Source organism: Engystomops pustulosus, chromosome 7 (assembly GCF_040894005.1).
Source record: "Engystomops pustulosus chromosome 7, aEngPut4.maternal, whole genome shotgun sequence".
NCBI lineage: Eukaryota > Metazoa > Chordata > Amphibia > Anura > Leptodactylidae > Engystomops > Engystomops pustulosus.
In genome coordinates, this window is record NC_092417.1 from 164898414 (window position 1) to 164969891 (window position 71478).

At 44.3% G+C, this 71478-nt stretch overlaps 3 protein-coding genes across 14 annotated transcripts in view; 2 read left to right on the forward strand and 1 right to left on the reverse strand.

The window, feature by feature from the left end:
- The first annotated feature begins 2400 nt into the window (after positions 1–2400).
- Positions 2401–48146, forward strand: CELF1 (CUGBP Elav-like family member 1). Of its 11 annotated transcripts, none has more exons than XM_072118683.1 (16): positions 2401–2678; positions 7109–7180; positions 17062–17152; positions 17590–17777; positions 18238–18320; positions 19126–19174; positions 20803–20937; positions 21023–21102; positions 21709–21870; positions 22348–22450; positions 22647–22775; positions 23971–24078; positions 24260–24445; positions 25208–25351; positions 26081–26248; positions 48097–48146. In XM_072118683.1, exons 3-15 carry the CDS (start codon positions 17082–17084, stop codon positions 26206–26208), a joined length of 1566 nt encoding a protein of 521 aa, XP_071974784.1. In that variant the 5' UTR covers positions 2401–2678; positions 7109–7180; positions 17062–17081; the 3' UTR covers positions 26209–26248; positions 48097–48146. The 11 variants fall into 11 exon arrangements, with proteins under 11 accessions (XP_071974784.1, XP_071974780.1, XP_071974779.1 ...); XM_072118679.1 differs by lacking the exon at positions 48097–48146 and adding an exon at positions 30119–33543; XM_072118678.1 differs by lacking the exon at positions 48097–48146 and having other exon boundaries at positions 26081–27993.
- Positions 41274–54314, forward strand: RAPSN (receptor associated protein of the synapse). Its single transcript, XM_072118690.1, has 8 exons — positions 41274–41775; positions 48097–48435; positions 49913–50071; positions 50388–50486; positions 50763–50885; positions 51425–51478; positions 51881–52080; positions 53010–54314. Exons 1-8 carry the CDS (start codon positions 41563–41565, stop codon positions 53080–53082), a joined length of 1260 nt encoding a protein of 419 aa, XP_071974791.1. The 5' UTR covers positions 41274–41562; the 3' UTR covers positions 53083–54314.
- Positions 54315–60660: 6346 nt separating this feature from the next.
- Positions 60661–71478, reverse strand: part of LOC140071233 (low choriolytic enzyme-like) — a 22675-nt gene continuing 11857 nt past the window's right edge. For both annotated transcript variants that reach the window (XM_072118691.1, XM_072118692.1), the window contains 8 exons: positions 69417–69595; positions 68204–68285; positions 67743–67870; positions 66800–66909; positions 66507–66726; positions 65781–65899; positions 65314–65521; positions 60661–60877 (listed from right to left, as the gene is read on the reverse strand). In XM_072118691.1, coding sequence (XP_071974792.1) covers positions 60837–60877; positions 65314–65521; positions 65781–65899; positions 66507–66726; positions 66800–66909; positions 67743–67870; positions 68204–68285; positions 69417–69595 — 1087 coding nt within the window. In that variant the 3' untranslated portion in view covers positions 60661–60836. The remainder of the gene's footprint in view (positions 60878–65313; positions 65522–65780; positions 65900–66506; positions 66727–66799; positions 66910–67742; positions 67871–68203; positions 68286–69416; positions 69596–71478) is intronic.

A 71478-nucleotide genomic window follows, 5' to 3' on the forward strand; every position in this document is an offset into this window, starting at 1 on the left:
CTCCCTCTTCTCCAGTGGTCGCAGCAGCCTCCCCTTTTTCCAGTAGTCACAGCAACCTCCCATTTCTCCAATAGTCACAGCAGCCTTCCTCTTCTCTAGTAGTCACAGCAGCTTCCCCCTTCACCACTAGTCACAGTAGCCTCCCACCTCCCCAGTGGTCACAGTAGCCTCCCACTTCCCCAGTGGTCACAGTAGCCTCCCACTTCCCCAGTGGTCACAGTAGCCTCCCACTTCCCCAGTAGTCACAGTAGCCTCCCACTTCCCCAGTGGTCACAGTAGCCTCCCACATCCCCAGTGGTCACAGTAGCCTCCCACTTCCCCAGTAGTCACAGCAGCCTCTCTATTCTCTAGTAGTCACAGCAGCCTCCCACTTCCCCAGTGGTCACAGAAGCCTCCCACTTATCTATTAGTTATTATAGCCACTGTCTTCTTAGCATCTCACTACTCCAGCAGTTACAGCCTCCCAGAAGTCCACTCTCCAATCCGTATGCATCTAGCAAACACAAGACTCCTAATATTTCCCAAAAGCACACAACATAATCTTCTTAGACAAACATTACCAGCAAAATGGATAGGATGCCATGGCGTATGTCAGATGTCATGGTGTCACACAGCAAAATGTAGTAGATGTGTTTACAAAAATACCTCCCTCTCCACCTCTCCCTGAAATGCTTTATTACTATGGTGCTCATTCCAACTATTCTCTATATTTTAATGTTTTATACCAGACAACTCGTATAAATACATTGATAAATTTCTTTTATACACATACTGTCTGCCTGCAGCCACCACTAGGGGGAGCTCAATGCTAAAAAGTTATATTTCAGCTCGGGGTTTGTTTTTTTGCGGTTTAATCAACAGAGAGGGATAACATTGGGTATTACTCCGCCGAAACTGCAGCAATATTGAACAAGAATGTGCTAAAAATGAATCAATCAGTCACCGAGAAGTAGAGTTTTTTTGCAGAAAATTTTTAGATGCTATTAATGTGTTTCACTAGTGCAAACCGTTCAGCTAAAAGTCAAGTGTGAAAAATTATTTTTTGATGCCCATTTGACCCAATGGTTAAAAAACGTCTGAACAGAGCCTACAGGAGACAAAATCGCACACAGGCGTCTGCTGACTTCATGTAAATCGCTGAGAAAACCATCGGAAGACAAAGTCGCAGGGTGGTTTCTATTGACTCTTCATGTATAAATCTGAGTGAAGCTGAGAGAAAGTTGAATAGAGGTCTCTAATGACTTCTCATGTAAAACGTGGAGAAAAGCCATTGGAAAACAAAGCTGCACAGGTTTTTATTGACGTTTGTAAAAAAAACTGAGCGCAACTGTCAGGAGACAGAGTAAAAAAAACGTCAAAATCGCAAGTAGGTTTTTATATTACTTTTCATGAAAAAAATGGAATGAGGCTGATGGAAGGAAAAGTTGAAGGGTGGTTTCTATTGACTTTTCATTAAAAAAAACTGACTGGAACTGATAGAAGACAAAGTCGCAGGGTGGTTTTTATTGAATTTTCACGTAATAAGCCTAATGGTGCCATCAGAAGTTGAAGTCGCAGGACGATTTCTAACGACTACCGTGTGTAAAGTTGGGCTATCAGAAGTCAAAATCGCAGGCTGGTTTCTACTAATCCCTGTGTAGAAAACTGAGTAAAGCTGACAAGTGACAAAGTCACTTTGTCTTCTTACATAAAAACATGAGCAGTTTTTCAGGTATAACTGAGTGGAGCTAGAAGTCAAAGTCGCTGTGTGGTTTCTGTTTGCTCCTATGTGAAATTTGAATAAAGTTGTCAGAAGACGAAGTTGCAGTGTGGTTTCTGTTCGCTCCCATGTGAAATTTGAACAAATTTGTCAGAAGACAAAGTCGCAGTGGGGTTTCTGTTAGCTCCCATGTGAAATTTTAACAAAGTTGTCAGAAGACAAAGTCGCTGTGTGGTTTCTGTTGGCTCCCATGTGAAATTTGAATAAAGTTGCCAGAAGACAAAGTCGCAGTGTGGTTTCTGTTAGCTCCCATGTGAAATTTGAATAAAGTTGTCAGAAGACAAAGTCATAGGGGAGTTTCTGTTCGCTCCCATGTGAAATATGTATAAAGTTGTCCGAAGACAAAGTCACAGGGCGGTTTCTATTGACCTTATCCTAGAAATGGCGCTCGTTTATTACACGAACGATACCACAAAAAGATTAATACAAAAAAGGGACATTTTGAAACCAAATTTATTATAGGGTCTTGGTGCCAAGGGGGTAAAATGGCGTCTTGTACTGGTTTGTCACATCATAGGTTTACAAAAGAAAAAAAACTTTATTAGTTCACAATCACATTAGAACTACAAATCCCAGCAGCAGCAGCAGCACTCTCAACCTCCCCCATCACTGCGCAGCCATTTGTCCCCTCAGGACCTGACCCTGATCCCTATTATCATCGATCCCGCCTGTCTATAATGAGGACAATGAGACAGGCGAGCGCATTATTATTATCACCTCAGATGTGACCTCCCTCCTCCCCCCCCCTCCTCTCTCACAGTGGTCCAGCCCATTATTGGTCGCCTCATGCTGCCCCCCGCGCTCGCTCGCTTCCCCCCCCCTGAGACCGCCTGTGGATCCGCCCGGAAGTGCCGCCATTTTGGATCCTCTGCGCGTAGAGAGAAGGCGAGAGGAGCGTGTGACCCGGAGGCTGCGTGTGGTAAGTGACGGGGGAGAACACCCGGGCAGCGGTGGGGAGTTGCTCACCCGTTATAGGGGGAATGTTGTGACGATTATAACGGGATGTTTACGTCGGGCTGTGGGTAACGGGATCCTAGCGGCCGCCCCACCCCTCGCCTCCCCGGTGTCGTAGCTCCATAGCCGCGGCCTCTCCACATAACGGCTCCACCCGCTACACGGCGCTGGTTTCCCGCTACAGCCCCGGGGCAGGTTGGGAGATGACTATAGCACAGCTGCGGATCCGGTGCAGTTGTATATTACATCCCATAATTTCTATTATCTACAGATCTTATTCTCTATGAAGATGATATAATGTGTAGATTTATGCACTGTCCATGGGATTAGAATCTGCCCCATCTCATCTCTCCATGTGTTATGGGGTATAACAAAGGGTTAAGCCCGTTGTGCCCCCCCTTCCTTTTCAAATCCCCCAAATCCTGGACTTTTTGATAAGTGGCGGTAAAGGGGGCTCCCTCATGACTCTTGGGAGAGGTTATGTTAAAGGGGAGAGGGGATTGGACCTTAGGGCTGATGGTGGATCTGGTAATAGACTGAATTTCCTAGTTAAAGGGGTCGAAATGTTCTTACTTTTCACTAATCCCTTTCCCTTTGTTCGCTCCGGCCTGTGGTTGTACCACTGCACAGTTGCACATGATGGGGGGGATAATCTGATCGGCTGTGACCCCCCAGTGATCATGAGAACAGGGGTCTTGTTCTTGCACATACTCGTCCTGCTGCTCTTTGTAGTAGTCCTGGGAGGGTTGGAGGATTCTGAGCACAGCGCTCAGGGTTCACTGCCGTTACATACACTGTATATGAGAGAGATTGTGCCAGACGATTGCTGAAACTAACATAGAGCACGTGTCCTGCTGCCCCTACTACTATCTATTGGCAAATACTGGGGGTCCCATTTTCATGATCAGTGGGGTGTCTACAGTCTGACCCCTACAGAACAGATTGTTATCTATCTGGTGGATAGGGGCGAACTTAAATAGTTTATACAACCACTGTAAAGGAAATCTGCCATCAGAATCCATCATGATGATCCAGGCATCGGGACTGTGGTATCTTCTTATATTTGTCATCCATGGCCTTATTAAATCAACTGTTAAAATTTTGTTAGTGAGCTACAAGGGCTCTGGGAGGCGTTATCAGAGCCCTTCTGTGTTGTAGTATCTCAGACTGATACACTGTGCATGAGCACTTCCCTCTCTCGCTGTGTGCTGGAACTTCCACTGCTGCAGTGAGGTTACATAAGACCGATGGAGGAGGGAGACAGTGTAACAGCCTGTGAAGTCAGAGCATGGTATCACCCCCAGAGCAACGATCTTTAGCATAATTTTTTATTTTGATGGAAGAATGCCATGGATAACAATATAAAAAGACCACCGTCACAATGCCTGGATCCATGAGTAAGTGTCCCGGTTTATCATAATGGATATCGATGGTAGATTTCTTTCAATAATCACATGATTGCTGATACGGCCAGCAGGGGCAGGTGTAAATCATGCCGGTGGGGTGCGTTTTTAGTATTAGGAACGGAACTGGAAAACACTTTTAAAGGCTCTGTCCAAATTTTGATTGCCATCTCCTATTGTATAAAAATCCCATCATTATGGTTAGGACTGCTTGGACCTCCACAAATCACACTGTCACACTGCTGGATATCTCTATCCCTTTCATAGTTTAGGAATGGGAAGGTCAGAGCCACCCGAGCGCTGTGCTCTGCGATTTACAACACTTGACTTGAGTGGCAGTACATATGCCCAACCTGCTGCTCCATTACTGAGCGAGATTGGCGCATCTATTCTCAGAATTGGTGGAGGTCGTAGCAGTCAGACCCCGTCGATGGGCTAGGGGGAAAATGATCAAACTTAGGACAGGCCTTAGCTGAATAGTTTTGTTCTGGAAGATATATGTGCTGGTAGGCCTCACCCTATAGAAGTTCTTGCATTATAGAGTGGATGGCCACATAGGCCGCCTGCTATAGCCTCGTAAAAATATCCCTTATGTATTGTCCATTTCTCCAAGGTTCCAGCCTTGTTAGATTTCCCAGCAGACACCTTGACCCGTGCAGATCATCTACATGTTACCACAGTCGTATATGCAGTCACTGCCGGAGGCTCCGCTATGGACATGTCCGGGCTGTTACACATTTTTTTTTTCTGTGCATTGACAGTGATTTTGTGTGACAGGTTCAGAGACTTCTGTGCTGGTTACGTGTATAATGGCCATAAGAAGAGTCTGATATCTTTGCATATGTCCGATCTCTGTGGCCATGGTGGGGGCATCAGTCTGCCTTTCCTCCATGGAAGTGACCGGATGCACATGAGTATGGCGGCGTTATCTATGGCCACATAAAGGCCGGCCAGGCTCATGTGCCACTTTCTGTAGGATCGGCCGGCATGTAATACATACAGAGACCTATAAGATCCTCCCCCTTATTAGTAGGAGACAACACGTCACCATATAATGTTGTTTCATAAAAAAAAGATTGGTTCACTCTGAGACCACCAGTTATCCAGAAAACGGAGAAGTTTCTTTCAACACAACAATAGTCAGGATGGGGTTTAGGTTTGGTAGAAACTGAGGAGATGAAAATGGGGCTCTCATGCCCTTCTGAAATGTGCAACAAGGCGCCAGGATACCCTGTATACCAGTTTAGTCAATGGCTATTCTCAACTACAGCAATATTCTGCCAATAATAATTGGTTTTTCAATGGGCAGATAAAGTACTACCAGGGAACTACAGGTGGTCCTCTAGTTAAGAACACCCAACTTACAGACAACCCCTAGTTACAAACGGACCTCTGAATCCTGGTAATTTACTGTACTTTAGCCCCAGGCTACAATAAACAGCAATTACAGTTATTACAAGTGTCTACAATTTAAGCTTCATTGTTACTCCTGATTCTTATAACAATCCAACATTTTTAAATCCAATTGTCTCAGAGACCCCCAAAAAATTTGTGTGGATATACAATTATAAAATATACATTTCCGACTTGCACACAAATTCAACTTAAGAACAAACCTGCAGAACCGATCTTGTACGTAGCACTGCCTGTACTTGCATCATATTTCATGTCCGATAGGATGTGGCTTATGGAAGTGAGATCTGTCCGATCTGTCTTGCCCCTGGTGTGGTGAAATCTTAAAATCTTGACCATCTTTCCTCTAATACATATGGGAACTGCACAGGGTTGATTGACGATCTGCTGCCTATTAAGGAACACTGCCCTACATAGTTTAGTGGTTGATCTGGTATCGCAGTTCAACTCTGGTCAATTGAATGGGTTTCTTCCGGTTCCTCCAGTTTCCTCCCAGACTCCAAAAACATACTGGTAGGTTGATTAGGTTGTGAGCCCCATTGGGGACGGGGACTGATTTGGCAAGCTCTGTGCAGCGCTGTGTAATCTGTGTGCGCTATATAAATTATTATTTTTTATTGAATGGGACTGAGCTGGATGCAGGTCCATGGACGGGGTGCTGAGTATCGTAAGGGGTCAGTGGATCACCTAATCCCAGTAGGAATAAATAAACTGAAAAAAATTAAATCAGCAGAGAACCTTATTCTATTGGCTAATAGAGCTGCTAGTAAATGCTTATTTATTGAACAGCCCCCAAAAATTATGATTTAAAAAAATATATATTATTTTTTGCAGTATATCACACAAAGTCAATTTTGCAATGTGCTGCAGACATGTATGGGAACAAACATGCATTCCTGGTCATTGCCCTGTTCGCTCAATCCTTGCGTCCTGACCCCAGGGGCCTGTAATAGGTTTTACTTCCACCCACAGTTATTTTTGCATGTTGTAGTGAGTGTAGTTCTCCCTTTAGGTTACACTACAAGCGACTTCTGAGTGACAACACCAAAACCAACTTTATTACTGCATAATGGCCGTATACTACTGTTTTCCTCATTCTGATCCTAAAAGCAATGGCCCCTCTGTCCTCCCTGCTGACAGCTGTTTGGTGTGGATCGCACTCCTCCTGGGTCTCCTAGTGTTTGTCTTAGCTTATGTAATGGCCGTGTTCCTGTCCTGTCACGGTACTGATAAGCTCTGGGAACGCTGCAGAAAGGCAGAAGTAATGAGGAAACGCACAACTTCCCTGCGAATGTTGAAAGTCGGGGGCTGAGGATTTGCCAGATGTTGTGATGATTTCCCAAGCACGAGATCGCAAAGTTTCCAAGTGTTAATTTTTATTGCTGGAGCCGTAGGAGAACATATGTAGCTGTGATTCACTAGAATATAAAAGTCACTGCCAGCATGTGTATAGTCTAACAATTCCTGTTATCAGCGGGACTTGGTGGCTATCCTGTATATAGGGGATAAGTAAATCCGCTTTTTGAGTTGTAGAATCGTAATTTATTTCTTTTTTTTTTTTTCTATTCAACTTTTTCAGGCACCGCTGAGAATATCAAGATCTACTAAACTCCGGGCCACTGCTTGTGCTTAGAAGAAACAGAACGTTAATGTAAGTCTTATTTTTAGCGTTAATGTTGCGTATTAATGTATTTCTGATCTTAAGGGTTTTGTTTTTCCTTACTTTTTTTGTTATTGTCACAGTCCTGCTCAATTTCATTGGAGGACTTTTGTGACAATACACATTAAAGCAAATCTACCACTCCAGAAAAGTAAAAATAAACCTACACATACTCATCTGTCCTCCTCTTCATCCCGATCCCGGCCCTTGTCTTCTCTAAGCTTGACAAGCCAGGATCACCTGAAAAAGTTTTAAAAAGCAGGCCGGAGTGTGTTGGGACGAGATGTCAGAGGGCGCTTTCACTTGATGGGGTGCGTCACGTTTTTTTATGCCTTTTTGACGCATTCCAAAGGCTTCAGCCTTGATCACATGTTAAGGTTACATTGCGTTTTAGCAGATACAGTGAAAACACAAGGTAACCTCAGCATGTGAACAAGACTAAAGCCTTTGGAATATGTCAAAAATGCATCAAAAAACGAATAATTGAATAATAAGCAGCCCAGAGCACTGGAGATCTTGTCCCTGCACTCCGGACTGCTTTTTATAGCTCTTTTCAGGTGATCCCGACATGACAAGATTGAAGAAAAGTGTCAGAATAGGGATAAAGAGGACAGGTAAGTATGTGTAGGTTTTTTTAAGTTTACTTTTCAGGAATGGTAGTTTTCCTTTAAAGCCCAGTTCTCACATGCATTGGATTCCTAATAACTGACCTGTTAATGGCCTCCGTTATTGTCAGTTTGCACTTCTTCTGTTAGTGCTTCCTTTATTGTAGTGGAAAATTTGGATATGAGCTGAAACAGATTTTGTGCAAAGGGACCCTAACGGAGACCACCACGGAGTCCATTGAAATCTGTAGACCTTTTAATGCATCTGCTAGACTTCCGTTGGTGTTTTAGTGATGGAAGGTAATGGAGGTCTGAATGCAGATGTGAACTGTGCTGTAGATGTATATTGGACCAGCGTTTGGCGGGAGGGAAGTATCAGGTTCTTGGATTTCCTTTGGGTGAAGACACACATGGCGTTTTTGGGCCGTTTTTACTAAGTGCGTTTTCAGATCGTTAAAAACGCGTGCGTAAAAAAACGCATCCGTTTTTTAAAAACGCATGCGTTTTTTGAAAACGCATGCGTTTTTGTCCGTTTTTCATTGCGCAATTTCGGAAAAACGGACAAAAACGCACGCGTTTTCAAAAAACGGATGCGTTTTTTAACGCATGCGTTTTTAACGATCTGAAAACGCACTTAGTAAAAACGGCCCAAAAACGGCCTAAAAACGCCATGTGTGTCTTCACCCTTTGGCCTCTGGTTGACCAGTCTTTTAGCATATTGCTACTCTTTCCCCTTCAGTTTTTTCCCCAAGAATCAAAATGGGCCTCCTGTTCTTCTTTTTAGCTTCTTGTACCCTTGTTTTTATGAAAAAGCCTTAAATGATGCAAATGAGTCTGAAGGGCTCCAGGTTACTTTAACCTCTATGGAGCCTAGAGCCCTTCACGCTCATTTGCACTTTTTAAAGCCTTCTTTTTTTTTTTTTTTTTTAAATATAAACAAAGGCATAAGAGGCTAAAAGAATAGCGGATCCTTTCATAGGGGGTACACAGCTGCATTTTACTATCCTTCATCCTGGGGGTAGATGTCCTTTAATGTTTGACCCTTATGCTAAGAAGCTTAGATGAAAGTTAAGTGCCTAGGGACCCTCCCCAATCCCCCCTTTTTTGTATGTTTTGAATATTATAGCTAATCCAAGATTAAGTAACTCGCGGTGTTCCTGAGTTGGATACTCTTGGTGATCTTGTAAATATCTGTTTTTTCCCCATTAGGTTTTTGATTTTGGGCTTGTTATCCTTCTCATTTTTAGTTATTCTTTAGTATCACACAATATAAATTGCCATGTAGTCCTTTGTTATCACCTGGGTTTGTAGTTAAACATTTGGAAGGTGAAAGATGAGGCTTCTGCTAGTCTACTCCTGGAGATCAGATTACTCGGAAGACTTGAGTATGTGATAGATTTAACCCCCTGAGATTCCTGAGGTGCTCAGTGTCATCTTCTATTACACACAGGTCACTGACTGGAGACTTGTTTAACCACTATACAAAATGCTGTTTTCGAAAGTGCCCAACATTTTCTCACTGCGTCCCTGTGACGCGTCCGGACGTCATCTATATTTATCCCAGAACATTTAGTCACTGGGATCTGGCCTAATGTTGTGGTCTTTTACTTTGACCCTAGGAAAGGGTCTTGTGTCATAAGATCAAAATACATATTGGGCATTCATGGGGATCTTTCTTGCCAAAAGAGATTCTTTCTAAAGAGGGACAACCCCTTTAAGGCGTGCTGTAAACTGCTGTGGTAGTCGTCAGCTATAGGGATAGGTTGGGTTGTGTTACATGATGCTTATGGTGACCATGATTATTTCACGTGACAGGTGAAGTAGCCCGTGTTGCTTAGTCATGTTCACACAGCAGTCTCCATTGTTGCACAGGTGGTCTCAAGTTTGCATGTTATACTCCATCCCCCTGTTTTTGTCATTAGTGCGGGTCCGGCCACTGGGACCCTCATTAATCTACTTCTAGTCTCATTATTATGTGCATAGGAGCGAACATATAATATTGATACAATGTGGTTAATCAGTTTTAACATTTATTAGTAAATGTGTATATATTGTCTTATATAGTGGGACTAAGCTGCACGTCGCTCCTTATTGCGTTTGTACGCGTCATGATTTACCATTAACCATTGTATGAACTGTGGTAGAATCTCCCAAAGGCCACATTCACACAACTGTTACGAGGGTGTAAGCTTAAGGCCGTGTATACGTCCCCATGCAGTGGCACGATGCGACACACGTGGGAAAAATAGTGTGTACTCTCTTTCCCCGTGTTTACGGCCGTACGGCGCTGTTTCCTATGGAGAGCAGAGGGGTGAGCAGAGCTCATCCCTCCTTCTCTCCAGCGTGGCGACCATTGCTCGCTTGGGCTACGGCCTGGGAGAAATGTAGCCTTAGTGTGTCAATTGGGATACAAAAAACATGCTGTACTCTGAGAATTTGGATTGATGGTTTCCCTTTGACATAGCCGAATATCTCATTGGTAAGTGGCGTCTCCGAACCCATGTGTGATGATCTGCTTCCGACCTCCATATAGAGGAGCTGGAGTTGGTTGACCCATTTTTATCCGCTTCCTACCACTACACCCTTTGAAGTGAATGCAAGCCATGGCTGTAGTTACAGGTACTGACCACTATACTTAGCATGGCGCCGACTGCTTCCAGCACTGTACTGTGTTTATGCACCAGAGGAGCAAGGACCCGGACTGTGATGAGATTGTTGGCCTATTCTGAGGATATGCATTAAAATTCTTGTAAACCTGTTTAAGCTGTGTGAACATGCACATATATTATGTAATATCGGTGGCCTCTCCTCATCAGTTGGGGGTCCACCTCCTAGCGGTCACACAGATCAGCTTTCAGAAGGGGGACACAATGCCCAGACTAGAGATGCGGCCTCATTGTTTAGATTGCTGTGCACACAAAGCAGCGGCGGGTTTGGAGCATTGTTCTGTTCAAGTAAACAATGAAGGGGGCCTGGCGCTGGCTAATGCTAAACACCCGGGCAGGAGGAGGACTCCTGCTGATCATGGATTGATGGCCTATACTGTACAGAGCTGGGGAACCGCTAAAATCCTGCATACACTTTTCATATAAAACTAATTTAACTAGTGATGTGCCAAGACTAATTAACCTCTTTAAAGGGATTAGGGATTCCTAAAAGCTTGACCATAGCATCCGGTCCCGCATCCGAAATCCCTGGCAATCGCTTGTTATTATTGGTCTAATCCTCAGCCTGTAGTGTGACTACTGAAAGGGAAATGTGGGCATCACAGACCCTGCAACTCGTGTGAAAGGTCATACGTGTCCTAACGTGGTAACCTTAAGACCCCCTCCCCCATACAAATATGTGAACCGCTTGTGGTTCTTAGTGTTAAGTTGAGTCTTTTGGTGATTTAAAAAAAAAAAAAAAAAATGACAGGTTTCTAATGTCATAGCAATTACCTACTCCAGGCCTTGTCAGCTCCAGGAGGTGGATAAAGGAGACTTGGCCTCGGGCGTCGTGAGGTTAAATGTACCGGGGGTGTGGAGCGCCCGATATTAATACCCGCAATACACCCGTTTTTCGGGAGATGATGATGGCGGCTGGATTCTGAAATTCTCTAGAAACCAGTATAATAAATCTTGTTGATTACTCAGAGGACTCCAGTCCTATAGACCGGGGCGATCATAACTACAAACGCTCATGATGGGTCATGTCAGAAAATATCTGAGGCATTTACGGCATTTCTGAAATGGCAAACACCTCGCTGTGGAAGGTGAAGCAGCGATGGCTGATATTGTTTCTGCAAAACGGGTCACATTATATATGTTATAGATGGTTCCGATGGTTGGCTGTTCCCTTCCAGAAACGTTGCGGCGCTCGCGTCTGGTATTGCAGCTCAGTCCCATTCACTTGCCTTCATTCTATGGGGCTGAGCTGCAGTTCCCCCGAATATCTATATCATCAGTCACTTCACTGTTCTGCAGATCCAAAGCTGCCGTGACGAGATCTGATTGATCAGAAGTCATCCTGGACTCCTCTTACTTGCGTTACAAGAAGTAATAAGCGCCTTATCTGCCGTCTAAGTCCCGTGTTTACATTTCCCTGGTTGGCAGCAATGTCACCGGCCGCAGCGGATGTGGGATCTGTTCATTGTCTTTGAAAGATCAACTTCAGAAGAAACGCCCCAACTCCTTGGAGATTGCGACCGATTTGCCTTGTAAACACGACCTCCCGAGGCTTTTTCCTTTTCGGCACGTGACTCCGTCATCTACGTCTTTGTGTAAATTGGGAAGAAGCCGACGTCTCTGGAGGTTGTAGCCGCGGATCTGTAGCTTTGGGGACGGGAGAGATCAGTAGTGACATCTGCTGTCAGTCTTGTCGTGTGTAAAGATGCCACATACATAAGACAGGCCTTGACTGGTCCCACCAGATGACAATCTATCGTGTTTGGGGTCCTCCCGACCCCCCCCATTTCACTACTTGTTGGCACAGAGTTGGGTGAGAACAGTCCAGAACAAATATCAAAGTTTATCCGAAGTAATTTCAGGTTATTTTGTGTTCTTATTTGCGCTGATAAACTTGCTTCTCCTGTGTTCATCAGATCACGTGGCCCCCAGGTAGCTGATTTGGCTCCCAAAAGCCAAAGTCCCCCATTTGTCTTGTATGTCCCCCCCTTTTTTTTTCTCTGCAATGCATATTCCTCCAAATTTTCATGCACCATGTAAGTTTAATGGCGGCACAGGATCCTGATAACTCAGCGCCCCCATCCCTGGGTATTTGTTATTCCATTGACTAACTAGTCCATTTAATTCTATCTGCTCTTTATTCTGCTCTTTATTTTGTGTATTTTGTAGTCTGTTTTGTGAGTTCATTGGTTTTTATGTGTAAATTATTCACGTTCCTGTTACCTGCAGTCCTATAAGGGTGACTCATATCAAAGAAAAGTACATAAGTAATCTGTCATGGGTGCTGCTTAGGTGTAAGACAACTGGCTGTAGCAGGAGCCCCATCCCCTCTCGCCCTCCGCCTCTGTACTTTGCTGCTGTTTTCCTAACCATTCAGCTGCTATCCACTGAATAGGGGTTTGGTGGGGGTCCGATCCTAGATGGAGCAACCTGTCAAGCATTTTCCCTGCCAATCCTAGGGATCATCTGCTGTGGATAGGGGATAATGTTACATTGTTACAATGGCATGGTTAGTTTTAGGAAAACCTCCACATGAAAGGAGCCGTGTGAATATGCCCTTATTAGGAAGAACTAAATTCAGAAGTCTAAATAGTTCAGTCTGCGATCAGAACCGGCTCTCCTCCATTTATGTGAGATGTTTATAAGCCATTATCTTGACGTGGTCGCTCCCCGGCTGTAGACCCCTCTGCAGGTACCACCCGATCCAGCGTTCACTCAGCCGCCTCCATCTTTCTTGGCCGTCGCTATACGCTATAATCTGAACTCCGGATACTGTGGCAAAAATAGAACGTGCTGGTAGGCATGGAAACTGTGGCTGCGGGTGCCGCCGTATAAGTGCTCGCTACCAGGGTTTGTACATTTAGGAAAGTTACTTCATGTGGGATCATTTCCGAAATTGCTTCATGTATTTTTAGGTTTTAGGTGCAAGACGCACCATGTAAGATTTTTCTTTGTGCCTCGTATAGGCATTTTTTGGGGGGCATGGATGTCCCGATCGTTCTGTATCACTGTCAAATTGCAAACACAGTAAGGTCGAGGTGGCTTTGTGCATATTGATATAGTTTACCTGGAAAACATGGTCAGGGCCTGACTTCAACAGCATACCCCACCTATGTTTTGATGATTTCTAGTGCTCAATTCCATACTATGGGACTGTTGATCAAACAGGAGTCTATCTTCCTTTATGCCACGTTCACACATTGGGTTTGCATTGCCTTTAACATAATCACAATGACCGTATTGTGTGGTCAGTCGCCCATACGCTTTAGATGGCATGCCCCTCTGGCGGCCTCTACATCTCATGCGTACCAATGGGCTGATCCTTCTTTCTCTGCCCAATGTTATGGGGGTCCGTGTTTCTTTTTTTCTGCAAGTTTAAGCGGCTATGTTAACATTATCACAGCTGCTTACTCTTCCAGAAATGAGGGAAAACTGATTTCAAACCAGCCAAACGCTTGTTAAACACGTAATAACTTATGTTACATTCTGTATCACTGTCAAATTGCAAACACAGGAAGGTCGAGGTGGCTTTGTGCATATTGATATAGTTTACCTGGAAAACATGGTCAGGGCCTGACTTCAACAGCATACCCCACCTATGTTTTGATGATTTCTAGTGCTCAATTCCATACTATGGGACTGTTGAAAATTGCCAAGCACAGCGACAGGATCTCTCTGCTCACCATCTGAGAGTGTTGGAGATAACCGAGCGCTGTACTCTGCAATTTCCGACGCCTCTATAATGAATGCAGCGGCAGCTTATGTGCTCAACCTGAATCTCCAGCCTTTGGTGAGTATGTAAACTCCATTCCCCGGATTTGCTTTGGCCAATGGAGGTCCCAGCAGTCGGACCCTCTCGCCCATCAGCTTGGTATAGCGATCAAAGTTGGTACAGCAGAAAAACTTTAGTAAGCTCCTGGTTTGGGTCTAGTTGTCGCCATAAAAGGGTCCCAGATGACGGTAATCTATGACTAACCCTTCCAGGATATGCTCTTACATTGTCAGGTTGACAGGCGGCAGCGCTTGAACTTTCGCTGGTGTTGTAATGATTTCTCCGGTGGCAGGGTGCCAGGAGCTATAGCCTCCGGGACACAACTTTGTCACCCAGGAAAGCCGATACAAGCGGTCACATCTGAATTGGTGGCAATCAATAGGAATGGATCTGTGGAAATGCGGCTTTCCAGGCAGCAAGAGTTAACACTTTCACCTGGTTCTATTTCGTGCCGCTGGATACAAGTGGTGACAATCCTGGGTTACTACTCACAGCGGATCTGTCAGCCGGATATACAGAATTTGGGTAGTAGTAGTAGTAGTAGCACCTGTAGCCTCAGGTGTTGTCCTGCCCTTGTTACCTGGAGTGCTGTGTGCCGAGGGCAGGGTTACCACACTTCAGACACTTTCTTATGCACTTGTGTGCCGTAACATTTGTTCACTCGATGAAAGGGTAATTTCAGGTTATTAAAGAGAACACTTTGCCAGCTTTTAGCTCGTACGGTTTTTCGTACAGTATCTCCTACGCTTTCTTGGCAGCCTTCCCACTTCTTATTTTAATAGATTGCGTTGCTTCTGTGTGTTACTTCCAGCCAGTGCATCTGCTGTCTAAGTGGAAGCAGGAACAGGGAAATAGGCTGATAATGTTTTATGCCCCCCCTTATCCACAGGATAGGGAATAAGAAGCTGATCAGTGGGTGCCCGACATTTGGGACCCACCACTGTTCACAATAAAAGGGGTCCTGTTCTCACTAGTTCAATGACCTCAAGCATGCTGCTTTACTCAATACTTTGGGGCATCAGATTGAGGATTATGGGACTTGGTTGTCTTGGGCACCCCTAATGAGAATAGATACTTTGAGTTTTGAAGCCATTAGTCTTTGTGTTTTTTTCTGATGGGTTATTAATACATTGCCTACATGGGATGTAGCTAGTCCTGCACTGCTGGGGGTTTACCCAATTATTTTAGCCTTTTCCAATGCAATCATTGAAAGGTGTTTGCAGTAGGTGTAGAAAATGCTCTGTCCTGCTGTAACGGCCTGTGAGATTGGGGGGTTTATGTCACTGCTTAGAAGGCAAAAGACCAGGCCTTGCACCAAGGGGCTCACAGGTGTCCATGTCTGTATTGTCCTGTCTTTGTCCTAGTCCTTGTTCTTTCCCAAAGTTAAGACTCCATGTCTTGTGATCAGCTGCACTAGAGCGCACAGAGGAATGGAGAGCAGTATGCCGGGCCTCTGTGTAATGCAGAAAAATCCCCGTATCACTGGGTTACCATGCACTACAACATGCAAAGGTCCAAAGTGTGATCATATGTTATAGACTTTACTTCTTTCCTCCACTTGTGCTAGGAAATCCATACTTATGGCTGTTAAAGTGTCCATAAAGTGTCAGGGACTTAACCCTGACCTTAAATTCATATGAAATTCATAAAAATGGAAGAAAGACGCCGAAGTAATGACCTTTAGTCTTTGCAATTTTTGTAGGCGACCAAACAGGTGTCTATCTTCCTTTATGCCACGTTCACACATTGGGTTTGCATTGCCTTTAACATAATCACAATGACCGTATTGTGTGGTCAGTCGCCCATACGCTTTAGATGGCATGCCCCTCTGGCGGCCTCTACATCTCATGCGTACCAATGGGCTGATCCTTCTTTCTCTGCCCAATGTTATGGGGGTCCGTGTTTCTTTTTTTTCTGCAAGTGTAAGCGGCTGTGTTAACATTATCACAGCTGCTTACTCTTCCAGAAATGAGGGAAAACTGATTTCAAACCAGCCAAACGCTTGTTAAACACGTAATAACTTATGTTACAGCGCGCCGTGTGACTGCGTCCTCATCGAGTGGCCGACCCCAGGTTAGGCTCCTCCCACAGTCTGTCGTACTTATTATTAGTAATCCACATTTAAGGAGAACATTTGCAGATATGTGACTAGTTAGATTGGCGGGGATCTGATAATACCAATTATTTAAACGGGGGTAGGGAGCACCTGTGTTGCCTTCGCCATTAATCGGAGGCAAATCTTTGTGCCCCCGTTACAAGTAATTGGAGGATCCACCAATGCCTGAACACCCCTTTAATGCTAGTCCTGTATGTCTTCTGTAATACACCAGGATATCCTGATAAGGGGGCTTGTATTTTCTGTATAGTGATGCTTCCACCACCCAGTCTGCCCGGAGCGGGTGCTGGGTGTTATTCCGCTCCGTCACTCGCCCCTATCTCTATTGATCTGACACTGTGTTTATCTGATGCTGCACTCAGTAATGCTTCGCCAGGGAAAAACACACAAAACAAGCTCCGTGCATCAGCACTTTCATTGTGCCCTGAGCTGAGCCTCCCTTCACATGGTCACATCCCCCTTTTCAAATCGAACACAAACTTTTTTCCTTTTGTATTGCACCCCTGTGCCTATCCCCCCCCCCCCCCCAGTCCATTCTGTCTTGTCTTGTCCAGCGCTGGGTTCACCGAGGACTCGGCTTGTCGTCTCTCACCCTTCCTCGTGGTGTCTGGGGGGGTCACCCTGTGCTATGTTCCTCCTGTCCTGCTCTCTGTAGTGTCTTCATCTGTTCTCCGGGACGGAGTTGAGCTCTGTCTTGCTTGTGTCTATTCCAGGGGGGCTTATTAGACAGACCATGGCTTCATTTAAACTTGATTTCCTGCCCGAGATGATGGTGGATCATTGCTCTCTGAATTCCAGTCCTGTGTAAGTGTAGATTTCGAGAGGTATCTCACTGCTTTTTTTTGTGCCTTTTTTTTTTTTGTGAAATCTGCTCCTTGTCAGTGATTCTGTGTGATGTCACCTCTTAAAATCAGCTAAATATCACCTCCACCTGTCTCTGGGCTCATGGTTGTGAGTGGTCGGTGGCTCTGACGAAGCGCAGAAGTCTTAATCTTCACGGGCTGGCCATGTTTTATTTTATTTTTTTAATTTTTTTTCCTTTTGGATCGTGCTGATAATTCACATTCCTGTGTGTGCTGTATCCGTCCTGTACATAACACTGGATTAACTCCTGATTATTTTTTTTGGAGCTTTCGTTAACACTTTCAGTGTACTTTTAACTTCCGTATGGTGTCGTGTTTCATTTCTAGAATCTCCTCCTATTTCGTTTCCCTATTAACATCTAACGTCGCTTGTCCTAGATCTAAGAAGATGAACGGCACCATGGATCATCCAGACCATCCGGATCCAGATTCCATCAAGATGTTCGTGGGACAGGTTCCTCGCAGCTGGTCAGAGAAGGAGCTGAGGGAGCTATTCGAACAGTACGGCGCGGTGTACGAAATCAATGTCCTGCGAGACAGAAGCCAGAACCCTCCGCAGAGTAAAGGTGAGGCTCTCTTTTAGGTGTTTGCATCAGTCAGTGCTAGGGTGGACACAGCTGTGGTCGGTCCGTGCGCCCGCCATATTTCACAGGCGGATCTCTGAGCATCAATCATATAGGGGCTCCTTGTATCATAGCACTATATGATACAAGGAGCCCCTATATGATTGATGCTCAGAGATCCGCCTGTGAAATATGGCGAGCGCACGGACCGACCACAGCTGTGTCCACCCGACCACAGTCGCGTCCTCTGCACTGTGATCAGGCCGTGAAACCTGCTCAGCTTACAATCCAATTTTCATGGATTGACTGCGGCTATTTGCAGCCGGCTTCAGAGCGATTTATTACAGTCTTTGATTTATTGACTTATTAAACTGGTTTTCGGACTAGCAACTTTTTACAGATGTGTCATTTTCACCAAGATTGATCAATTGCCTTAGTGACTTTTCTTGTTTCTTGCCCGTAGGATGCTGTTTTATTACGTTCTACACGCGTAAGGCCGCATTAGAAGCACAGAATGCGTTGCACAATATGAAGATTCTTCCTGGGGTAAGTAAACTTTCAGCTTTTCTATGGGAGGGGAGCCAAGTGCATTAACAGAGTTGTCTAGGTACAGTTTCTGCAGCACTGGGATGAATGTTCACTTCCTACTAAGCACAACGCTATACATTATGTAGTGGTCGTACCTGGTATTGCAGCTCGCCTCCATTTACTTGAATGAGACTGGAGTGCACATACAGAACGTCTTTGGCTTATGGAGTCTAATTGGTGCTTTCTGCTGCATTGCAATTGCTTTCATTGGTGGTGATGTTGGACCCCTGCTGATCTGAAAAGGATTACCTAGCCTAAACTTGAAAGTTCACACCTTTTCAGCTGACATTAATGTGTTTCATGGCAACCCAACATATCGCCCTGGCAGCAGATCTGAGGTCCAATTTTACAGTTCCTGATCCTTTTTAGCAGCACACACACACACATGCATGCTCAGCTCAGAGTTATAGTTGTTTACTGCTTAGGTTATCAATATATGCCACATTATAGGCATGCAATAGCAGACGTAGAACCTTCTTGCAAAAAACCCATACCTCTGGTGTAAGCTCTAGAGCTTAAGATGATTGGATGGCGCGGCTTAGGCAAACTCTGTGTTTTATGAGACCACTGGAGCCTCATCATTGCCTATGCCAAGACGCAAGTAGACTCTTAGGTGTTGTATTACACAATCTTTTTGCTTGCGCTAATGTTAATCTATACAAGTAGAAATGCGGAATATACTGGAGTGTAATGCCACCCTAATAGGTCACATGCAATCTTGTTGTACCGCCATCTAAGTGATGTATCATCTTCTTGTGTGCAGATGCATCACCCTATCCAGATGAAGCCGGCAGACAGTGAGAAGAATAACGGTATGTCACCCAATGCTGATCAGTTCACACTTCCAGGCTAGTAAGGCGTCGTGCACACCAGGGCCGCTCTTCCTTCCTGTGTGAAGCAGACGCCGGCGGCGAGCTCTCACAATCACATTACTGCTGGTCTGTTGCGGTTGTTTGTTCTGCCCCGTCACTATTAACCCTCTTCAGTGCGGCGTTACTTGCATCTGGTCATCCTGTTCTTCTAAAGGAGTCAATTAAAGTGTAAATTGAGAAGTAGATGAACTCTCAGCAGTTGCTACAACAAAGAGTCCATTGTGGAGGACACCTACCTGAATGTGTTAAGTCACATTGTCCTGTTGTGTTCATTGAACCGTAAATCTGGATGACAGTCCTGTGACTGGTGAATACCATTTGTCTCCTTTTTAACTCCTGATTAACAAGAGATGTTTGCGCCTTGTTTTTATTTTCCTGCAAAGGACTTATTCTGTAAGCATCCATTAAAGTGTGATATATATATTTTTTTTTTATGGATACAAAAAATTCCACCTCCTGTAAATTCCAATGGGATTCTGTTGCTAATTTTTTTTACAGATTTACTGAAATAATGGACATTACCAGAATCTGCATTAAAGGGAACCTGTCACAAGGGACCTCATTTTCCCTTCAGATTGCAGAAGATCATTACAGCTACATTGCAAATCTGCCTTTCTGCTTTCTGCATTACAATATAATTGTGTGTTATAACTTACCTTGCACCCTGACAAAACCCTCTGTTTAGTCCCAGGGGTTGGGCTATGGTTTGGATGCATTTCAAAAACCTGTGACTTGTCTGTACTGATCACTCTTCAGCTCTGGGCCTCCACCTTTGTGCTCCTGTACAGCTCCTCCCTCCTGTTCCTTCAGACAGCTCACAGCAGGGTGAGCTGACATCTGTGGGGAAGGGAGGAGCTGTACAGGAGCACAAACTTGGGGGCCCAGAGCTGAGGAGGGAGCAGCACAGACAGGTCATATGTTGTTTTATTGAAATGCATCCAAACCAAAGCCCAACCCCTGTGAATACACAGGATTCTGTCAGGGTGTGAGGTAAGTTATAACGCACAATTATATTGTATTGCACATGCTTAGAGAAAGCAGAAAGGCAGATGTGCAATGTACCTCTATTGCGGTTCTGCAACCTGTCTTTAGTGAAAATGAGATCCCTGGTGACAGGTTCCCTTTAAACATCCTGAATGAATGAATGGGCACTAAAAATATACACTGAAACTCCTAAACTAGCTCTATTCCTCATACCCTTAGGGTAGTCTAAAATACATGTGTCCCTTTTCATGGACTGATCACATTGCTGTGGACTGGTCTCGTATGGTGAAATATGCATGGAGTTCCTTGTTCCCTGCTAAACAGCACTGAACTGTAAGAAGGGACTCCTTGCGTTAAATTTCACCATGATGCATGGAATCCCATTCCAGGCAGTGTGGCCTTTTCGTGAAACTGGTCTCTACACAATCTGTGGTTCACAGACCGGTTTTGTGCTTTGTCCTCGGGCTGCAATGAACCACCATATCGACATATTGCTTGCTAAGCTGTTACGTCGCTTTGTTCAGATTAAAGTATCCTATCTTATATTCTCAACTTTAATTCCATATTCGTTTTTTTTCTATTAGCTGTGGAAGACAGAAAGTTGTTTATTGGCATGGTGTCCAAGAAGTGTAATGAAAATGATATCCGGGTCATGTTCTCTCAGTTTGGGCAGATAGAGGAGTGCAGAATCCTACGGGGACCTGATGGGTTGAGCAGAGGTATGTATGAGTAATGGGATTGGACTCCTAGTTTGTGTCTTCAGGGCACAGTCCATGTCATATACTTTTTTTCCTTACATTGCAGGTTGTGCATTCATCACATTTACATCCAGATCTATGGCACAGAATGCAATCAAAGCCATGCACCAAGCACAAACCATGGAGGTAAGTCCTGACCATAAATCCCATCTCCCCATTGTGACAGCAACAGCAACTTACCCCATAAACAAATGATAGGGACTAACTTGCCAATTCGTGGGGGTCCAATGATGGGAGCCCAGTGGATCACAAGAACAGGGTACCCACGTTGCACCCCAATAGAATGGTGTGGTCGGTTGCACAAAAGCGCCGACACTCCAGTCACTATCTCTAGAACTGATGGACCCCTGTTCTTGTGATCCATGGTGGTCCCATTACTGATACTACTATATCAAGAAATTACCCCCTATCCTATGGATAGGAGCTAACTTGTTGAGTTGGTTTAGCTGTGGGATCCCCCACTAGTCTGGTATTTGTTTGGCATGTGTGTGGGATATGTTGAAATATTGTCTACCATGCAGATAAGACATCAATACTTGTTAGCATGAGGTGCATCCCTGGCCTACAGGGGGAGATGTATTCTCATCTCAGTAAGAGTAAAACCTGTAACGACTTGTATAGCCGGACTCCTGGTCAAGCTTGTTAGTCCATTGCCCAGTGTTAAGATTTTATCCCAGACCTTGTCACGGCACACGCCACTGTTTTACGCGAGACCTTTGCCTCCTTCTGCAGGGTTGTTCCTCTCCAATCGTCGTCAAGTTTGCCGACACCCAGAAAGACAAAGAACAGAAACGAATGGCACAACAACTCCAGCAGCAGATGCAGCAGATTAATGCCGCCTCTGTATGGGGGAACCTGGCGGGACTGAACAGTCTGGCACCACAATACTTAGCAGTAAGTACTGACTAGGTTTGCTCTTCTCCACGCTGGTTTTTGCAGAGTTCCCAGTGGTGGAGAAAAGCTTCCTCTCCTGGTGAGGACTGCACAGAGTCTTCTGCCTTGGTATGAGCTGAACATCTAGGACCACGGAGCTCCTCGTAGACAGCTGCATTGTGCAGTTCACTCTTATTTACACCAGAAATTTCTGGTCCGTTAAATGTTTCAGTTCTATGTGTTCAGCTCGGGCTTGTGCGGGAATCTCCAGTCCTTCATAAAGTGTGTTGGCTTGGAATAGTCTAACTCTTTGCAGTGGAGATATATAATTTTTTATTTTTTTTTGTGATGGTGGTCTAACTCACCCGGTCCTTCCCGCTCACTCAACCTCCCAATGTACACCCTGTGGATATCTGTGGTGTGATACGTTTTCTTCCTCCCCCAGACCGGAACAAGCCCTCACTCTCCTTCTTGTTTTGTTTTTGGTGTAATGTCTAGCTTTATTTGCAGCTCCTCCAGCAGACAGCCTCCTCGGGCAACCTCAACTCCCTGAGTGGCCTCCATCCCATGGGAGGTGAGTACTCCACGGGGAGAACATCAGGTGTGTGCATTTTCTTTTTTTTATACTTTTTTGTTTTTGTATTGCTTTTTAAAATTCTGTATTGTTGTATGTTAAAAATGTTTGCATTTTATTATCAGTGACGTTCATCATATGCTTTATTGTATGTAACTTGTAATATTGTATAAAGTAACCATCCATCTTGAGCGTATTGGCTAATGCACATTGCGTGTTACAGGACTCAGTGCCATGCAGATTCAGAATTTGGCAGCATTGGCGGCCGCTGCCAGCGTCACCCAGAACCCAGTCAGTGCAGGCTCGGCACTCACTTCATCAAGCAGTCCCCTCAGCGTCCTGACCAGTTCTGGTGAGCCGCGTGTCTTTACTGTGAACTGTATTGTGTCGTCCTAACATTCCAGTTCCAAGGGTTTTTATGATTTGGTCAAGGGCAGATGATCTACTGAATCATGAACATCGGTGTAAATACTCATGATATTGGTGATGGATTCTGTGTCCCCTTCATTTTTTTGGTTCAGTGAGAGTCCAAGAGCTATGACCACTACTCTTGGACACCCACAAATACATATGCTATCATTATGTCACAGAAATATCACTTTAAAGGGAATCTGTCTGCACTTTTGACCATCCAAAGCTTTGGCCAGTGTTGGTGCTTGTCCTCGAAGACATGTAGTCAGATCTTCTTGTGTGGTGTTGGTGAAAGTTAGTGAAAAGTGATAATCCAGGTCTGCAGCTCCTGCAAGGGATCTGAGTAGGGCCTAGATCCAAGCTCACTACACACTTTTCCTTCAATGGAAACCTGGACAAGCTACTAGGCTACAGAGAGTCCACCTTCTGTTAAAGTAAACCCACTATACTGTAGGTAAAGTTTATTAAGCTACAATTCAGAAATTTGTTTCTTAAATAGTTTGCAGGCAGTTTGGTAAAATCAGTGGTAAAAATCTTGCCTGAAAGGCTACAAGAATTTGGAAAAGGTTATTCTTATTCATCCAGATCAGGGATTCTCTGCAGCTGATGGTACAGTGAGTGTACAGCGCAGTTGTCTGTGTAGTGGTCACATCTCGTTACTGCTTTTAAATGGTAACTAAGCTGCAGTGACTCAGATGGAGAATGGAGCTGTCTGCTTCCTGTACTATTCTGAGAACAGCTGTTCTGTAGGGGGCGCAACTGATGGATCCTCAACAAGCAGGTTGGAGGGACCTAAACAGTGATTTAAACTGGTATGTAAAGTAGAAGTCTTTCTAGCCTGAAAGGGGTATGATAGAGGCTCTCCATCTAGTGCAAAGCTACACACTACTGGAGTAGTAGTCATACAGATAGAGTAGCAAGATTATAGGGAATCCATCGTCAGTTATGACCATATATTCCATTGTCTGAAGTTTATTAAATTTCACAGGTGATACAGCTTTGGTTTACCACATTTCCATAACAAATTCGCCGCCTTTTTGTTTGGCTTAGTCCCTGTGGTTGGTTTGGACAGGTTGAAAGCAACATATATCTATATTTCTATAAGATTAATCCTGGCTGTTATTTTTTTTCATCAGGTTCATCCCCTAGTTCTAATAGTTCATCAGTCAACCCCATGGCGTCTCTAGGAGCTCTGCAGACCTTGGCTGGTGCCACTGCAGGTCTCAATGTTGGTTCTTTAGCAGGTAAATACAGATATAACATAAATTAATGGGATTTTACAAGTCTTGCATAGCTCATAGGAGTTTAAAGTCGCAGGAGGGGGGGAATTAACAGTGCAATGTCACATGACTTGGGGATTCACACTGCGATTGTGCTTTAGATCTTCCTTCTGTCCTTGAACTTATCATTTTTTTTCCCTCATAGGCATGGCTGCTTTGAATGGTGGCCTGGGCGGCAGTGGTCTATCCAATGGCACCGGAAGCACAATGGAAGCCCTGAGCCAAGCTTACTCTGGGATCCAGCAGTACGCAGCAGCGGCGCTGCCCTCACTCTACAACCAGAGCCTATTATCGCAGCAGGGCCTGGGAGCTGCAGGTAGTCAAAAGGAAGGTATGTGTTGTTGCTGTGATGGCCTTTGTGTAGTGCAGTGAGGTTACAGCTGAGCCCTGGTTGGTGATTGACCACCGCTCATCTGTTCTTCTGACAATTAAGCATCTGATTTGATTGCGATGTAAAGTTGTTTGTTGTACCTTCTGTACAGCTGCATTTCCTTTTACATTGCTTCATTTAACCCTTCACTGCGCAGTGACGCGAGGTGTACGGTCCTTAAGCTCCCATGCATTGGGAGTTGCCGGAGCAAAGTCACAGCGTCACTGCAGCAGAATAAAGCTTAATTGCGGGAGAACATGGCCATGTCCTTGACTGGGGATCACTAATTTTGGTGCCCTAGATCCAAGTGGCATCAGGAAACATGCCCTAAATCTGGTGAAAGGTTCTCTCATGATGTAGCAAGTTGCATCTAGAATAGGAAGGGAGTATAATGGGAGACTTTGTATACTCCATCGCTTGGCCAGATTAATTCTTACACCAGTATTCAAAAGTAATGGCGGGCATCCTTATACTAATAATTACAAGACTTTTCAGAGTTTCCTAACAAGCTGCAGATACCAAACACACAAATTTGCCACACAGCATATACACAGATTTTATTATTATTTTTTTTTTTTTTTTGCTGCAATTTGAGCCAGAATTCTGGGGCAATTTGCTTAGTAATTCTTTTCCCTTTGTCGTGTGTGTGTATTGTCCCAGCCTCATCCCTTTTGCTTTTGACATCGTCTCATTTGCTATGTGTCATCTCTCTTTGGCTCCTAGGCCCAGAGGGAGCAAACCTCTTTATATACCACTTGCCCCAGGAGTTTGGTGACCAAGACCTCCTGCAGATGTTCATGCCATTTGGAAATATTGTGTCTGCCAAAGTTTTCATTGATAAACAAACGAACCTCAGCAAATGTTTTGGTAAGTTTTACAGTGTCTGATCAGGTTAAACTTTCTTCTCTGGGCAGAGAACTTTAGATTTGCATCAAAACTACAACTCTCAGCATCCCCACAATGCAGAAGGGTAGACCTTTTGTGTGACAACGATCAGACCCTGGCTTACAGTGGTTGTAAAAAGTTTGGTGCTTTATCCCCTCTCCACAGGATAGGTGATAACAATTTGATGTGCGTCCGACTACCTGGATCACAAGAACAGGGTGTCCCTTTCTCATTACTTGATGGAACAAATGCATTCCGTACAATGCGAGTGTCAGAGGATGCCAAGCGTAAGAGCCCCCGAGATGGGCGAACGCTGTGCTCAGCAATTTTCTACACTCTCATCGTACTTATTGTAGTGGCAGGACACATCCTTGCCCTGATGCTCATCAGTTAGTGAGAACAGAGACCCCTATACTCTTTATCGGTGGGCCCCATGATCAGTTTATGAATGGGGGATGACAATCGATCTTGGTGTAATCCCTGCAATGGAATATTCAGTTTGAATGGGGAAAGATAGAAGCCGGCTGGGACGTAAGTTTTCAGCTAATCTGAGGCCACAGCCGTCACGTGACCACCAACACTTCTGATGATTGTACGTCGGGGTCAGGGTTTTTTTTTTTTTTTACCCTCTCTCTTTTTAAAGGTATATATTTTCTCTGACCCCTCTGTCTCCTGTTCCCCCTCCCAACCACTTGTGCTTGTCTTGAGCAGGTTTCGTAAGCTACGACAATCCAGTCTCCGCTCAGGCTGCCATCCAGTCCATGAACGGCTTTCAGATCGGAATGAAACGTCTGAAAGTGCAACTAAAACGCTCCAAGAACGACAGCAAACCCTACTGAACTGTACTGCCCCTGGGAAGTGAGCGAGAAGGATGTTCTGGTAAGTGTGGGATGGAAAGGCCAAGACCAGGATGATGTGTAACTGGAGGAGAGCACTTAGTGAGAACACAAGACTATCGCTGTCTTTACAGCAGCCCCAAAGCATCTACGTGTGCTTACAGCCAGAAGCCTCTTTCCCTCCTAAAAAAAAAGACTCTGGGTACAACTTTTTGTTGTGAATTTTATTTAAATTTTTATTTTTTTTGCTTTCGTATGGAAGAACTGCTTGTACTATTTGTTCCAAGTGTTTTTTTTTTCTTTTGGAGATTAGGTGCCATATCAGTGATTTTATTATTATTATTATTATTAATATTATTTGGACTTTGCTGTGTTTGTACAAATGTGTGTGAATGTCCCAATACCAGAACCCCCTGGAAAAGGAGAAGGGGGCAAGCGGCCTGCAAAAACGCTCTGCTCCCGGCCCCGCTTGCCATTTGTCTGCAGGGAGAGAAGTATCTCGCGCGTTACTAATCGGGGATAAAGATTACTTGTTCCCCCTCCCCCTATTTCATCCTCTGTGATGGCAGCTAATATGGCAAGTATAGGGCCACGACATCGGATGATATGGGCTTTGCATGCAATTGAAGAGGTCTCCTAAAGAGGTTGTACCATGACCAAGGATGAGTCTGATCATTCAAGCCAAGGGTACTTAGTTTCCCCATACCCTTGTGTGAATGAGCAGCAGTAGTACATGTCCATTGATCTCTGTGCGGTTACTAGGATGGTGGCCTGACCTCTGTGGACTCCAATATATGACGAGAATAAAGGGGCAAACCCGCTGCCTCCTTCGGCTTCTATTGGACTTGAATTCACTTCTGCACAAAGTCTGGCAGCCCCATAGAAATGAATGTGGCCGCAGTGTAATTTGTGATGTGTGTGGGGTTACCAGTGTCCAAATCTGCACTGATCACACACTTGTCCTTTGCAGTACGACCCCTTTAAGACCCTTTCAGGAGTTGTAGGATACTTGCACCAGCAGCTATATCCGCAATGCAATATAATAATTTTCTTACTCCCGCCTGCTTATATCCGGGCTATACATATTTACCGGTAAGTTTTCTTACCATACATAGCAAGCGGGGCAGTGACTGGCGCTAAGCCGCTGCTCCTCTCCTAATTTCCTGGTGTTGTGTAGTAGAATAGAGGCGTATTTCATGTGCCTGTGTGTGTATGTACCCAGGTACATACCTACATACACGTATCGTGACTTACACGACGAAGACGGAACTGCTAAAACTTGAATAATGTAATACTCAGAGAAAAAAAAAATTTGTGTTTTCAAAAGTTTTTTTTTTTTTGGATTTGGGATAATGTGAAACTTATAAAGAGGCTTCCAGGCTCCTGATAGAAACTTTTTTTTTTTTTATACAAATGTATAAAAAAAAAAAAATATTGAAACTAAAAAACAAAAGGCAATTGAAGGAAAACCAAGCCTGCTAGAATGTCGTTTCTATTTTTATAGAGGTTTTATACAGCTCGGACGAGTGAGCAATATATTTATTGCCTAAATTATTTCGCTGGGAAGAGATTTTGTAGAATTGGGAAGATGGCGACTTTATTTTGTGTTGTGTTTTTTTTTAAATATATATATATATATATATACAGATTATTAGACATCTTGTTTTAGTACAATGCGTTTGGGAGGGGGGAAGGGACGTATATAGATCCACCCGGTCCATGGTGTCAGACCGGGGGTGTAAATGTGAATTAATAATGAACAGGTCTCTTCCTGCAAAAAAATAAAAATTTTGTCAGTATTTTTAAAACTATTTTTGCTCAAAACGAAAAAAAAAAGTTTACAAGACGGCCGTCTGGACTCTGGATTTTTCAGGGCTCTTGGCTGCGTGCGGCTACGCTTAAGGGCCTTGCAGTGTAAATGACAATCACATAAAGCGAAGCAGGAGGAGTAAGAGGCGGGGCTGCAATTGACTTCATTGACTTTACTAATTGGGGGCGGGGTTAAAGGGGTACGCCACAAATTCCGAAGTACAATCACCTATACAGGCCTTACACTGATTGACAGTGCTCTGGTCACATGATGCTTTGGGAATTCTGATGACTTCCTGTGTCCTGCGGGACTTTGGAATTTGTGGCCAACCTCTTGCAGGACCTTGAGTAGAATAGAGATATAATAATGTATATTCTACCCGCAGTCATCCCATTGAGGTCCTCGGGGATAAGTGAATGCTGCAGGGTTTGACCCTTTTATTGCTTTTTTTAAAGGGGGTTTCCCACGAACGAATGTTAGGCCCTATCCACGGGATAGGGTCTAACTTGCTGATCAGCGGGGGTTTCAGTACATTAATCTCTATGGAGCTGATGGAGATCGTTGAGCGCTGTGCTCGGCAATTTCCATCAGCTTCTTGGAGATTAATGGAGCAGAACGGTCACGTGCGGCCGTCTGCTCCATTAGTCTGACGGACCCTTCATTTTCGCGATCTGTGTGTGTCTCAGCACTGAGACCCCCACTGATCAGCAAGTTGGGCCCTATCCCTAACTTCAGTCCGTGGGAAAACCCCTTTGAAGGGGTTAAAGCTAAATGGCCCAGTCGGGATGTAGAATTGTGTGAATTGAGACTGACACTAATATAATCTGCACGCAATCATTGGCGCCCCTCATGTTCCCCTTACACTATGGTTACCCCCACCCCACCCCACAAAAAGATTGCAGCCCCAGCCAGACTGTATCCCACTGTGGCCAAACTACATTTTCACGTAGGAGGAGACTGAAAGCCAAGAGATCAGATGCCGACCGCTTTAAGTGAATTTTTTAAAATTTTAATGTTTTTTTTAAAAAAAATACACATTAAGTGTTGCCAAAAATTTTAAAGTGGATGCGTTTTACATATTCATCCCTGGCTCTGTGGAAAGCTGCGGGATGTGGTCATTGTACTTGTGATTAAAAAGTGGCACAATAACAATAAAAAAAAAAGCTTTTACTAGCGCAGTGTATCGGGCAATAGTACATTAGTTTTTATTTATTTTGTTCTTTTAAAGGGAATCGTTGACTCATTTTCATTATACCAAACTTCAGACTGTTGGATACTGTCCCTGGAGAGATGTGTAGTGTTAGTAACCTGAAAAGTGAAGTTATAATCCAGCTCTGCAGCTCCTGCATGGGCTCTGGGCGGGGTTTTTCAGCCTGAAGAGCTTTCTGCACTGAACTGCTCCACTGCCAATCCCCCTCCGTTGGAGCTGTATCAGGAGATTTTGATTGGATGTTTAACACAGAGGGGAGGAGCTGTGGAACAGATTTTTACAGAGAGCAGAAAGCTCTTCAGGCTGAGACCTACTCGGAGAACTTGCTGAGCTGCAAACCTGAATTAAAAGTTATCGCTACTTACTACACACAAAACGAACTCCAGGGGTTGTACCCAGCACGGTCACTGGTTTACTATGGTGAAAACTGATGACAGGTTCCCTCTAAAGTCATCTCGGATGTGTTTTGCATTCATAGCAATAGGAGGCGCTAGTCAGTGCGGCCGCAGACACCCATAGTTTACATGGAGCGGTTTGGGTTCTGCCGGTCTCCACTCCTGCCACTCCTTGTCCCCGTTGTGTTCATGTTGGGGTGGCTGGGCTTACTCCTTTTTTTTTTTTTTTTGTATTTTGCATGGTGATTCTAATTTTGTGTCTGTCTGGGTGTTCCTCCCCGCGCCCCTCTCACAGTCCTGTATGTACACGCGTGTGTGTGTGTGTGACATTGTCCTCCTCCCCCCTCTCGGGGTGTCCTCTGCATGTCTACTGACCCGGGTCCCCGGCCCGGCCATGTGTCTTGTGTCTCTCTCTGTGATTTGATGTATTGCGTTGTGTAACTCAGTGCTTCTCCCTGTTTTTTTTTTTTTTTTCTCTGGTTTGTTCTTGTTTTCTAGATTCCCTTCCTGCCATTTGTCCATCATTGTGCCTGTAAAGCATGTCGGTGTGGCGTTCAAGTACATCGTCCAAATCCTTGTTTCTTCAGCTTCTTTGATGCTTGAACTCTCTCACCTCTGAACTTGTGTTTTTTTGACTTTTTGTTGTTGTTGTTTTTTGATGCTAATGTGTTATTTTTTTTTTTTTTACCATGTTGTGTTTTATTATTTCTGTTTTTTTTTTTTTCCTTGCGTGTTGCCAAATCGGCTTTGCTACAAAGACTGCAAAGAGGGACATCAATATTTAAAATCTTGCATTTGATTATTATTAATATTAAAAAAAAAAAAAAAAAACATTCTATTTTTCTAGAAATTGATAAAGTTAACCACTTTAAAATTTTTTTTTTTTTTTTTTTCCCCTTCCCCGGATGATACTTTGTACAAAATCTTTTGAGCAGGGCCGGCTGGCACACTGTTTAATACTTTTGTCCTTATTTTTGTTGTGTTTTCTACCAACCAAATTTCAGTGTCTATTTCCTCTCTGACGGAGCGACGGGAGGGGGTTGTGTCTTTTTTTTTTTGCTTTTACTTTTTACCAAAATTTTGGAATCTTGAGAGGTCACATTTTGCCGTCTGCAAGTGGCTTTTTTTTTTTTTCTCTCGTTACATTGTCTCTGTTTAGAATCCCCCTAAACCCCCTCCTCGACCTCCCTAAATTTTGTGTTCAGCTCAGCCGATTTCTGAATATAAAAATTGTTCCCGTCGGGGGCCGCTGCCTCTTTATTTTTTTTTAAGAAGCCGCCTCTACAGCAGAATGTGACTGTCTGTTTTGTTTTTTCTTAATTTTCTTCAATGGATTGTGCCAAAAAAAAAATTCTAAAATTTATTCTGTATGTTTCTGCCTGTGTCCTCTGAGCTGATTTTTTTTTTTTTCTTCTTCTTTGTTTTAGAGGTAAAATGCAAAGCAGGGGTGTAAAACATCATTTTTATTTTAAAGAAAAAATTGTTTAGCCGTGTAAAATTTTTTTTTTTTCCATTTTTAATTTTTGTGTTTTTGTTAGACGTGCAGTACAAGGTATATTCCCGGCTGTGTGTTCAGGCTGCACCCGCGGCTCGTCGCCCCTAATTTTTGCAGGGTAATCTCGCTGTCTAAGACGGTGTGGTATTTCACGGTTGGCACCGTAACACATGACATAATCGCCCCACCGATACAGGGCAGCGACATTTTTCTAAGTCAACTGGATTTTGAGGGCTATTGTAGGATGGAGCCTGGAAGGCGAAATCCACCAATCCATAGGACATAAGGATTCCAAAAATTATTTTTGTTTTCCATTTCATTGACATTTTGTAACTTTTGCATTTTTAGTTCATCCCCACAAACATGGCTGCTCTCCTAGAAGTAGAAAGGAATCCCAATTCCTGCGTGAATGGAGAATGGATCATTGTTCACGTGGGCGCCCACCATCTTCCAAATGATTCGAAGGGACTGATTGGGTTGATGGTGTACATAGCGTTAGGTCTGTCCCCTAGAAGCGAGAGGAGTAGTGGTCACCCATGTCTACTTTTGCTCTATTGAGGGGTCCCAAACATTTTGAGTAAAGTCATAGGTTGCTTTCCCCCGTATTTCCACTTGCCAGGCCCAGTGGTTATAATATGAAGCATTCTGCGATTCATGGCCTGGCCCCTCCCTTGAAACATTCTGGAATTGATGGCCCCGCCCCCTCCTTCTTGAAGCATTCTGGAATTGATGGCCCCGCCCCCTCCCTTGAAGCATTCTGGAATTGATGGCCCCGCCCCCCTCCCTTGAAGCATTCTGGAATTGATGGCCCCGCCCCCTCCCTTGAAGCATTCTGGAATTGATGGCCCCGCCCCCCTCCCTTGAAGCATTCTGGAATTGATGGCCCCGCCCCCTCCCTTGAAGCATTCTGGAATTGATGGCCCCGCCCCCTCCCTTGAAGCATTCTGGAATTGATGGCCCCGCCCCCCTCCCTTGAAGCATTCTGGAATTGATGGCCCCGCCCCCTCCCTTGAAGCATTCTGGAATTGATGGCCCCGCCCCCCTCCCTTGAAGCATTCTGCAATTGATGGCCCCGCCCCCCTCCTTCTTGAAGCATTTCCCTTCTGACCAGGTTCATGTCACGTATAATCTCCTAGTGTTCCCTCCGGTGCTTCTTGTCCACAGGGTATAACCCATAAAGGTGCGCAGCCCCCGGGGCTTTACCACTAAGCTCCGGCTTTAATTTGTTATTTGTACTCGTGAGGCAGGAATCACGCGCTACAGTCTGAACACACAGCTACGTGCAGGGAGCGACTCCTTCTCTATAACCCTCACAAACCTGTGTCTTGACCGGGAGAAGCTCTCAATACGGACACGATAACGGAGAGAGAGAGCAAATCCGATGCCAAAACCGGCTTCCTACTGACTACTTTATAAGCGACAAAAAGAGAGGGGGGGGGGAGAAAAACAATCTAATCTTAAGTTCCGTGGTGATTTTATGCATTGCCATAACGTTACCTCTGCCTTCCTTTAATAATCTGCCTGCTTTTTTTTTTGTGAATAATTCTATATAAAGTTTAAGAGAAAAAAAAAATTTAAAAAACAAAAAAAAAAAACTTTTGGAGACAAACCTGTGGGCTTTTATATTGGTACAAACTGATTGTAGTTAACACTAGGATTTTGTACAGTTTTTTGCCTTTTTTCTACTAGGAAAAACAAAAATACAATGTAAAGTGATTTATTTCACAATGTGAAGTCAAAAAAAACAAAAAAAAAGGAAAAAAAAAAAAATTGCCACTATTTTGACCAAGTCGTCCTTCTTCTGTGCTGCCGTGACAGGACTCATGAAATCTCCACACTCCCTTCCTCACAATTTGTTATTTTTTTTTTCTTAATTGTCTGAATTTATTATCGTTTATTGTTTTTGTGTTTTTTTTTTGTTTTTTTCTTCTGATTTGCAAAGCAAAAAAAAAAAATTCTAGTTTTACTCTTTTTTTTGTTTAGAATTCTCGTGTTTTTCTTTCTTCGTGTGAAATTGTGTTTGTTGTAAAATGTAGGGAAAAAAAATATATACATTTTTTTCGTTTAATGGTTTAAAGAGGAGAAAGGATTAAAAAATAAAAAAAAGTGATATAAAAAAAAATAAAAATTAAAATAATGGTAACCACTACTGCGTTTAGCCGATCGCTAAGTTTGTGGATTAAAGAGTTTTGTGTTTTTTTTTTTTTTCCCTCCGAGTTTGAAGCCAGAGTGTCTGTATTAAATGCTTAACCCTTTGTAACCTTTTCTTTCTTGGAAGCCCCCCCCCAACACCCTCCTTCCGGGTATTTACAAAAATGTTTTAATTGTGCACACACATACACGAACACAAAACCGACTAGAAGTCATTTTGTAAACAGTGTGGTACCTGCCTTTGTTTGTTTGCTATTAAATTGTTTGAGAAGAGCGAGTGTGGCCTGATTATTTCGTGGAGGGCGGGGCCAAAGCGCCGAGACGCAACCCGTTTACATATAAATGTATCTGGTGCTAAGTGAAAGGGTTCACAAACTTATAAATGTTACAGTTACTTTAGCTAATGACATGTTTAACCCAGAAAAATAAAAAATTTGTAAAATTAAAGGGGTGTGCCAGGACTCCTATCAACCCCTGTGAGGGCAGGAGTGATCGACGGTGAACTCAACCCCGATCCGGCTTCCGCATAAGGCAAGTTTTTAGCACTGCAACTGCAAGGCCGAAAGTAGTCCGTGCCGACCATGGGAGATGACTTTATCTTACGTTACATGTGACCTCCTGTGCTCTGGCTGGCTACTGATTGGCTGAAGTGAGAGCCACTTAACTTTTGGTCGAGCTGTGGAAGACTGGTTTGATAAAACTTTAATTATATAGTATGGTTGGAAAAAGTCATGTGTTTGTTAAATTCTACCGAGGTATGAAAGGCATGTAAGGGAAGACTAATTCTATACAACTACATAACATCAATGTTTTTGATGTAAGAAGCATCAAGACCCTTGTTGAAGTTTTCTCCTCTCCCTGCTGTGACCAGCGCCTGAGCTCGGCTATTCCCAGTTCTTACAGTAAAGAAGCCTTGTCTCCTCTGGCGTTTAAATAGAGATAGCGCCCCCTTGTCTTTTGATGTTAAGTATCCAGGAGTAACGTTCACCTATATTGTTTTTTTTTTTTTTTTTGTAAGGACCATTTATATAAATTAATATAAATTTACGTGTCTCTTTTTGAGACTAAATTAATCTAATTCTGGAAATATTTCATCATACCAGAGACCCTCCTCTAGAAGCATAAAAGGTAAGAAAATGTGATTTCGCACAAAATAGTCTTACTGTATTCATACAATTTTTAGGTGCACGGCTCGTTATATCCCTGGTCATGTGATGTCACACAGGTGCACTGCTCGTTATATCCCTGGTCATGTGATGTCACACAGGTGCATGGCTCGTTATATCCCTGGTCATGTGATGTCACACAGGTGCACTGCTCGTTATATCCCTGGTCATGTGATGTCACACAGGTGCATGGCTCGTTATATCCCTGGTCATGTGATGTCACACAGGCGCACAGCTCGTTATATCCCTGGTCATGTGATGTCACACAGGTGCATGGCTCGTTATATCCCTGGTCATGTGATGTCACACAGGTGCACTGCTCGTTATATCCCTGGTCATGTGATGTCACACAGGTGCATGGCTCGTTATATCCCTGGTCATGTGATGTCACACAGGTGCACTGCTCGTTATATCCCTGGTCATGTGATGTCACACAGGTGCATGGCTCGTTATATCCCTGGTCATGTGATGTCACACAGGCGCACAGCTCGTTATATCCCTGGTCATGTGATGTCACACAGGTGCATGGCTCGTTATATCCCTGGTCATGTGATGTCACACAGGTGCACGGCTTGTTATAACGAGCTGTGCACCTGTGTGACATTGCATGATGGGGGGATGGGTATTTATCCAAAGGAAATAAACAGTGAAGCTCCCTATAACCCTTTATCTCTGCACATGGTTTTCACATAAATGATGGTGCAGATGGGTGACAGAGGGAGCGCACACCCCCTGCAGTTCCTTAGACACCACAGTCCATGTTTGGTTCATGTCTAAGGGGTTAAACACCTGGATTCAGAGCTTTCCCGGGTGTTACAGGGTCCTGATCTATGTAAAAAGCTGCGGTTGCATGAACAACAAATGATAAAGAAGGAGAAGAAGACAGAAGAAGGAGCTGAATTGTTTTGTTCTCTGTGTTTAGTGGACAGGAGTTGGTCGCTGCTATAAAGCACCCAGGATATTTTTTGTGGCTCGTATCAATGCGCCTAATGATTTCTTTCCCCTGTGGTGATGCTATGGGGTAAGTAAATGCTTGTTAGTAGGATGTGCTGGTTTCTGGGGCAGTTTGTCTGTTAAAAAGGATGTTAACCGGGCCGAGCCCTCTCCATAGCCGGTAAGTGTCTGCTGCACCGGTAAGTCTCTGCCGGCACCGATCGCGGGTGTTTTCTTGCTGATCGCAAAGCTGCCGGCGGTTTCAAACAGATGGCGGCGCATGGGCACCACCATCTTTCCGAGGATCGCCGCTTCCCGTGACGTCATCGGGGAGCGGCGATCGGTCGCCATGGTAGCTTCGGGTCTCACGAAGACCCAAAGCTACTTCAGGTTAACCCATTCATTACAATGTGCTATCAGCACATTGTAATGTATGAGGAGTAAAATCCCCATATACTGCCATATTGTAGTATGGCAGTATATGATAGGATCGATCAGACAACCTTGGGTTAAAGTACTCTAGGGAGTCTGAAAAATAGTAAAAATAAAAAAAAAGTTAAAAAAAAACCTTATACTTAAAAAACCTAAAAACTCAAATCACCCCCCTTTCCCTAGAACTGATATAAATATAAATAAACAGTAAAAATCATAAATACATTAGGTATCGCCGCGTCTGAAAATGCCCGATCTCTCAAAATATAATAACTGTTTTTCACTGCGTTTAACCCCGTAACGAAAAATCGCGTCCAAAGTCAAAACTGGCACTTTTTTGCCATTTAAAAAAAAATTCAAAATTCTATAAAAAGTGATCAAAAGGTCGTACAGTCCTAAAATTAATATAACTGAAAACATCATTAAAAGTCGCAGAGGATGACACCACCCTCAACTCCATACAACGAAGTATGGAAAAGTTATAAGCACAAAAAAACGGCAAAATTAAAAAAAAAATTTTGTTCATGAAGTTTTAATTTTTGTAAATGTATGAAAACATTATAAAACCTATACAAATTTGGTATCCCTGTAATCGTACTGACCCAAAGAATAAATTAGATGCGTCATTTGTGGCGTGAAGTGAAAGCCGTAATATCCAAGCCCACAAGAATACGGCACAAATGCGTTTTTTCACCATTTTCACTGCTTTTGGAATTTTTTTCCCGCTTCCCAGTACATGGCATGGAATATTCAATGCGATAACTATGAAGTGCAATTTGTTACGCAAAAAACGAGCCGTCACATAGCTTTTTACGTGTAAAAATAAAAAAGTTATAGATTTTTGAAGGTGGGGAGTGGAAAATGGAAATGAAAAAACGGGAAAGGGCCCGGGTCCTTAACCGGTTAAAATGTGCAACAATTCTGTATTTTGCTGCTACACACAAATGTTTTCAGCTTGTGGAAAGAGGCCATCATGTCGTCTTGATTCCTTGCATCATATATGTGTATAATGCAGGGACTCCACCCCTGTAGCGTGTTTGCAGTCCTGGGGATCAGGCAAACATACGGGTCTGTTTCCACATTCATGCAAGAACAGCCCCCAAGAAATCCATGGATAACAGCTCCTTATCCCAAATTTATTAGGGTTTAATATTGATACTATATAAGTGTATGTATACGGAGTATAACCTATAGTTGTGTAATGAGCCTGTATCACGTAAAGGGAACCTGTCGGGAGGATTTAGGACCACAGTCTGACAGCAACCTGTTATTAAAGGACACCTGTCATCAGGTCTCTGTCACTAGTCCTGTCACCTCTACCTGTTGGAGCAGCTCACAAGGATCCCATCCCAGCCTTTATCTAGTCATTTCATACATTATTCATTGTAAAATCATCTATTCTTTATCATGTAAATGAGGCTGGTCACATGGTCAGAGGCAGTGATGTCACCCCTGTTACCCCTCCCCTCTCCTCCCCCTGCTCATGTCTGTGTGTAATGTATAGTAAAGCATGGCTAGTGTGTGTGCTGCATCTGCTGACATGCTGCATCCTCCTATATACAGGTGAGAGACACAGACATCAGCTACACATGAATCTGACATGTTCTGCTGTAACATGGCTGCCTGGAGCTGCTGTATCTCTCCTATACACACACACACATGCACACACAGGCTGCAGGGGGCCTGGTCACCAGCACCAGGAAGCACATCATTATACAGCCTCACATCATTATACAGCCTCACGTCATTATACAGGCTGTCAGTCATGCACTGGGGGTGTGGCTGTGCCTCCCACTCATGAATAGAGTGGGCAGCTTGAATATGCTAATGCTTCATTGGACATTTCACAGGTCATTTGCATACAGCTTTAGGACCTCATTGCTTAGGTTTACAGGCATGTAGAGGGACAATGAAGGCATAGAAGTATTGCTCTCTAATGGCAGTTTATGAAAATATATTTAGTTTAGGGGGGTTATTTTGCATGACGGGTTCTCTTTAAGGACCTGGAAGTAGAAAAGTAGCATATTTACAATACACTGCAACATAAATGTATTTTGTATGAGCAACCGGACCCTCTGGGTTTTAAAAAAAACAAAATGTAGTAAGAAAAAATTCAAGCCCCCCCCCAACCATTGCATAGAATGCAAGTATAGATAAATCTCAAAAATCATGATTAATTTAAATATAAAAATAAGTATTCCATAAAGTAACTGTAACAAAAAAAAAAACCTAGAAGTCTTTTTAAAATTTTAATAAGAGGCGATCAAAAGGTTATGCAGTTCCCATAATGGGGTCGATGAAAACTCAAGCTCATCCAGCAAAATATGAGAACTTGCACAACCTCATATACAGTCTGAAGAAGTTAAGGGCAACAGATTGTTACAATACTAAGACGTTTTCTGCCCTGAACAAATTAATGTACAAGAAAACTTATTGTCTCTTAGTTCCCGTTTAAAGTTAATTGTCGGTTTTTTTTTTTTTTATTTTTTTTTTTTTAATTCAAGAAAACCTGTATAAATGTGATACCTCTAAGATCATACCGATCCATAGAATACAAGGGCTGCGTCATTTAGACCGCACGGAAAGCCATAAAATCAATCCTGCACACAAACAATCATGCATATGGAATTTCTTCCTAACTTCCCTGTACGTAACATGGAATATTTAACAGTACCACCATACAGTTCAAATTATCCTGCAAAAAACAAGTTCTCATATGGCTTTTTAAATGGAGAAAAAAACAGACCAAAATCCTTTTATGTTCTATGTTTCTCTTTGATATAATATAAGGGCGGTACAGTGGCTCAGTGGTTAGCACTACAGCCTTGCAGCGCTGGGGTCAAGCCCCAGGGTCAACATCTGCAAAGAGTTTGTATGTTCTCTCCATGTTTGCTTGGGGGTCCTCAGGTTTCCTCCCACACCCCAAAAACATACTGGTAGGGTGATTAGACTATGAGCCCCATTGGGGACTGGGACTGATTTGACAAACTCTGTGCAGCGCTGCGGAATCTGTGTGAGCTATATAAAGAATTATTATTACCGAATATTAATATCGAAAAAAAGTCTCAACCTTTTTTCTTTTATTCTTGTGAATCACCTAAATTGTCAAGATGGATCTCTCCAGGTCACAAAGGATTGATGAATACTGAAAATTTCACATCTAGAATACTTTTGCTGGAATCTGTTTTTGGACCATAATGTGCCTCAAAATCACATTTTGGGGCTATGGAGTAAAATGGCGTAGTCACCGGTTGTAAAGGGACTGAGATGGAGAAAGATTGTGCTGTTTGAGCAGTGGTGACTCCCCTCTTCCCCCCCAATATTCGCTTACAAGTGAGATATCCATCTCCGCAAAGCAGTCGAGGAAAGATTCTGGGAGGGATTTAAAGGGGTTCTCTCACCAACCAAGTTCGGCCTTATCCGGTGCTCAGAAATCTCCGTCAGCTCCATAGAGATGAATGGAGCAGAATGGACATGCGCGGCCGTCTGCTCCACTCATCTCGGGCTCCGACAGAGGTACCTCAGACCTCCCCGTTCTCATGATCTGTGGGGGTCTCATCACTGAGGATAGGGCCTAACTTGTTTGGTGGGAAAACCCCTTTAATCAAGGTTCCTGAGGATAAATAATATGCTCCATCTGCCGGATGCTGTGATTACGCCATTGTAGAAGTAAACGGCTCCTCCTTTACCCAAAATCACTATTAAGGGTGAATATGGCGCCCCATAGAGTATATAGAATGAGTCTGTGAACCCATAAGCACTCATGATGTACAGCACTTTAACAGGATTGTTTCCTAAAATAACACTGCAAGCAACCCAGACTTATCCAAAGTTAGACAGAATACTGGTTTCAAAGCTTGGGACTCCTAATTTCTGTAGGAACTTGCGTTGTCAATTCTGATGAATCCCTACAGTGAGTGCCTATTGATTATGGTATCTCCATAGAGTAGCAGATTCCTTTAAATACTGCTCATTGGGGCCTAGAGTCCTTTTGCAAATGAGTCTGAGGGGCTCCTGGCTTCATAGGTGTTAATGGAGCCTGGAGCCCCTCAGGCTCATTTGCATACAGTCTTTCATCCTGGTGGTAGATGTCCTGTAAGTAAATCTGGCAGATGATTTGCTGGTAATCTGAAAGGTAAATTTGATAAAGGAGGTGAAGCTGAGCTTTGCAATATATGGGTGTATATGATTTTAATTTGTAAATAATAAGCGTGAATCCTGATAGTACTAGGAGAGACTGAGAATCCTGATTACTCCGCCCACACACAGTGATTGACAGTGACAGTCCTGATTACTCCACCCACATACAGTGATTGACAGTGAGAGTCCTGATTCTCCCGACCCACACAGTGATTGACAGTGAGAGTCCTGATTACTCCGCCCATATACAGTGATTGACAGTGAGAGTCCTGATTACTCCACCCACACACAGTGATTGACAGTGAGAGTCCTGATTACTCCACCCACACACAGTGATTGGCAGTGAGAGTCCTGATTACTCCACCCACACACAGTGATTGGCAGTGAGAGTCCTGATTACTCCACCCACACACAGTGATTGGCAGTGAGAGTCCTGATTACTCCACCCACACACAGTGATTGGCAGTGAGAGTCCTGATTACTCCACCCACACACAGTGATTGGTAGGGAGAGTCCTGATTACTCCACCCACACGTGGGGGGAGTATTAAGGACTCTTAGTGTCAATCACTGTGTGAACGGAGTAATAAGGACTGTTGGTGTCAATCACTGCGTGGGAGGGGTGATCAGGATTATTTCTGTCAATACCTTTGTGTGGGCGGAGTAATCAGGAATCTCATTGCCAATCACTGTTTGTGGGCGGGGTAATCAGGACTCATGGTCTCTCATAGGAGTCCTGTCAAAATTCAATGTGTCGGGTGTGTGGTTTTTGTTTTTTATATTATTATTTTAAAAAATGACTTTAGGGTTGTTGCTGATATTTTTATGTAGTATTTGGATGGAAATGTTCTCTCCAGTTTCAGTCTTTTCCTTCTCTTCCGAGTTGATGATATTTTAAACTCTTAAATAATTTTGTCGCGAGGGGGGCGTTGCTCCATGTAATTGTCTCCCCCGGTTTCCTGTGGGCAGAGCTGTTACAGGAGATAGTTACTAGCCTGGGAAGAAGGGAGTATGGGTCACTGTCATCTTAGCCCATGAAATTCTTGTAGCTTCTCCAGATGATCATTTGTCCGTCTTGGGGATATTTTTATATACGGCTTCTTCTCTCCTTGGGAGGGGTAGCGGGAGGAAGAATTAAGCACGGTGTGGTGGAAGTGGTGGTGGGATACAAGGCCTTTTTAAATTTGGATCTTACTGCATGTTTCTGTTAATGGGTAGAGGGGTGGGCTCCTGGTGCGAGCTCCCTCTCTGACCTTGAGTCACTAGCACTGGCATTCCTTTGAAGAGACGAGTCTGAGATTGGCAGGGACAGCTGTGCCCAGCCGTGGGGGTTGGGGCTAAATCTGGGAGTCTCGCACAACCAAGGCGTATGCATTTTCGGTGACAAGCTGGGTACCTCTATGTTATCTTATCGCAGTTCTTATGCTTGTTCAGTTGCAAGTCAGGATCACAAGCTCCCTACGGGAAATCTATATCTCCTGGTTGTGTTTAACACCTGTCCATTCACCTCTACACCTCCGGAAGATCAAATTCCTTGGGAAATTATGGACCGCTATTTTGTGTAACCTTAATATTTCGACTGGATTCTACGTGGCAGCTTATTGTATTTGGGATACGTAACGTTTTATGAATCTTCTGGGCGTGGGAATGGGTCAGGACCAAACCAAGCAGCAGATCCAAAAAGGACTTCAGTTGTACCAGTCTAACCAGACGGAGAAGGCGTTACAGGTTTGGACTAAGGTTTTGGAGAAGACCACTGATGCCGCTGGCAGGTTTCGGGTACTTGGGTGCCTGATAACGGCTCATTCTGAGATGGGAAGGTATAAGGACATGCTGAAGGTAACTACAGAACAACCTATAGTCACTTGTTATTCAAGCATGGGCATTGACTACAATATTATACCTGTAGAAAAAATTCTGATTTTATGTCCATGTTTAGGTACCAAGATATACTCCTTCAGGATTATGGTGAGGTGTAGGTATCATCAACCCTGGTAAATAGACCATAACAGTCTCCTAATTACATATCTGGCGTCCAGTGTTGGGCCCACTGGAGAATCTATAAGTTCCTTGTGTCCCAGTGACTAACATGGGTTACTTGAGTCCACCAGATAGAATAATTTTGAGGGCCAAACCTTGATCAAACCTAGTAAATAGACTTTAATAACCTTCTAATTGGGTTGTCTTCTGGTCCTCTGGAGTCCAGTGTTGGGCTTAAGGCTGGCTCCTGGAGGATGCTCTGGTGGCCCAGTGCCTGATCGGGCTTCCTTAACCAGATAAAATAATTATGAAGGCCCAACCTTCATCAACCCTAGTAAATAGACTGTAACAGCCTCCGTTATTGGGTTGTCTTCTGGTCCTTTAGGATCGAGTGTAGAGTTGTAACCTGGGCCCACAGGAGGATGCTCTGATTAGGGTTCCTTAAGCCAACCAGATAAAATAATTATGAAGGCCCAACCTTCATCAGCCCTACTAAATAGACCCTAAAAGCCTCCGTTATTGGGATGTCTTCTTCTGGTATTCTGGTATCTGGTGCAGGGTTATATCCTCGGCCCATAGGAGGATCATCTGGTGGGCCAGTCCAACACTGGGTATGATGGAGCTTAAACATATCAAGAGGGGCAGAGTAGGCCTCATAAATTACATTGGCACTGGTCCGTGCTTCCATGCCATCTTCATAACAGGGCCGCTTCTTGGACGCAGATGCAAAGGAGCCATAACCTATGGATCCCCTGTTATTTGTAGGCCCTTCAGCAAGTGTCTGACTCTCTAAGGTATTTACAACCTTGGAAGTTGGAGGAAGAATGAATACATCCCTGATGCTATAGAAAAAGATCACCGACCTACATGTAGTTATAGACCAGCAATTCCCATGTTATATCCCTTGTTCTGGTATTGAAAACCACAGATCCAAATTCTTGAGATCTCTCGTCACTTTTTGTTTCCTTCATTTCCTCAATGTGTTGAGTACATTGTTTTTTTTTAAAGTACAGAGTGCAACCAAAATAACTTCCCCCTGTGAGTAGGAGAAAGAAGACATTTCATCTCTGGTATGCCGCCTGAATTTGTGTTATGCAAGAAAGCTCTTAAAGCGACAGGAAAACCAAAGTTACATAATTTAATGGTTAATTATATAAAAAAAAAAGACAATTTGACAAGGCAATGGCCCATTAGCTTTACAACATTACAACTCCTAGTATAACCCTGACGGGAGTTGTCTGCTGCAGGTCAGAGGTCACTGATCTGAACAGGTGTAATCAATAATTAGCACTCCTAATGACCCAAAACAGAGTCTATCCCACTTCCACTATCCCTCCCCTTTTTATCATAAAGCTTCCTATATAGATATAGGGCATTAATATTGTTAACTCGGATCTAGAATTGGTTTATTTTAAAGGGGTTTTCCCACCAAACAAGTTAGGCCCAACCCTGTGGACAGTGAGGAGACCCCCACAGATCTCGAGAACCGCCTGCTCCATTCATCTCGGGGAGCGACGAGAGGTAACTCTGACCCCCGTTCTCATCATCTCTTATCACTGAGACCCTCACTGATCAGCAAGTTAGATAGGGCCCAACTTGTTTGGTGAGAAAACCCCTTTAAGAGTAGTTTGTCAATTTCATATCTACAAACAGCGGATCAATGTATGTGCTGAGTAGAAATTGGTGGACCCGAGGGATGGGTGAGGGGTTTAGTTTTGGCTCTCTGATCTAGACATATTGGTGATTATCCCCCTGGCCAATCACACCAATGGCTAGTTGATAGGGGCGTCAATTTGCCAGATTGTCTTTTTGGCCACCAATTCGGCAATATGTCCGGGTCAGGCAGCCGAAGCCAACAATTGGGTCTCCTCATCTATAGTGCTGAGTGTCTATCCTAAACATTTTTGATAAATTTTAAAAAAGGAATAGCTCTTTAAAGGAAATCTAACGTAAGGATGAAGGATTGTAAACCAAGTACACTAACATACTGATGTGTGCCCCCCAGGATCGACTCTGATTTTAGCTTCTTATGCCCCTGTTTTTACAAAAAAGACTTTAAAAGTTATGCTGATGGGCTTCTGTATCCATAGATGTTAATGGAACCTGGAGCCCCTCAGGTTAATTTGCATAATTTAATGCCTTTTAATTTAAAGCCTTTTTTTTAAAAAACAAGGGCATAAGATGCTAAAAGAAGAGCGGATCTTGCCAAGGGGGGCACACACCAGTATGTCTGTGTGCTTGGTTTACAATCCTTGATCCTGGTGGTAGATTTCCCTTAAGTTAAAAATCATAAAGAAGAGAAGGTCTCCTGCTAGATGCAACGGGCCACTACAAAGGCTGAATTATGTGTCAGAATTATGGTGGTGGTCGGCCACGGGGAGGTCTGGGTCTCAGCTGTCACTAGACCCATACCGTGTCTCCTATGGACCTCAGTCCCATGGGATATATTGTGACAGACCCCCACCGATACGACACATTTCAATGACATTCCCAGGATAACTACGTAATGAGGAGACCATTCTAAAAAAGCCTTTGTAATAATAGAAATCGCTGCATTAACTGTTACTGTCCCGTGACTGTTTATGAGAAGTTCCGCAGTTTGAAGGGTTAATATATTTGGGAATGGCTTTGTATGCGGAGTGCTCAGGTGTGATACAACTATTTACACTATACAAGGGAGAGAGACAGGTGAGCAATATGTGGGGGGGGGGGGTGGAGCACAGAGGATACAGGAGGTGGGAGCACAGAGGATACAGGAGGTGGGAGCACAGAGGATACAGGAGGTGGGAGCACAGAGCACAGCTGTGTTTTTGTAGCTGCTGGAAACAGGTTTATTTCCTATATATAGTTCATATAACGGCAGGAACTATATAACATGCACGGCCTAGCGTGTGCTCCTAGCCGGAATCATGAAGCAGCCATCATTCCTGCCTTGTATGAGGGCATCTGGATGCAATTTTAAAGTTGAATTCCACACTTGGAATTCTTAATTCATTATATGCTGTAGGTTTTTGTTGCATTATGGGGGATAAGATGTATGTATAAATCTCATCCCCCTAAAAATGTTAGTTGTTGTGGGCTAGTCTCCATCAATTTCATTGCAGCTAACCTGCAGTGAGTGTCCCCCCATTGTGTTCGTTGGGACAATCCTATACACATTAGATGGTTAGCTGATCCTTTTTTTCTTCTGGAGAAAAAAAAACATAAAAATTTTTAAGGTGTCAACATTGCTTTATAGAAGGCATGTGTTAAAGCGATGTTAACTCATGCATTTACACATGCATTTGTTAACGCTATGTTAATGCATGTGTGTTGACTTCACTTTAACACGTGCGTTTTGTACACGGAATGTTGACAGCAATGTAATTAGGTAAATCTCCCCTATTTAGTTGTTGTGATGCGTTTGAAAACACATGCGTTACTGCCATGTGTGAACGCACCCTCAAAGAGAAATCATTTATTGCTGGTATTTCAGCTATGCATCATTCATGTAAGTCTACATTCACACTGCCGTGAGCCCGCCGCACCGTAGCACGGCGGGCACACGGCAGCGCGGGGAGAAACATATGGGCCGCGGCGCCGTAATACGGGAAAAGATACCGCACCGTACCGCACCCGTAGGGCGCCTTGAGACCATAGAAGTGTATGGGGGACGTATATCGGCCACATATACGTCGGCCGTATATATATACTTCCCCAATCTTTAGTGTGAATGTAGCCTAAATAAGGCCACTACCTCCTATATAGGCGCCACCTCTGTTTTTAGTCCCCCTGTACTCTAGATAATTTGTAGGGTGGTCTACATTCCTTCTTAACATTACAGTCTTCTTATTACTTGAGATTTATTACTGGAACGATACTTCACACTGGAACTCCAGGTGGGCATCTTGCCCATATCCTCATTCATTGGTATATACCAGTGATGGCGAACCTTTTAGAGACCGAGTGCCCATACCATGACCAAAATCCACTCATTAACTGTGAAGTGCCAATGCGGCATTTTAAGCAGTAACTTATTGCTACGTGTTCTTCCACGTGTTCTTTTATTTGTATCAGCCTCTTAAGGTCACCAATACAGTTGAAAGAAAGAGGGTCTCTCTGTAGAGGAAGAATGGTGGGTCCAGCAGGAGGACCTCCAAAGATAATGTGGTTCTGACAACACCACCTCAGTTTTCCTGCAGTTCCAAACAGCCAATGAACTGTTGCTTTAAAATAGAGCTGAGAGCAGCATCTCATAAGTTGCCTGGGACTGCAGGAAGATTTGTTGGATTTGGTCTTGTTTGGTGATCTCTGTCCTGTGTTGATGGCCTGAGTGCCCACAGAAAGGGCTCTGAGTGCCACCTCTGGCACCCGTGCCATAGGTTCGCCACCACTGGTATATACTGTACAGTACATTCCCTTCTCATAGTCACAGCTTCTCACGCATGTGTTTGGTTGTACTATGCACTGGGTGGGAGGGAGATTGTACTGTAGGTATGTTGATCATACCTTTGTGTATGTTGTTAGTAGCAACAGGACTGTAAAATGTAGCTTTATATTCCAGGATTGTAGGTTGTCCAAAAACTAGAGACATTGGGGGTCATTTACTAAGGGCCCGATTCGCGTTTTCCCGACGTGTTACCCGAATATTTAAGATTTACGGCGATTTTCCCTGTATTGCCCCGGGATTTTGGCGCACGCGACGGAAATCGGGGGGTGTGGCTGAACGAAAACCCGACAGATTCGGAAAAACCAACACATTTTTTTTTAAAAAATGTCGCGAAAATTGCACTTACCTTCACCAAGTATAGGCCGGTGAATTTCAGGGCATTCCAGCGGACCTCGGCGGACTTCAGCGCAGCAGCGACATCTGGTGGACGGCGGAGGAACTGCCTTAGTGAATCCCGGCCGGACCCGAATCCACCGCAGAGAACGCGCCCCTGGATCGCGAATGGGCCTGGTAAGTAAATCTGCCCCATTGTCCTCACACTGCTGTGCTCTTTACTCTCTGCAAAAAACCTCCACACAGCCCCTCCCCTTTACTCTGAGTGATTTCTGTAAAGTTGAAATGAAAACCTGCTACAACTTTTAGCCAAAGTAAGAGGCTTTCCTAGATGACCAAGAATATAAAACTAATTAAAGAAATCAAAAGTAGAGATTTCATGATATTTTTTTAGGATAAGTTCACCTGACCGAATCCAATCCAAAAGCTGCAGTCTCTGTTCCATATGTAGGCTGTAAAACTATATGTATGTCTTTATAGTTGGTGGCACATATAACCTTTTAGGCAATGTCCAGCACATGGTCGCAATCTTGAAAACCTCTTCACTGGATCATAGCAAAGATTTTCCAATGCGAAGATGTCATGTAGCACATCAAAATTATAGCAGACCAGAATTGTCTCAGAAATCAATTGCTGCAGATCTGTAATATTTCTTGTGGTTCAAAAGTTGGCAACACAGAAACTGGGAACGTTCCCTGTGAAGCACAGCTCCATGACATGTTGGGGCTTATTTACTGAGGGTCCCGCAGCCGCATTTTTGTCTGGTTTTCCAACTTTTCGGGGATCACACGCAATTGGATTTTGGGGCATCGTCACCGGCTTTCATGCGACAGAGATTGGGGGGTGGGCTGTTGGACGATCCGATGGATTTGGACAAACCGCGGGATTTAACTTTGAATTTGTGTCGCAAGATCAAGCACTTACATGCACCGGGAAGAAGATGGTGAACTCTGGCGGACCTGATTGAGGAAGCGACACATGTAGGAAATCGGCTGCACGATCTTAGTGAATCGTGGCAGCTGTGCCTTGGACCCGGGGAAAGCACTTCGGGGATCACCCAGGGACGGGTAAGTAAATCTGCCCCGTTGTCCTTGGTACTGAACACAGAGCTGAAGGTGCTGGATCCAAAATCTATGGAGAATCCCTAGAGTTGATATCTTTTGAACCCCAATAGACATTACAGATCTAATTGATTGTCGAGACAGTTCTGGTGGACAGTTCAGTCCTTCGATGCTTCTTGAACACGTTCACGTTGGAAAAACCTGTAATTGATCCAAAATGGCGCCCATCTTTTGAACATAGCCTAAAGGATAGGCCCCCTTAGCCATTATTTGATGTCATCATCCCATTAGTTTCAAAAATAAAAGGGGTCCTGGGACACTTTTTACACCCCGTATGATGTTCTTGCATTTCTTTAGTTTGCAGTGATCCAGATTGACACGGCCCGAGAACTGGAGGACCCCGACTTCCTTACTGAGAGCTACCTTAACCTGGCCCGCAGCAATGAGAAACTGTGCGAGTTCCAGAAGACCATTTCCTACTGCAAGACCTGTCTGAACATGCAAGGAACATCTGTCAGTCTGCAGCTAAATGGACAGGTGTCCCTGAGCCTGGGGAATGCCTACCTCGGCCTCAGCGTGTTCCAAAAGGCCCTGGAATGCTTTGAGAAAGCGCTAAGATATGCCCATAACAATGACGACAAGATGTTGGAGTGCAGAGTCTGTTGCAGCCTTGGAGGTCTTTACACACAGCTCAAGGTTAGAAACTTAAGAAGTATGAATGGGACGGGCTTATTGCATGCTATAATGTCCACCTTTAACCTGATTAAAGGAAATCTGTCACCAAGACCATGTTGATCTAACTCTTTAGAGAAGACATAAGTTACAGTCTCATCAAAAGTGTCTACTGGGCAATTACCCCTTTGGCTTCTTCCTCCAAGCTCATTGCAGCTAACATCTCTGTCTCAATTTTCCAATCTCAAGTGATCTCATATGTCCCCCTCCCCCGTCAATGGACACTTCCCTTCAAACTCTCAGGTCATTGTATAATCCAAGCTTTCCCTAAACTTTATCAGGGCTTTTAAGTTAAACAAAATTGGTTCTGATCTTTGGACCTGTTAGAAGTCATGATTAGGGGCTTTAAGCTGAAGCTTTAAGCTGAAGTGGTTACAAAGGTAAAATTATTAAATCGGTATCAGAGTTTGGTTCCTTGGCCGCACCATATTAAATTATCTTGAGGGACAACCTTTCATCAACCCCCAGGAAAAAGACCCTACTAGCCGCCAAAGAATGTACAAGAAAGCTAAAGAATAACAATAAGACTTAGGGCATTTATGTTTGGACACGGTATTAACCTTGAAAGGAGACTCCAACCCACAGAATATTTTCATGTGTGATATAAAATTAGTTTTTCTAGGCTTCCAAGTTCCTGATTTACTTGCCACAACTCTCTGTACACTAATTCTACAGTAAACCTGATGTCAAGTTTATCTTACATGAATGTTTTTGCCGTCAAAATTATGGAACTGCAATGGGCACCACACTGAGTCCATTGGGGTTTATCTGGTGCCATTGTTACTCAATGTACAACATCCCAAGGTTCACTACATTAGAGACTAAACCAAGCAGAAGGAAGCCATAAATGAAAGACTGAACATTTTGTATTCCAAATTGTCTGATCCTTTGAGTCACTTGAAGATAATCTTTGTAGCCATCTTCTACCATAGGTGACTTATGAGGTGGTCAGAGGAGCTACAAAAATTAGGTTCCATTTTTAAACCCTCAAACATGTACATACTCAATTGTTATCCTTAAAGGGGTTTTCCCACGAACAAAAGTTAGGCCCTATCCATGGGATAGGGCCTAACTTGCTGATCAGTGGGAGTCTCAGTGCTGCAGATTGCGAATATGAGAGGTAATGGAGCAGACGGCCGCGCATGCACTGACGGAAATTACAGAGCGAACACCTAAGTTTTGTTCGTGAGAAAACCCCTTTAAGTACAAATAGATTGGACATGTTGAAATCCACATGCCTGATCCTTCTTTTCTTAGACATCTGCCTATTGATCACATCTACAGTTCTAAAATGAAGGGGATTGGTGGCTTAGACAGCACCATTTTCACAAAGAGTATTTTTCTTGGAGACTCCTTCTGCTTGGTAAACTCCTGCTAGAAACACATTGTTGACATATGGTTCCTATAGTGGTGGACTCATTGTGTGGTGTCCTTCTTGCAGGACTTTGAGAAGGCCCTATTTTTTCCATGCAAAGCAGCTGAACTGGTCAACGACTACGGGAAAGGTTGGAGTCTCAAATACCGAGCCATGAGCCAATACCACATGGCTGTCGCATACCGTAAACTTGGCCGCCTCACAGATGCAATGGAGTGTTGTGAGGTGAGAGACAGAATAACATGCAGTGTGATGGTTATATTACTGATTGTAATATCTGTAAGGATGATTTCTAGTGGATGGATTTTAGGAATGTTTACGTATAACTGATAGGGGAACTGTCAGCAGGACCATCATAGATCATGGAATCTATCGGATGTGATGTATCCTCTTCTAATCCATTGGTTAGATGATAACCTTATGAGGACAGGTGTAGGTATCACAGATGGACATCTCATCATCTAACCTTCTCCCTTACTTATCCCTTGGAAGGTAATAATAATTTTTATAGTTTTAATAAGATTTTTTTTTTGTTTTCCAGGAGTCTATGAAGATTGCTCTGCAGCACGGGGACCGACCACTTCAGGCACTTTGTCTTTTGTGCTTCGCTGACATCCACAGAAGTCATGGAGACATTGAGGTGAGTCATTACCAAAACTCCTGGCAGATACCCTATTGGAGGCTATATGGACATAAATGGGTCCCTTATGCTTACGACCCTTCTATCTAAAATATCTCTTCATCCTGCCTGAGAAGGGGGTCAGGAGACCCTGTTTTTTGAGATGGGTGCTGGTTTAGAAGCTGGAAACCACATCTAACACATATTTATGACATGAAATACTCTTTTAAGTCTGGATGAATTGTGCCCATTCTGCTGGCACTCATAGTGCTCATTTTGCTTTTTTTTTCTCTTTAGAAAGCAATTCCTCGCTATGACTCCTCCATGAGCATCATGACAGAGATTGGGAACCGGCTGGGTCAAACACAGGTGCTGCTGGGAGTAGCCAAATGTTGGCTTCACCAAAAAGAAATGGAGAAGGTGAAGTATCAAGGAGGAATCAGATCTCTTGTTGTTCTTCTAGTTGTCTACTCTCCTCTGCTCTGAGTGACCGGTATAACATTCAATCAAGAGCCTGCTACAGCTTTCACTCAGAGCAAGGGGTAGGGATGTGTAGCAGCTTAAGAGTCGGATGTGTAGCAGCTTAAGCTTAATACTTCTGTTGGATGGCGCCTGGCTTTGCATTTCTGTTGGGGTCTTTGTCTAGGAACCCATGTTTCAAGGGGCACTGAATGCACTTATATAAGGCGCATTACTATATTTAGTTTTACGTTACTGTACACATACAACATGTATGAGCTGACAGATCCCACAAGGGCTCTTTGTGCTGACAGTATCGCTAAAAGTATTCTGCAATGCTTTGCTGTGTAAGGGGGGGCTGTGCTGGATGGGTGGGATCCATGCTCTTTGCTATGTGCTGCATCTGTTCTGTCTATAATCAGGTCATCTGTGGGTTCTGCAGTTACACAATAACAAATGTTTGCTCCTGGTTCTCTGCCTGACGTGTGTTTAATCTGCAGGCACTGGACGGGCTCCAAAAAGCCCAGGAGTTGGCAGAAGAAATCGGCAATAAGGTGAGTGAGTCTATGAGGATTAATGGAGGGTCCCCCACCCCCTCCTCCTCTCGCCTGTGCCCATGACCCATCTATCATTATGTCCTATCACCCTACTGTATACTCCGTACACTGGAAGCCTGAGAATTAACAGCTTGTTAACATTGATTACAATGAATGATGGTTAAGTTAGAAGCGCCCAATAAGTAGTCAGCACCTGTACTTTGGCACCTCAGATGAGGAAGGGAGACATGGCGAGGACGTAGAGGACGTAGGACCTTTACATAAGTTTTCTGGTTAAAGATAACAGATTTGCATTGTCTATAACGAGGTCCCCACCCGCCGGGTGCAACTGCTACTTCCTATGGCTATGTCTCAAGTCTCTGACCTCTCTCTCTCTTCCTTCATGTCTTCTTCTCTTAGCTTTCGCTCTTGAAGGTTCACTGTCTTAGTGAAATCATCCATCGTACCAGACAGCAACAACGGGAACTCCGAGCGCACGTCGTCCGATTCCATGAGTGCGTGGAGGAAATGGAGCTGTATTGTGGCATGTGTGGAGAGTCCATTGGAGAAAAGAACTGCCAGCTTCAGGCATTACCCTGCTCACATGTCTTCCACCTCCGGTATGAGAGAAGGATCCATGTTTGGGTGCCAAAAAATTCAGCAGTTGTGGGTTAAAGAGTTACCCTTCCCCTTGAGAATACAGAAGGAACACAAGGAGTTCACGTAACATTAGTGGACTCTTGTAGAGATAAGAGCCCCCAGAAACATTAGAGAATAGTTAGCAAAACCCTCTGACTTTGGCTGGATTGATCAATGATCTTATGTGTATGGGGTTTGGGGTCCTACCACTTCTTTCGTAGAATATAATATTGTGGGCATGATGAACTTTATTGTGTTCTCCAATGAGATAAGCTGAAGTCACAGGTATCTGCCAATGGCTTTGGTTCCAATCAAAGACAGATATGTCCTTGGTCGAACAGGGTCTACCAAGGAGAGGAATAACTGTAGGCCAACTAAGCATTTGGTCAACAGATATTGAAGATGCATGGTCAATTTTGAAGGACATTTCTAGCTTTTTAGATAACTTGCTCTTGGTTATACTGGAGCGATGAGATCAAATACATCACTCATATCATCAGTCATGGTCCAAGCATCCAAGGAACAAGCTGCAGTAGTTCCGTAAATTACATACATGAAGACTTTACATCAGAACCAGCAGGGACCTTAGGCAAAAATCCTAGACAACCCGTTAATAGGAACAAATATCCAATGGACACCCATTACGGTGCTGTGCTTGGCTTTCAGGGTCTGGTGATTGTCACCCTTCTTATAGTTCTTGAGTGAAATCCTTGTCTCTTATTTGGTAATGGAGCAGATCCAGGAGAAACCAGTCTTGCTTAGGTCCTCACTAGTAGTAAAGATGATCAGACAAAGCCAGATCCTTCAAGATCTCTACTTCAAGACTACATTTTTAGCATAAATCTAGTGAAATAGATAATTATATTATTACATTTCAATGTTTTTCACTGTCAATCATCTGTCTTCCTAGATGTCTCCAAACCAATGGATCTCGAGGTTGTCCTAATTGCCGTCGATCCTCTGTGAAACCTGGATTTGTGTGAAGGAAAGAAATTGAAAGGGGAACCTGATGAAATCTATAGATTGACCTGAATGCTGGGACTAGTTGGCAAAAGGAGCTGTTCAGCTAATGTTTCTATGGGCAGCGTGGGTCACTAGACTCGTGGTTTGGCCTAAGGTGGTAATATTGGTACCATTGCTGACTAGCGTTCGTCACACGTGAAGTGTTACGTGAAATGAGGTCTGAAAACCCTCACAGGGTTGGTTTTTCATGATTTTTTTATACTTTAAGGCAGATTAATATACTATGTACTGGGAGGGAAGAGATTAATCAGTGTTTTTTGTAACAATTTGCTTCCTGGGTCAATATTTATATATTTGTGGTGGAGGTTTTTCTGTTGGGGAAGTGAAGTCCTTGTGTAACCAGTATGGACCAGCATGGTGAGATCCATCATGATGTACATATGATGGGCCAACATGAACTGTATGGCACCTTACCCACAGAACCATGGTGCTTATGGCACACTGTGTAGGGAGCCAACATGACCCTTATGGCACACCAACCTGAGGTCCGGCATGACCCTTATGGCACACCAACCTGAGAGCCAACATGACCGTGAAGGCCAACATGGGATGTATGGTCCACCATCTTGAAATCTAACATCAACTAAGATCTTGAGGGCCATCGTCACCCAAATGGCACACCATCCTGAGGGCCAACATGACCTATATTGCGTCCCATGGTGCGACCTATGTTTTAACAACTGGAAAACCAGCTTTGTATTTATAACTTTGTAACCTTTTCTATATTTACAAGACTATATCACTGCTTGGTGTCATCTCCAAGAGATGAGAGACTACTACAACCTCATTTATGGACTTCAATGGCCACCAAATGGAGCGCCAAAGAAGGTGAACTTTACAAAATTACTGGTGCTCTGTATTCTGGTGTTTCAAATTTGGGCCACATCTGCAGGAAGCCCAACATGGAGAAAACCATTTGCTTGTGTCTATATTATTCCTTGTCTCTATGGGGTGTGAGGACATTGCTCTCCTACCGTCACACGCGTTACTGTGAGGATGTTCCGTGTATCTGAAGGGATCTTATTTTCCATGAACCTACCTCCCTCTGTATATATAGTGTGACTTGTCCTGTTCTGGTGTCTCTGTATGGTCCTTCCCCTCCTGTAACGTATGACCATTTAGTCGTTTTTTATTTAATCTTATCACTTAAAGGGTGTTTCACCACAAGACAATAAAGCTTTAACCCAATGGATCAAGTCATGATATGGGTGGAGTTTTTTTCTTGGATTTAATTCTGTGTTATACATCGAAGTCTGTGTTACAGGATGTAACCCAGAGCTGTATTCATAATTCTGCTCTTTGTTAATGGAAATTGTCAGCAAATGTGCTGCACAGATGATCTCTTAACCCCTTCCCACCATTGCCCTTTTTCATTTTTTTTGCTCCCCACCTTTAAAAATATTAGTAATTTTCCCATGTACAGAGCTGTATACAGGGCTTGTTTCAAGGAATAAATTGCTGTTTTCAATATTCCATGTCGTGTACTGGGAAGCTGGAAAAAAAATTCCAAATGTAGTGAAATTAACCAAAAACACATCCCAGCAAAACCTGAAAAATAAAAAAATTAAGATGCAATGGGGCTTATTTACTAAGGGTCCGTGGCCGCTCTTTTGCCGGATTTTCCGATGTTTTCCGATTGCATTTCACGCGATCGTATTGTGGCACAGTTGCGCTGGTTTTCATGCAACAGAAATTAGGGGGAAGTGCCGTCAGACGATCCGACTGATTTGGACTGAGCGCGGGATTTAACTTTCAAATTGTGTCGCAAGACAATGCACTTACATGCACCAGGAAGAAGAAGGTGAACTCCGGCAGACCTGGGAAGCGACACATGAAGGATATCGGGCGCATGATCTTAGTGAATCGCAGCACAGTGTATTATCGCCGGACAATGCACTTTCGGGGAACTCCTCCGGATGGGTAAGTAAATTTGCCCCAATATATCATCTATCTATCTATGTATCCAGGCCCGGCGTCAGCACCCGGCCAACCCGGGGAGCTGGTCGGGCCCCTGGATCAATTGTACCGGTGTCGCTGTAAGATTGGTACAAATGATCACCATCCGGATCGATTACTTTTCTGCCTCTATGCTGCGCTCGTTGGAACAGGAAAGGTGAGTTCTCTTTTCTTTCCCGGAGAGGGGTCAGTGTTTTTTGCAGGGGGAGGGGGCGGGTCAGTGTGTTCGCAGGGGAAGGGGGGGGGGAAGTCAGTGTGTCCGCAGGGGAGGGGGGGTAGTGTGTCCACAGGGGAGGGGGGGGGGCAGTGTGGCAACTGGAGGGCGGCTCATGAAGGGGCCTACTAAGGCTCTGTCGCCCAGGGGCCCACTAAAACCTCGAGCTGGCGCTGTATGTATCTCTGAGCCAGGTGTATGACTTGTTTTTTCTGTTGTTTTTCATACTGCCGCACTGTTTTTGTGCCAGTTTTGCGCCTAAACACCAAACTAGCCGCGCATCAAAAATTCATTTATCTCCTCAATCCAGCCTGAAGGTAGCATAAACTGAGAAGAAAGACCCTGAACTCTTGTACAAAGCGGTGTATCCCCCATATAGTACAGCAGCAGAGCAGTGTATCCCCTGTATAGTACAGCAGCAGAGCAGTGTATCCCCCATATAGTACAGCAGCAGAGCAGTGTATCCCCTGTATAGTACAGCAGCAGAGCAGTGTATCCCCTCTATAGTACAGTAGTGGAGCAGTGTATCCCCTGTATAGTACAGCAGCAGTGCAGTGTATCCTCTGTATAGTACAGCAGCAGAGCAGTGTATCCCCTGTATAGTACAGCAGCAGAGCAGTGTATCCCCTGTATGGTACAGCAGCAGAGCAGTGTATCCCCTGTATAGTACAGCAGCAGTGCAGTGTATCCCCTGTATAGTACAGCAGCAGAGCAGTGTATCCCCTCTATAGTACAGTAGTGGAGCAGTGTATATCCCCTGTATAGTACAGCAGCAGAGCAGTGTATCCCCTGTATAGTACAGCAGCAGAGCAGTGTATCCCCTGTATAGTATAGCAGCAGAGCGGTGTATCCCCTGTATAGTACAGCAGCAGAGCAGTGTATCCCCCATATAGTACAGCAGCAGAGCAGTGTATCCCCTCTATAGTACAGTAGTGGAGCAGTGTATATCCCCTGTATAGTACAGCAGCAGTGCAGTGTATCCTCTGTATAGTACAGCAGCAGAGCAGTGTATCCCCTGTATGGTACAGCAGCAGAGCAGTGTATCCCCTGTATAGTACAGCAGCAAAGCAGTGTATCCCCTGTATGGTACAGCAGCAGAGCAGTGTATCCCCTGTATAGTACAGCAGCAGAGCAGTGTATCCCCTGTATAGTACAGCAGCAGAGCAGTGTATCCCCTGTATAGTATAGCAGCAGAGCAGTGTATCCCCTGTATGGTACAGCAGCAGAGCAGTGTATCTCCTGTATAGTACAGCAGCAGAGCAGTGTATCTCCTGTATAGTACAGCAGCAGAGCAGTGTATCCCCTGTATGGTACAGCAGCAGAGCAGTGTATCCCCTGTATAGTACAGCAGCAGAGCAGTGTATCCCCTGTATAGTACAGCAGCAGAGCAGTGTATCCTCTGTATAGTACAGCAGCAGAGCAGTGTATCCCCTGTATAGTACAGCAGCAGAGCAGTGTATCCCCTGTATAGTACAGCAGCAGAGCAGTGTATCCCCTGTATAGTACAACAGCAGAGCAGTGTATCCCCTGTATAGTACAGCAGCAGAGCAGTGTATCCCCTGTATAGTACAGCAGCAGAGCAGTGTATCCCCTGTATAGTACAGCAGCAGAGCAGTGTATCCCCTATATAGTACAGCAGCAGAGCAGTGTATCCCCTGTATAGTACAGCAGCAGAGCAGTGTATCCCCTGTATAGTACAGCAGCAGAGCAGTGTATCCCCTATATAGTACAGCAGCAGAGCAGTGTATCCCCTGTATAGTACAGTAGTGGAGCAGTGTATGCCCTGTATAGTACAGCAGAAGTGCAGTGTATCCTCTGTATAGTACAGCAGCAGAGCAGTGTATCCCCTGTGTAGTACAGCAGCAGAGCAGTGTATCCCCTATATAGTACAGCAGCAGAGCAGTGTATCCCCTGTATGGTACAGCAGCAGAGCAGTGTATCCCCTGTATAGTACAGCAGCAGAGCAGTGTATCCCCTGTATAGTACAGCAGCAGAGCAGTGTATCCCCTGTATAGTACAGCAGCAGAGCGGTATATCCCCTGTATAATACAGCAGCAGAGCAGTGTATACCCTGTATAGTACAGCAGCAGAGCGGTGTATCCCCTGTATAGTACAGCAGCAGAGCGGTGTATCCTCTGTATAGTACAGCAGCAGAGCAGTGTATCCCCTGTATAGTACAGCAGCAGAGCGGTATATCCCCTGTATAATACAGCAACAGAGCAGTGTATACCCTGTATAGTACAGCAGCAGAGCAGTGTATCCCCTGTATAGTACAGCAGCAGAGCGGTATATCCCCTGTATAATACAGCAGCAGAGCGGTGTATCCTCTGTATAGTACAGCAGCAGAGCAGTGTATCCCCTGTATAGTACAGCAGCAGAGCGGTGTATCCCCTGTATAGTACAGCAGCAGAGCGATGTATCCCCTGTATAATACAGCAGCAGAGCAGTGTATCCCCTGTATAGTACAGCAGCAGAGCGGTATATCCCCTGTATAATACAGCAGCAGAGCGGTGTATCCTCTGTATAGTACAGCAGCAGAGCAGTGTATCCCCTTTATAGTACAGCAGCAGAGCAGTGTATCCCCTGTATAGTACAGCAGCAGAGCAGTGTATCCCCTGTATAGTACAGCAGCAGAGCAGTGTATCCCCTGTATAGTACAGCAGCAGAGCGGTGTATCCCCTGTATAGTACAGCAGCAGAGCGATGTATCCCCTGTATAATACAGCAGCAGAGCAGTGTATCCCCTGTATAGTACAGCAGCAGAGCGGTGTATCCTCTGTATAGTACAGCAGCAGAGCAGTGTATCCCCTGTATAGTACAGCAGCAGAGCAGTGTATCCCCTGTATAGTACAGCAGCAGAGCAGTGTATCCCCTGTATTGTACAGCAGCAGAGCAGTGTATCCCCTGTATAGTACAGCAGCAGAGCGGTGTATCCCCTGTATAGTACAGCAGCAGAGTAGAGCTTTTTTACATAAACGACATGATTCGGCAGACATGTATCTGGTTAAAGGGGGCATGCTGAGACGATTAGGGGCAGGGTTAAGTGAGCCGTCGGGTCACCTCATTCACGAACAAGAGCTGGTTCATTTGCGAATGACACACCACTAGATAGAAGATATGTGTGTGGGGGAGAGGCAGGACAGATAAGTGTCCCCATGTAGCAGGATAGAAGAGAAGTGAGTGGGAGCTGCAGAAAGGACAGAGAAGTGTCCCCATGTAGCAGGATGGCCACACTGGTGTCTGTCCAAAATTACAGGGGGGCAAAAGAAGATCAGCACTGGGGGATCCCCTCCAGGAGAAGCCACTGCCGAGGAGATCACTGGGTGCAGGGTGTCACACACTTGGGTGCTGCTGTGGGGGTCATTCTCACGCTGGGGTGTGAGAGAAGCAGAGAGGAGCTTGTAGGAGGATCACATGTAAGAGCCTGAATCTAACATTGTGCCCATATTGCACCTAAAGTAAAGTACAGTCACACAATCATAGTATAGTACAGCAGCAGAGCAGTGTATCCCCTGTATAGTACAGCAGCAGAGCAGTGTATCCCCTGTATAGTACAGCAGCAGAGCAGTGTATCCCCTGTATAGTACAGCAGCAGAGCGGTGTATCTCCTGTATAGAACAGCAGCAGAGCAGTGTATCCCCTGTATATTACAGCAGCAGAGCAGTGTATCCCCTGTATAGTACAGCAGCAGAGCAGTGTATCCCCTGTATAGTACAGCAGCAGAGCAGTGTATCCCCTCTATAGTACAGCAGCAGAGCAGTGTATCCTCTGTATAGTACAGCAGCAGAGCAGTATATCCCCTGTATAGTACAGCAGCAGAGCAGTGTATCCCCTGTATAGTACAGCAGCAGAGCAGTGTATCCCCTGTATAGTACAGCAGCAGAGCAGTGTATCCGCTGTATAGTACAGCAGCAGAGCAGTGTATCCCCTGTATAGTACAGCAGCAGAGCAGTGTATCCCCTGTATAGTACAGCAGCAGAGCAGTGTATCCCCTGTATAGTACAGCAGCAGGTACTTGTAGCTTGTAGGAGGATCACACGTAAGAGCCTGAATCTAACATTGCGCCCATATTGCACCTAAAGTAAAGTACAGTCACACAATCATCCTTAGACGCACAAATTATTGATAAGAGGCAGAAACTCCACTCATCACATTTTTAAGCCCCCTGGGGTACTTTAACCCTAGGGGGTCTGATCGCTCCTACCATCAGTCTAATGTAGTCTATGGCAGTTTTGTATGGGGGACATTAATCATAGTCTGTTAGACTGTTTTGAGCGTCTTTTAGCGCAAAAATCTGGCGCATCCCGTTAATTAGGCGCATTTATGCGCACAGCAAAGATCGGCACTTAGTGGTTCTGAGTCCCTGCGCCTTATATGACATAGTGAGTGCGTCCTATACAGATGTTTGCACGGAATCTATCACAAAAGTGCGCCTAAAAAGGCACAAAATAGGCGCAGAAAATGCACCTCCTCTGAGAAGGTGCACTTCCAAAAAAACTTCCCTTTTCATTACTAAAAACATAAATTTTAGGTTCCCAAATGAAAAATTCCCACCATACAACATGGAAAATACTTCGGAGCAGTTTTAAAATGTAAAATTTCTCCAGTAACGACTTCATCATTGTCTATGGGATCATCTCTGTGAGTGATTATTGTCTTATTGTACAGATCTGAGAATATTATCAGACTACATTTCATGTAAATTATAATAAAAAAGGAAAAGACTCATTTCAGCAAGAATTATTTTTTTTTACATATCTGTAACTATCTATCTATCTATCTATCTATCTATCTATCTCATATCTATCTATCTATCTCATATCTATCTATCTATCTATCTATCTATCTATCTATCTATCTCATATCTATCTATCTATCTATCTATCTATCTATCTATCTATCTATCTCCTATCTATCTATCTATCTATCTATCTCATATCTATCTATCTATCTATCTATCTATCTATCTATCTATCTATCTATCTCATATGTATCTATCTATCTATCTATCTATCTATCTATCTATCTATCTCATATCTATCTATCTATCTATCTATCTATCTATCTCCTATCTATCTATCTCATATCTATCTATCTATCTCATATCTATCTATCTATCTCATATCTATCTATCTATCTATCTATCTATCTATCTATCTATCTCATATCTATCTATCTATCTATCTATCTATCTATCTATCTATCTATCTCATATCTATCTATCTATCTATCTCATATCTATCTATCTATCTCATATCTATCTATCTATCTATCTATCTATCTATCTATCTATCTATCTTTTATTATGAAGCATTACATTACAGACACACATTTTCTTTGCTAAACAGTAGATTTTATTTTAGCCATAGGTGAACTTTCCGTGCGGATTATTTATAACATCTGTTTTCTTCCATTCTCGTGCCAAGCCCAGTATTAGGAAGGTCCATGGAGATGTATCTGTGCTGTGCGAGTTTCCGGGCGCCATCTGCTGTCCAGCGGAGAAATCACTGAAGATATTTTTTTCTCACTAGATAATTGAAGCTGATTATGAAGGGACATCATTCAGCTGTTTTCGTGATGATGGAGCTGCAGGGCACAAGTGCAACAAAAATGAACAAACTATCACCAAAATATGCACATTATTTATCAGGCTTGGTAGAAGTACCGTACTATTTGATGGTAACCTTCCTTCCCAAAATTATGAAATAAGGCTCCGGATGAGGGGTAGATGAGGGTAGGCACCCTCCTAGGGCGCCACTTGAATTGGGGGGGGGGGGTGCAATTCTGCCCAGGGCCTCATACAAAGTGATTTAAAAGTTTTAAGTTACCCAATATAATATTAATACAAACTACAGACCAACTGCAAAAAAGAAGCGACTAAGCAGCTGCATCAGTTGTAAAAATTTTATAAACGCGTATGACCAGTAAATAAACAGCGAATAATTTGAGACTGTCATGAACGCTGGCACAATAGGGGCTTATTTACTTAGTGTTGCGTATTACACTTTCGGCGAACTGTTCACGGTTTTCGGGATTTGCACAGCTTTGACAGGTATTTAAAAGGGGGTTGCGCTGGGAATGTGTCACATGCGATCGGATTGTGGGGCAGCTGCGCAGCTTTCATGCGGCAGAAATCAGGGGGGCGGCCGTCGGACAATCCGACTGATTAGGACTAAGTGCGGGATTTAACTTTCAGATTGTGTCGCAAGATCAAGCACTTACATGCACCAGGAGGAAGATGGTGAACTCCGGCGGACCTGAGCGGGGAAGCGACACGTGCAGGATATCAGGTGCACGATCTTAGTGAATCGCGGCACAGTGCATTATACACGGACAATGCATTTTCGGTGAACTCCACGGACGGGTAAGTAAATGTGCCCCGTAGTGTGTCCTTATGGAACCCATCCCAAGCGGTTGGAAGAATGGTTAGGTTGGGTGGTTGGGGCCACGATATGAGTAGACAGGGGACCATAGTATGCAAGGACAGGGGGGGACAGGGGGCCACACACAGTGCAAGAGGAGGGGGACACACTGGGGCAGATTTACTTACCTGGGCCGTTCGCGATCCAGCGGCACCTTCTCTGCGTTGGATTCGGGTCCGGCCGGGATTCATCAAGGTAGTTCCTCCGCCGTCCACCAGGTGGCGCAGCTGCGCTGAAAAGCATCCGAGTGCCCTGAAATTCACCGAGCCGGACCAAGTGAAGGTAAGCGTGTCCCAAGCGACACTTTTATTGTTTTAAATGCGTCCGAATCCGTCGGGTTTTTTGCTCGGCCACGCCCCCCGATTTCCGTTGCGTGCATGCTGGCGCCGATGCGCCACAATCCGATCGCGTGCGCCAAAATCCCGGGGCAATACAGGGATATTCGGCGCAAATCGGAAATATTCGGGTAACATGTCGGGAAAACGCGAATCGGGACCTTAGTAAATTACCTCCACTGTGAGAGAGGACAGGGGGCCACAATATGAAGGGTACGGAGGACAGGAGGCCACAGTAAAAGTGGGGAAACAAAAGCAAAGGGAGGATAAAATGAAAGCGGTGGTAATACATGTTGCTGACTTGCATTATGGGGTCTTATATCGGGTCCATAGAGGAGTTATGATATATTTGGGGGTGCGGCAGGAGCGAGGCAATGGGTGTGGTTTTGGAAAAAAAGGGAGGTACTTTCTGTCTTTCTTTTTATGGCCTAAAAGTTGGGAGGTACACCATCATCACCACACACTCCTCCATAGATGTCTGGGTCAAGGTCCTATCACATACCACAGCGCATGTAAAAGTGCCTTTTGTGAGTCTATTTTTTGCACCTCATTTTTTCTTTAAAGTTTTGTCTCTTTGTCAAATGCAGATTGTTTGCTTTTTAGACTTATTAGGCGCAAACTTTTGCGGAACTCATACTATTGCTTTTCCAGCGCATGGTCAAGACTGGTCAAGCATTCTTGCCCAATTATTTGTGCCCTTTGAGGCGCAAAGCAATCTTAAATAAGGTGCAAACATCTTAAAGCAGGAGAAATGCAAAGACAAATTAAATACGGCGCTTGGTCCGAATCAGTCGGACCGTCCGACCACATGCCCCCTAATTTGTGTAGCATGGAGGACAGTGCCGCTGCGCCACAAAAGGGTCGCTTGCGCCACAATCCCAGCGCAGACAACTCTTAAATACAAGCCTTTTTAGCTACGAAAAACGTGAACAGTCCAAATAAAGTGCGTCGCAAAGCAGTGCAAAAACCTTAGTAAATGTGCCCCTTTATGTTAAAGCTGCACCAAAAAAAAAGTTGGTGCTCGCAGAGCACTGCAGGGGGCATCAGATTCATGCAGAACGTGCGCCAGTGCTGATGAATCTGGCGCCCCCTACACACTCCACAGACAAACTACGCATAGTACTGACTGCACAAGTTCTGATAAATGTGCCCCAATGTGTGCCTACACCAGCTATAGCTATGACGCTCATGTCCCCCTCCCTCATGGCCCTGGCTTTGTACAATATCCCCCCTAATGTTACGTGTGCTAATAATCTGCAATTAGAAACTCTACCTGCCCCGTATCATTCATGTCTGATCTCTGTGCAGTGTTAGGTCCATTCTGAGGCCTGGCAATATTCCACAATACAATCACCTGCCATTAGAGATGATTTAGCGGCGGGAGATGAATGTTATTCTGGGATCAAAGGAGGAAATGAAATAGTGCGGAGATATGATAACTATGGATGTAACAATAGGACTGCTCCTATCCAGCCAAAATATGAAAAGGGAACATTCTCAATAGAAACGTGACTGCACATTCAACACAGGGGGCAGATTTACTTACCCGGTCCATTCGCGATCCAGCGGCGCGTTCTCTGCAGTGGATTCGGGTCCGGCCAGGATTCCCTAAGGTAGTTCCTCCGCCGTCCACCAGGTGGCGCTGCAGCGCTGAAAAGCATCGGAACGCACTGGAATACACCGAGCCGGGCTGAGTGAAGGTAAGTGCAAGCTCCGCAACAGATTATTTTTTTTTTAAATGCGTCGGTTTTTCCAAATCCTTCGGATTTTCGTTCGCCCACACCCCCCGATTTCCGTTACGTGCACGTGCGCCACAATCCGATCGCGTGCGCCAAAATCCCGGGGCAATTCAGGGGAAATCGGCGCAAATCGGAAATATTCGGGTAACATGTCGGGAAAACGTGAATCGGGCCCTTAGTAAAGGGGTTTTCTCAATGAATGAAAATAGGGAGTAAATGTCTGATCGCTGGAGCTCAGACTGCTCGGACCCTCAGAGACTATGATAACAGAGGTCCACAAGGGCTCCTGAGTTCCCCATATTGGTTCTCAAACAGAGCTCCATTCACTTTTATAGGGCTGGGGCCCTATAGATTCCTGAAGTCCCATAGACGTAAATGGAGCCATTGTCAAGCAACACCTAGGCCCCAATTTTTGTGATCAGTATTAAAAATGAAATATAAAGTCTTCCATTGTTTTGTGTCTGCAGATTCTACATGTTTTCATGGTAACAGACTACAAAAAAACCCCAGTGTAGTCTAGCCTTATCACCATACTTTACCCTACCCATCCCCTACTAACTTACTAGTGACAGAGGGAGGAGATTGCTAAAACATCGGGATTAGACAAACCCTGTATAGTTTGCGATCCGTGACCTCTTGAGTCTTACTTACAACTTGCCCAGAGTGTGAGGTAGGGACTCCAGGGACAGGCACGTAAAGTTGACCAAAGCCAAAGGGGCCACAGATAATTGGGGGTCACAGTATCCAGACTCCCACCTTTTAAAAGTTCTGACATGTTGAACGTTTGAAGAAACTCTCGGAACCCTAGATAGTTGTCTCTAGCTCCTGTTCCTTCTCAGTTCTACAAATTCTATGCACGAGACCTTCAACCCCAACCAGTCCTCCATGAGTTATGATAACAGTCTACCTAAAGGGGGCCTAATGTGACAAGAGCTCTGACCGCTTTTTTAGGAATAGAGTCGTTCCCCATTCAGAAAACATGCACACTAAACTATGCTGGCCGGGTATCTGGGTCATGAAGGTTTCATCCCCATATCAGGTTGCTTCAAACTGAACATTAACCTTTAAGTGAACCTGTCAGCAGGAATGTCATTTTTATCTGATGACAGGTTCCAATAGCCTATGCTTTGCTGATTTTTTTTTTCAGTTCTTTATAAACATTTATTTCACATTACCTGGATCCCTGCCAGTAGTGTGTGGTGAGACCTGGGGGAGGGGGCAGCTACAGCCTGTATGTGTCTGTGTCAGTCACGTCTCCTCCACTTGCAGCTTCCTCCTCCCTTCCTGACATGTGCATTGAGGACGGAGGGGGGTGGTGTGTAGAGAAAGTAGAGGAGACACAGGCACACACAGGCTACAGCTGCCTCACCACTGGCAGGGAGCCAGGTAATGTGAAATAAAGTATTATAATGTACTGAAATGATTCAGAACATAAAATTGGTCACTAGCTAAAATATGACATTCCTGGTGACATGTTCTCTTTAATGTTTGGTATATAGTCATTATGGGACACAGCCTCTACTTACAGAATGAGTATGTAGCGGAGAAGCCGGGAGCCTGGACAGAGGAGTCACTGTGAAAATGAACCATAAGAGTATGGGAAGAAGACTTGAAATCCATCTTGGGAAGGTGACCACATTTCTTGACTTGTCTCCGACCATCACGAAGGAGGAAATAGTCATAGGTGCAGCCCGGTGATGGTTCCAACGTAAATGGAGCAACATGGAGTGTAATCTATAATGACAACACAGGGTTAAATATAGTGTATTGATGAAACATTCTTAGGAGAGATCATCAATGTCAGATTAGTGGATGTCCAACACCCAGCTGTCCCAAAATCAGATACTGATGTTGGTTACATAGAAGTCTATGCAGAGGGGAGGGGGAAGTGAGTCACAGCAGCTAGGTTTCTGCCCGCAATGATCTCATATACTCACAGTTGAATATTATTTTCTACAATTGTTTGGTACACTTTAAGACAGGAAATATCTACCTTGTTACCAGCAGGTGCAGATAGGACCCACACACAGTTCATTAAGTTGGGGTATTTCGAGGGAAAATCGGGAGTCGAAAAGTTCCCGGTTTTGCTGATTAAGTTTCCTCCACACTTTACTGTAATTTAAGAAAAGCAAAATGTTACTGTTTACCATGAATAAGAACAGAGTCACATAGACCCAGTAATTTATTGATGGTATCCATAAAGTAGAACGCTAAAAACTGATCCGACCCTAGTTCCTGTTACACTATAGCAGAGTTTTGTGCTCTCCATAACTTTCCCATAAGAATGGATCTGTATTGGATCATATGGACTGGTGGTAGCTCTGATGGAACCACTATGGAAGGCTTCAACTAAATGAGGCTGTAGAAATAGGTAATAAAGGGGCTCCCTTTAGTGTGTAAAAGTTTCGACACATTAATAAGAAAAGAAGAAGGACAGATAGAAGAACAATAAAGATATGTAATCCCAACAGGAAGTTGTAATGTGCGGAAAACCTTTCAGGAAGCGCTCCTGTTCTCTACAGTGCCTCCGCAGGAGGAATAAGGTATCACATAGTCCCTACAGAAAACAACAGGGCTGTGTATGTAATAGGTCCTCCAGAGATATAGGCTTTCTTTATAGTTGCTTGAGGACCCTAAATATTTTTAGGTCCATATAAAATATCTCGTTTACTATTAATTTTTATTTACATGCAACAAACAGAAGAAAATTTGTACTCACTTGCCGTGTATACCGCCTTAAAGCTGCCTTCGATCCCCGAGCTGGTAAATTCTATTCTGACAAATTTCCCAGAGGAAATCTTGGCTGGTGGAGTAATGTTTCCACAGGTTTTGTTGATGAGAATGGGGGACTCTCTGCTGAGTCCATTGTATACAGTGATGGAGGCCTGGGCACAGCCAGGGGAGGACTGAACACTGAAAGACTCAAACTGCAGCAGAACCTGGAAGGAAGCAAATTCTCGACTAGGCCGGAGCAGACGTAAGACATTTATCTTGTAATATTTCATGGCATACCTTGTCCTCTGGGACCCGGATCATCCACATGCAATCGGTAACGTTTGGGTTCTTCTTGGACTCCCATGAAAATGTTCCATGAGCATCTGGCAGGAGGTAACTACAGATATCTAAAATAAGACAAGAGACAGCTAGGTTCTGATCTTCTCCATAATATAGTCATGGAACTTCTAAACGTTCCCTATAGGATTGCGCCCAATGGGGGTCATTTACTAAGGGCCCGATTCACGTTTTCCCGACATGTTACCCGAATATTTCCGATTTGCGCCGATTTCCCCTGAATTGCCCCGGGATTTTGGCGCACGCGATCGGATTATGGCGCATCGGCGCTGGCGTGCAAGCAACGGAAATCGTGGGGTGTGGCCGAACGAAAACCAGACGGATTCAGAAAAACAGCCGCATTTAAAACAAAAAATCTGTCACGGAGCTTGCACTTACCTTCACTCAGCCCGAGCCGGTGAACTCCAGCGTGTTCCGATGCTTTTCAGTGCAGCAGCGCCACCTGGTGGACGGCGGAGGAACTACCTTAATAAATCCCGAATCCAGCGCAAAGAACGCGCCGCTGGATTGCGAATGGACCGGGTAAGTAAATCTGCCCCTATGTCTCCTTATCTCTACATGTTTTGCTTTTTTAAGGAGTGGTTTATTGGCCAAAAAGAAGACCCAGGACTCCCATGAGACATCTTGTTTGACACATGCTTCCTAGTCTTGAATGAATAGACATTGACAGGTCGGCCACAGATCAAAGAGATCTATTTTTGTAATCTCTCTTACTCCGCGCGCAATAATAAGTCACATCGAAAAAGCTTCCTGTAAAAATCAATAACCCTCAACGCTACATTTACTCTTCCTGTGGTCACTGTGTCAATACAAGTTACTGAATACGCTGGATTCTGGAGGACACATTTATACATCTTCATCGGCTCGTCCTCCACAACTTAACTGCATTCATAGAGCTTGTTAATCTTCGCCACATCCAAGGAACTTAGGCCAACGCGTTGCCCGATCATCGTATGGGGGTTGCCAGTCGGTTCAAGGGTAGGTTTTCCAGCATTGTTAGCAAAGGCGAACCTATGGGAGATATAGACAAGTGACATTGAAGACTATCTAGCCATAAACGCATCAGAATAGCCCTAAAGCATGAACGTCTGTAGGAGTGGCCCATGTAACATAGATAGTTGGTATGAACTATCAAGTTCAACCAAGGGTGGAGGGCTAGGTTGCAAATCTGACCTCACTTCTATAGAGTCATCCGAGAAGTCCCATGGAAGTGAATGAAGCGCGGATTAGAGCTCACTACATATGAGGAACATCAGAAGACCTATAGGTCCTCATTCTCATGATCACTAATATTAGCTGTCATGTTTTATACTCTTACAGTCAGCGTCATTTGACCCAGCTTACTTGCCGTAGTGTAGAACAGACAGGTAGTCGTAAGGCACGCCGAGGTTCTGGGTGCTCATCTTGTAGAAGTTGCGTTCTTTGTCTACAAGGATAGAGGACAGCAATGGATACTACATGATGATTGAAGATGGTTTGGTTTATTGAGGTTTTTATTGAGGTTTATTGAGGCTCATAGTTCTGAAGTCTTGAAGTCAACTCAGATACTCAACCAAAACCAATAGGGGACCAAGAAGCAAACATCTACTGACCACCTTAAAGGAAGAACAAAGCTTTTGTTTCCTCAAATGAATGTTGCACCTGTTCCCCTGACCCCCAACAACCCCCGAGTGATAATACCCACACTTGTAGCTTGTGTAGCCGCCTCCCTATAATGTCCCCTTTTTGTTGACCCACCAATTTATAGTCACCCTTTTTTTGAAAAGCCAACTTTTTGACAGACCTATCACTCCTTTTTTGTGAAATTAAAGAAAAACAGATACTTACCTCTCTTGGTACACCCACAATATTTTTGCCTTCAACTCTGCTACTGCTGTGTGTGGCTCTGAACCTGGTAGGTACAATGACGTGGCAAATTGCTCTTCCCGCCATCTTTAAATGCCCAGAGCTGTGGGAAAGGTCGAATGGTGGAGCTAGAACTGCTCCCTGCTACTCCATTGAGTTCAACTCCAAGTTTTACCTCCCACCACCTCAACCCCAACCTCTAAAATCAATGGGGCACATTTACTTACCCAGTCCAGTCGCGATCCAGGGGCGGGTTCTCCGACGCTGATTGGGGTCTGGCCGAGATTCACTAAGGTAGTGTCCACCAGGTGTCGCTGCTGCGCTGAAGTCCGACGGAGTTCACTGGAGTTCAATATCCTATCCTGGGTGCAGCTAAGCGCGTGTCAAGCGACACATTTTTTTTTTAAAGTTCTGTGGTTCTTCCGAATCCGTCGGGTTTTCCGACAGCCACTCCCCCAATTTCCGTTGCATGCATGTCGGCGCCGATGCGCCAAATCAGTAATATTCAGGAAACCCAATGAAAAATAGCGATTCGGGCCTTTAGTAAATGACCCCAGATGTGTGTCCCACCAGACCTGGAAAAATTGGGAGTTACCTGGCCATACACATCAGATAAGCATCAACTGAACCTAACATCTCCCTGGTAGCAGATGAGGTGTGAGAGAATGAGGGGGTTGAATATGCCCGATTCTTTTGTTTTCAGGGGTCGTACCTTGATTGATGTTTCCCCAGTTGATGCGGATGTACTTGTCTCTGTCGCTGCGGCACTGCTCATGCTGGAAGCCCAGAGAGTGAAGCAGTTCATGTTGTATGATTCCCCAGTGCAGACATCCTGGTGTCATGAGGGACAGGTCTTGTGGACCCCCTACACGCCCAACGTAGGACCAGCACCTTCACCAAAGCATATTAGAGAGACATTATCATAGGGAATAGGGATCAGATAGAGATGAATAGGGATCAGATAGGTGATCAATGTCTAGAAACCCCCTTCAAGATTAAGGGAACTGTATTTTAGGCAATCTCCTAACATGTACATTGACTATGACCAAGTGGATTTCTGGTGCCCCCTCTAGTCCTATGTATGGGGGGCACGTGCCCCGCCACCCCCATTATTACAGAACATCACCATTATAAGATCCAGGTAGAGAGTTGAGTTAAGGATAACATGATGTGAATAACAAGCCACACAGTGATCTCATCTCTTTGATTAAGCGGCAGAGCGGCCATTGATCGCGTCCAATTTACTGTTATGAAAGTGGAATGGTGTTTAATAAAGCGTGCGGCATGAAAGGGCGAGGGCTGACCCCAATCACGGAGAGAAGGAGGCTTTGTTATATTGACCAACTCATCAATGTCCACATCGGTAACGAGCTACATGGCCGCCGTCTTGTTTAAACCTGCCGGTATTTACATGTCATCGCTTTGTAACGTTGATTTGCTTATATTAGCGCACAATTATAGATAAAACGCCCCATTTTAGCTCATTTGTATCCAAAATTGCCCAAAATGGGATGAAAATGCAGCTTCGAATGCATATATTTTATCAGAATACTTATTGTAACCTCTGTGATTATGTGTAATATATAAATCATAGGGCAGTTGTGAATGCATCAGGTAATTTCTGCTGCCCTCCCTGAGGAAAATAAGGATAAGGAAATAGGATTCGAGCAGGATTTCTGAGTAAAAGTAGAGTAAATCTTGACAGGACTCCAAGAAGAGATGGTGAGTCCTGATTACTCCGCCCACAAACAGTGATTGACAGTGAGAGCCCTGATTACTCCACCCACACACAGTGATTGACAGAGAGAGTCCTGATTACTCCACCCACACACAGTGATTGACAGTGAGAGTCCTGATTACTCCACCCACACACCGTAATTGACAGTGAGAGTCCTGATTACCCCACCCACACACAGTGATTGACAGTGAGAGTCATGATTACTCCACCCACACACAGCGATTGACAGTGAGAGTCCTGATTTCTCCGCCTACACACAGTGATTGACAGTGAGAGTCATGATTAACCGCCCCCACACACGGTGATTGACAGTGAGAGTCCTGATTACTCCGCCCACACACAGTGATTGACAGGGAGAGTCCTGATTTCTCCACCCACACACAGTGATTGACACAGAGCCAATTAAACGCTCATTCGAGGTTATAATGAATGACTTTAGTGTTTATCTTCTTGTGCTAATTGCTCCATTAACCCCCGCATTGTCTTGCCACTCACAATGTGACTACACACAGGATGACTCTCTTCAATAGGTGACACACAGTTGTCACCACCCTCCCACCTGTGTGATAATAACTCATTCAGTCTATGGTGAGATGCACAGAGAGACAATGGGCCACATTTATCACTTGTTTTTTCTGTTGTTTTTGCGCCTTTTCGTTTAGGCGCACCGTTTTTGCGCCATTTTTGCGATTAAACGTCAAATTAGCCGCGCAGCAAAAATAACCACCTTTCCCTCATCTATCGTTCAATTCCAGATGTTTTGCTGCGCCTAATGATATTCATCACGTGCGACTTTTGCATTTAGGCGCAAAAACGGGCGCAAAAACACTCCAGCCCGAAGGTGGCGTTATCTGAGAAGAAAGCACTGAGCCCCTTTGCAGAACAGCTCATTTCTAGCAGCAGAGCACAGCCAGACACTGGTACATATAATAGATACATTAGATACACTGCAGACACTGGAACATATAATAGATACATGAGATACATTACAGACAGGAGCTGCAGACTCTATTTACAGTCCATCACCTTCTATTTA

Bases quoted from the DNA above. Each gene is read 5' to 3' on its own strand.
- CELF1 (XM_072118683.1), top strand. From the start codon at position 17,082: ATGGCTTCATTTAAACTTGATTTCCTGCCCGAGATGATGGTGGATCAT. The intron at 20,938-21,022 runs GTATGTATGAGT...CTTACATTGCAG, and splicing joins ACCTGATGGGTTGAGCAGAG to GTTGTGCATTCATCACATTT. The intron at 24,079-24,259 runs GTAAATACAGAT...TTTCCCTCATAG, and splicing joins CAATGTTGGTTCTTTAGCAG to GCATGGCTGCTTTGAATGGT.
- RAPSN (XM_072118690.1), top strand. From the start codon at position 41,563: ATGAATCTTCTGGGCGTGGGAATGGGTCAGGACCAAACCAAGCAGCAG. The intron at 48,436-49,912 runs GTTAGAAACTTA...TCCTTCTTGCAG, and splicing joins GTCTTTACACACAGCTCAAG to GACTTTGAGAAGGCCCTATT. The intron at 52,081-53,009 runs GTATGAGAGAAG...CTGTCTTCCTAG, and splicing joins TCACATGTCTTCCACCTCCG to ATGTCTCCAAACCAATGGAT.